Raw genomic sequence first — 69,696 nt, forward strand, 5'->3', positions numbered from 1 at the left:
GCCTGGCCAACATGGTGAAACCCCATCTCTACTAAAAATACAAAAATTAGCCAGGCGTGGTGGCAGGTGCCTGTAATCCTAGCTACTCAGAGGGATTGAGGCAGGAGAATTGCTTGAACCTGGGAGGCGGAGGTTGCAGTGAGCTGAGATCGCGCCATTGCACTCCAGCCTGGGGGACAAGAGTGAGACTTCGTCTCGAAAAAAAAAAAAAAGAAAGAAAGACAAGAAAAGCTAAATCTACAGAAAATTACTTGAATTAACAAGAAATTTTAACAAATTTACTATATACAAAAATCAATATACAAAAGTAATTTACACTTCCAACATCAACAACAATTAGAAAAAGCGATTTTAAAAATTACCATTTTGTGATGGTAATTGGTAATAAAAATATGTAGAATGCTATGGAATAAAATCTAACAAAAATATGTAATACCTTTATGGAAAATAATAAAACTTTGGTTAAAAAAACTATTAAATAATACCTAAATAATGGGGATCATATACTATGCTCTTGGATAGAAAGTGTTAATAATATTACAATGTCAAACAATGTTAATCTATATAATAAATGTAATTTCAATACAAATCCCAATCAATTTTTTTCATGGAACTTAATGAGGTCCTTCTAAAATCTATATGAAATAAAGTAGAAAAAGAGTTAAAAAGACACAACAAACAGATAGGTAGAACAAACAGAAAATAAATAGCAAGATGGTAGATTTAAACCCAACCATATCAATGATCACATTAAATGTAAATAGTCTAGATACCCAAATTAACAGGAAGAGATATTCAGATTGGTTATAAAAAGAAGGTCCAACCATATGATGCCTACAAAACTCACTTTAAATATAAATTCACAAACAGATTAAAAGTTAAAAGACAGAAAATGAGATATTTTGTTAACAATAAACAAAAGATAGTTGAGTGGCCTGAAAGCTCTCCCAAAGCAGTAAGATCAGGCAATTGTGGGTCTCTCCTCATTTGTTTTCTGTCTCTCAAGGACCGTTGTCCTTCCTTGCCTGTTGTCTAATGTCTTGAAAACTATTGCTTCAAATGTTGTGTCTGATTTTGGTTATTTCAGGTGGGAGGGTAAATGTGGTTGCTGTTAGTCCATCTTGTACGGAAGAATTCTCTGCAGTCGTTTTTAAAAAAACCTATTTGTTTCCTTAAGAATCCTAGGAGATCACCCACACATGAGAAGAATACGATGGGAGCACAAGAAGCCCACATATATGTGAAGACTGTAGCAGGAAGCGAGGAACCTGTACATGACCCTTACCGTCCTACTATAGAAATGGAAAGAAGGAGGGGATTGTGGTGGCTTGTGCCGAGACTGAGCCTGGAATGATGCAGCTCAGTCAAGGAGCAGACCTGGCACTGGAACAGGGTTGAAAACCCAGGGTTTTGTACTTGGAGAGGAGAGATGCCAAGCTGCTTCTTAATCAATCCAAATTTCATTTACAAATCTGGAACACTTTGGGGCTGATTTGTCTCCTTAGTGGACATCCCCAATATGGTTAATTCCAACTCTCAAACCTTGTGCTTTCGTTAGTACATGTGACTCACCAGATGGGGTCCTTAGATCCTGTTCCTGCTCCCAATGGGAATTTGCTTTTCTTTGTCATTTTGGGAAAGGGGCTTGGTTTCTGAGTGTCTTGCCTTCTCATCTTTTTTTTCATATCCTTTTTCTCAAAAAAGCCATCAGCTCTGACTTCCATGGAAGTGTTGCCAAGGTCAGCCTGGTGCAAGTTGGGATATAAATGAAACTTATGCAGGATGTATGAGAGGAAGCAGTTAATTGTTTCTGAATAACTCAGGGTAGAAATCACATGAAGCCACACATTCCCTGACCACAGGGAAGCACATGGCTCAGTCATGTCATTCAGCAGTGGAAAGAATATGGATTCTTAAGTCACACCTATCACTGAGCACCTGTACGACTTTGGAGAAGTTGTTTAACATTTCTAAGCCTCAGTTTTTGCTTTTTTAAAGGAGGAGAAATATTTGCCTCATGTCATAATTGAAAAGATTAAATAAGAAATAAAGGGAAGTGTCTGCTACTTAGTTGCCAGTCAAAATGTTAGTTCTCTCTCTCTGCCCCCTTCCTCCTACCTCTTCCCATATTGCTTGCCTGATAAAATAGCTAGTCACTAGCATTTGTTCCCCATAGTCACAGGGTCACACAAGGGAACATTTAGGGCAAACTTTCTGCAAGGCCTGTGGTCCAAACTGTTATCTAAAGATGATTCTGGGTGTTGCTGGTAGTATGTGAATCTTCCAATCTAGGTGTAATCGTGTCCTCATATGAATCAGGAAAAGCCAGGTTCTTACAAGTGCCAAATTCCAAATACAGAGACTGGTGGTGTTACATTTAACCTTAAAGATGTTAATGTTGATGGAAATTCATGTTTCATATTAAAACAACACTTCGTCTTTACAATGAAACATTTTGCTTAATTTTTAAAGTAAGACATTATGATACCTCTGATGGCAGCTCCTCAAATAACTTTAACTTTTGTGCTTTAGGGATAGTTGTTAAGCTTACAGTTTCTTTTATGTTATTTTTTAAAGGCTTCAGATTAAACAAGAGCCCTTAAGCCCATGCATAGCATTGCCGTTTCAGCTTGCTGAGGTCTCTCTCCAAGGAGGCCAAATGGAAAAGGAGAGGCCACTTCAAGTGGTGTTGGCTCATTGAGCCTATTGGGCAAACTATAACCAGGTTGCCTTATTCTGTGTGGATTACTCCAGGACAGGCCACCCTCCAGCATTCTCTTATCCCAGTAACTCCTCTTCCCATTTTCCAATCCCTCCCCAGCTTTTTTTTTTATTTCCCTTCTGTACTCTTCTTTTGCCTTCAATACAAATTTCATTTCTTCTGTGACTTTGGGCAGACTTCCTTCTAGCATTTGTCAGCTACCCCACCCCCCAGCTGGCCTAGGAGACACGTCATTCGTTGCTCCTACTTGTGTCTGTAATCAGAGAGTATTTAAGGAGGGCAGTTCTGTGATGGACTCTGTGTGTGTGTGTGTGTGTGTGTGTTGAAAGTAAAGATGGCTGGGGGAAGGCAAGAGTTTCTCCAAGATATTATTAGAAATGAGGGAAATGGAGAAAAGACCCAAGTCCTTGGATATCATGGGGAAAAGCTGTGTGGCAGAAAGAAAAATCAAGAGGACCCAAGTGTATGGAGACAGGACCACAGGAATGGGCCAAGGAGCAACATCCTGCCATTCAGCCAGCTTGGGACAGGTTTTCACTTTCACTCCCATGAGGAGGCTTCCAGGCAGCCTGGTTCCTCCCAGTGGGAAGGCCTGGCCCAGGGCATCTTAAGTTCATTCACCAACTCCGTGAGCCACACAGATATCCTAGAAAATATTTCTTTCTCACACAATGCTTCTGATTGCTCAGAAACGTGCCCCTCTTCTCTGAATAACCAAGAACATGTTATATAAACCCAATCTCTGCCACATGTCAACACCTGCTCTTCAAAGCCCCTTTTGAAACTAGTTTTGTGCCGTGTCTTCTGGATCTAATTACCTTAAACAAGCAGACTTAGCCATTTTTAAAGAGACGTGCCCAGTCATCCTGGTGCTTGTACTTCTCTTGCATGTCATGAAGGACCTTGGATTTACTGAGAGCTCAGCCGTGGCCTTGGCTTTGATACTTACAGGTGTCAGCCCTTGGGCCGATTGTTGATCATCCAGAGCCTCAGTTCTGTACTTGTGAAGTGGAGACAGCAGTTCTCATCCCCCTAGCCCATGGAGTGGTTGTGAAACTGGATTGAAATATGCATGTGACTAAGCCATGTAGCTATAAAGTGAGGGATGACTTGTATTTTGGATCACTTATTTTAATTCTACTTATAATCCGTGGCTTAGAATCTTTATTTAAACATTGTTTCTATTAAACTAGAAAGGTTCAGCATTTCTATCATTTACTTCTGCTATGATACCCAAGAACCTATGTTGGAATGAAGTGAAAAGTAAAATGGCCATTCTTATGAACCTACAAAATGTTTGTAGCTTTTCTTTGTCTATATTAGAGAACACTGGCCCTGTCCTTGGAACCAAGATTATCCCAGGGATGTTCCCGATATTGGCACTTTCTCTGCCAGGCTAGAAGATGTTCAGTCTTTCATGGAGGGCAGCCCTGTGTGGTGAGCAAAATGATGAGACCCAAAGTCAGAAGCTCTGCTTCCCTAACCCAGGGCTGCTGGTAAGTTGAGAGTCACCTTAGGCAGGTTGCATGATGTGTGTGGGTCTCATTTCCTCCTGTATCATCTGGTGTTTGAATTGGTCTGTCTCTAAAGTGACATCCATCCAGTCCAAATATTCTGCTTTGATTTTCCCCAAACCCTGCAAAGCACTCCTTCTGCCTGCCTGTTCCTCACTCCCATCAGCACAGCCTTCTATACCCTCTATGATTCTTCTCAGTTTCTGACTGCTGGTGGAGAGAGAGAGTTACTTATTTATTTTGCCAAGAAATAACAATTATTAGTTTTGCTTAAGGCATTTCTCCCTGCAACATTGCGATGTTAATTGAAGTCAAAAAAGTGATAACTAATTTTTGAAAGAATGCGAAGTCATATAATCTTTGCACTCCCACCATCTTGATGAGAATTATTGCTTAATGCATGAATTGATTTAACAAATGTGCACTGGCTTCCTTCCAATGTCAGACAACCTGCCAGGTCCTAAGACAATGTTGGGGGCATAACGAAAATACTAAACGTTTGTGGAAACGTTTCTCCACCCAACTGAATGTGAGTCTCCATCCAAGGAAATAATATCAGGAAAGCTTTTATACAGGTGCTTTGCTTCTAAGCTCAAAGACATAAAACTAGCTCTCTCAGGCTCAAATGAGATAACAATCTATACTCTCTTTCTTTTTCCTTTACCTGAAGTTAGAGGAGAAGGAGAAATGGGCATAACACTTCAATCCTCTGAGAATTCCAAATGACTGAAAAGTCTGGTTATGTCAGGGCATATACTAAAGTGCTGTACCTCCAAGTAAAACTCAGAAAAAAACCTTCTCTCCTCCATCCTCTAGAGCGGCTACCTGAACTCCAACAAGTTAAGGGGTGAAAAATACTAAAACTGGACAGGTGAGACTGGGGAACATTTTGGAAGTTGGCTGAGTCTGTCCAATAGGCTGTAGAATTATTTCTAAAATGGATGGGGGCCACTGAAGGGCAGGCTGAGTGTACCCTGGGGCTTAAAATCTGATTTGTAATGACAGAGAATCAATGTATCATAGACTTTCATTTCCAGGCTAAAATGATTTGAGAGATTTGATTGTGAGTGAGAACAAACCATGTTGATAAAATTCTACCATAAATGTGACTGATTTTGTCATGAAGAGTCAAACAGTGATTACTGTTGACTCCCCTGGCCAGGGATTACCCACTTATGAAAGCCAAGGTAAGGAGATGGGTCTTTGTTTTGAGAGCTGGGGAAAGCCTAGCCTTGTGTCCCAGCCCTTCTAGTTTCTCTGCCCCAACCACTTAGGCCTCCTCTCTGCCCTTCACATGCCATGGTCTGTCCACAAACATAGGCTTTCTCTCTGCAACTCAGACACATGGGAACCTCCGGCTGCAAGAGTTTTGTCTCTGCTCATTTTATGCCATGGCCCTCCTGCCATGTGGGCCTTTTCTCTGACACCATGGTCCTTGCACCACATGGCCTTTGCACACGCTGTTAGTGAGATAGAGCTGGAAGTTCATGGAGGCCAAGGTGAATAGAATTTGCAGCGTAGAGTACTGGAGACAGAGTTGCACAGAAACAGAGGAGACCCTTTGATTATTCTATTGATCAGCATATGCATGTGAGAAAACTAGCCAAGGCTGGAGAAAGAACCACATAAAGGGATTAGAGGGAATAATACTCTAAGCTCTAATGGGCCAGGCCTCTCAGTGGGAGGCCAGAAACAGTGCCTGTTCCCAAACAGCCAGAGTAGAAAACATCATAATTCACCAGGCATCAGGTAGAACACTGAGAAAAGTATTGCCTCAGTAGTGGGGAAGAATATTAAGCCTGGATTAGATTATGTTAGTCCTGCCTAACAAAGCTCAAAAGCAAGATGAGGACACATTAAACTGTTTCCAAGTAAGTTAACCACATCCTGGAACAAAGTTTAAGAATATTAACAGGAGTCTCAAAAAGAATATTAACAGGAATACAAAAATATCCAGGAAAAAATTCACAATGTTCACAATGTCTAGAATCCAACATAAAATTACCAAGCTTGCAAAGAGGGAGGAACATGTGACCCATAATGAGGAGAATACTCAGTTAATAAAAACTGACTCAATATTGACACAGATGATATCATTAGTAGACAAGGACATTGAAACAGTTACACTATATTCCATGTATTTCATAAGCCAGAGGAAAAATTGAATATGTTAAATAGAAGCATGGAAGATAGTTTTTAAATCCTAACTCATAAATCTAAAAATGAAAACTATAATGTGTGAGATAAAATACTGGAGAGGATTAATGAAACTAGACATTGCAGAAGAAAAGATGAGTAAACATGAAGATACACAATAAAAACTACCCCAAATAAAACACAGATTTTAAAGACTGGGAAAAAAGTGAACAAATAGAGCATCGGTGATCCATGGCTTCTTACATATAGTTGCAATGTTTTTAACAGATAATCGACTTCCTACTTTATCTGCTGTATCATACTGTGCTTGCCTCCAAGAGTTCTTCTGTCAGCCATCAGAGGGCGTTCTGCTCCCAAAGTAGGAGGCACTGGCAAAGGCTGAGTTCTGGTAACTAGGAACCACAATAATTGAAAAAAATTCTGGCCTACAGCAAAAAAAAAAAAAAAAGTCCAGCCCTGATAAAAATTCTGGCTTAAAAAAAAAAAAAAAAAAAAAGAAAGATATGGGCATTTGTGGAATCTCCAACAGGCCTTTTCAAATAAGGAAAGCAGCATTTAGAATCTGTGAGGTTCTCTGATGGGGGAACTCCTCTGGCATGGACCTCCTGGGGTTATTGTGTGGTGGGGACCTCCAGAAAACAGGGCTGGGGAGTTGCTCAGTGAAGGCGACAAGGCCACCTGCACATTTCCCAAATGTCAGCCAACTGTGTCCCTGTCTCCTCATTCTTGCCACACCCCCATTCCACTGGTAATATTTCCTAAATGATTTCCCTGACTTTGAGTTGCTTTTCTTATGTAAATAAGCCTACTCCAAAAAGGAAGCTTTATATCACTACCATCAATAAGGAACCATTTTTGTAACACCTCTCGAACACAAACACCTTTCTAGAATATAAGCTTTATGCTTATCATCATACAGGCAGAGATTTTTGACAGTTTTGTGATCTTTTCTATGCCCTGTGCCTAGAAAAATGACTGACATAGTAAGCACTCAATAAATATTTATTGATTATATCAGTATGAAAATATTAATCTACTTACTACCTAGAATAATCTTGAATATCATAACTGAGAAATACTGAACAGCAGAAAAGACTAGAATACTGTGTGGATTTTGGGATTTGAGGTCAGTGGGGGTGGCTGCTGTTCACCCTCTTGTCTCCAGTTTTTTTTAGCCATCAGCTCAAGATATGACACACACACACACAACCTGAGGCCCTTTCAGTGTGTTGGTTTCAGCCTGGACTGTCTTTAGGTTCCAGAATGGGCAAAAGTTTTCACCTGCCACTTCACACCCATTAAGATAGCTATTACAAAACAGACAATGCAGAAGATAACAAGTGTTGAGGATGTGGAGAAATTGGAACTCTTGAGCACTGTTGGTTAAGAATGTAATATGGTGCAGTTGTTATAGAAAACAGTACAGTGGTTCCACAAAGAGTTAAACATAGTATAGAATAACCATTGAGTCCAGCAATTTTATTACTAGGTCCCTACCAAAAGGATTGAAAGCAGTGACTCAAACAGATACTTGTACACCAAAGTTCATAGCAGCATTAGTCACAATAGCCAAAAGGTATTGTATCTCCCAGTATTCTCTTCCCAGCGGGACTGGAAGGAAGGGAGAAGGGTTGTCATGGGCCTCCCAGCTCTTTAGCAGGCTGAAGACACGGAAGCAACTGGAACAGATGGCCTGTTAATTCCCTTCAAGGCAAAGGGTCTATGCCTCCTGGAGGAGGCAGGAGGAAAGAACAGGTCTGTAGCCTGGGAATTCCGAAATTTCCCTCAGCCAGGGCTCCCTCCCTTCCCTTGGGTACCCTCAGATGAAGAAGCCAAGAGAGATTGACTTCCTGAGAGAGACTAAGCCATGGGTGTAGACAGAAGCTCCAAGATGGAAAAAAGAGGGAGATATTTCTTTGGTGGTTGAGGACATTGTTTTTCCTTCAGCATGATGGCAGGGAGAATACATCCTTTACGTGGTGTTGTGCTGGGATGTTTAGGGAACCAGCTGTACGATGGCCAGGAAGGAGCAGGCACTGAGCCAAGCTGAGCCAGTCCAGAGGCAGCACCCCTCCTCCACAAGCTCCAGAAGGGACCCAAATCCCCTCTGGGATCTCTGCATCTTCTAATTAAGCCTGTTTGTCCCCTTAAGAGAAACTGTAAGCTCTTCATTCTTCCGCTTGGTTACACTTGTGTTTTAAAATAGTTTATAATATTTGAGTGAAGAAAAACAGATTCCATCATCTTGTTTCCTTCTGTTTTTATTAGAGATAGACAGTATTTCAGCTACACTGTGAACAAAGTGGGCTTTGATGAGCTTCCCTGAATCAGCCACCAATGACAACATCGTTTCTCTTGAAAAATGCATTGTGAATTCTACGCAACAGTCATAAACATGGCCTATTAGAACCTTACCCATTACCAGCGGCGCCTTCCCATGTTTCCAAAGCTATACATTTCTAGTAGTGATCTGCATTTCACTAAGACCTAAATAACCCCGAACTTTCCTATGGCATCTTTTACTAATATGAAGCATAATTTATTTAACTTGAAAACAATAGGGAAAAAAGGTTCACAACCTTTTCCTAGGCATTTCTTTCCCATGGTTCAATATAATCCAATCCCAGATGCGCAAAAATCTCTTCTTCACTTTCTGCTTTGAGGAATATCCTCTGAAAACATAACAAGAAATATGTGCATTCAGATATTTTTCATAAGCGCCATGGTGTGGACACAGTGAAAGTGTTACTTACAAAACTGCCTTGTCAGAATGAATTATAGCCCAAACAGGAGCCCTGCTTCTCAGTATAAATGTCATTTTAAATGACTTTCCAAAATATGGTACTAAATGAATTAAGGTAAAATCATAACAGCTTTAACATATTCAGCAAAAGCCATTTGTATATTTTTTCCTATGGGCCGTAGTTCTGAACCACAGCTATTTATTAGAACAACCCGATGGAGTTTAAAAGATAAACATTGAAGCTTGAGCCATACCCCAGTCCAGTGAAATCAGAAACTCAGGAGAGGTCTTGTAATCAATCTATTTGAACACACTGGGTAATTCTAACATGCAGTCATAATTATGTACTGCTGGTAATTATAGGATACTTGTATGTGTTGGGTTTTCCTCTAGCTTTCCATGCTAGCCTCTAACCCCAGCAGGATCCCACGCTGTTCTCTCTTTAAGACCAAGCAGCTCTTCTCCTCCGTCCCTTCTTGTACATAGCCCAGTGCTAGGCACATAGAAGGTACTTGCTTACATTGAACTATTTAGAATGTATTAATTGGGAAGTGTTCCTTCATTGTACTATGTGAATCTGCCTTCACCCACATGTTTAGCGTCCGAGGCTTTCCTGCCAGCATCCACAGGCCCCTCTTCTCTGAGCAGCACCTGGATTTTTCCATGGGAAACCGCTCCTCTTGACTCTCAGTCCAGGAAGGTTAGGTGGAGCTGCTCCCAAATCCAAGAAGAAGCACATGACCCAAGTCTGGCCAATCAGAGCCACAGTAATGGGTTCAGGGATAGGCGTATGACCCAGTCCTGGCCAATGAGCACCAGGTAGGATTCTTGGGGAAACTATTAGGAAACAGACTCTTCTCTGTTGAAGTAACTGGAGGAGTGGGACTTATGGGAAAACCTGCCTGTGAATAAAGGTAATACTGAGGGAAGCCTGCCTGAGCACCCATATTCGGCTGCCCCTGAACCCTTAGATATTGCGGTATATAACCCAAGTTCCCTTTTTCGTTTATGTCACTTTAGATTTGATTTTTGACGCTTGTAACTGAGACAACTCTAACCGAGTACACCTCATTTAGACTACAAGCTCCCAGAGGGAAAGGACCATTACTTTTTTTTTTTTTTTCCCTGACACAGAGTCTCACTCTGTTGCCCAGGCTGGAGTGCAGTGGCGTGATCTCGGCTCTCTGCAGCCTCCGCCTCCCGCGTTCAAATGATTCTCCTGCCTCAGCCTCCCAAGTAGCTGGGATTACTGGTGCGAGCTGCCACACCTGGTTATTTTTTGTACTTTTAGTAGAGACGGGGTTTCACCATGTTGGCTGATCTTGAACTCCTGACCTTAAGTGATCCACCCACCTCGGCCTCCCAGAGTGCTGGGATTACAGACGCGAGCCACTGTGCCTGGCCAGTACCATTACTTCTAGTTATTTTGAGTTTTCTTTCCCCTGGAGCCTATTTTGGTGTCCATGATCACTGTAAGAAGAGTAGCCCTTAGTACTGTGGATTTAACAGTTGGATATTTAACTCTTCATAACTTCTCCAGTCATCTATCGTTTTGCTGAGGGCTGAACTGGATCATGACCACAGTAAGACTACCATGCCAAATGAGCGACATGGCTGGTGAGTGAGACTGGCTGGCTGCTCATTTATGTCTCGGGGCAGCTCTGTTGCTCTCTTTCTTGCAGCAGACTGTTGTTAATGGCCTACATGGCCACTCAGAATGCCACTGCCCCCTGCATTTGAGGGGTACACAAGTAGTATTTGTGATTTCTGGGGATTCCTGGTTTACTTTGGAGTTACTCATTGCCAACACCAAGGATATACCAAACCCGTTAATATTCACTGCTGGACTGGTTCTGGAAGCCCAATTAGCTCATCATCTTTCAGCCAAAAGCTCTTGAAGTGCATTCTGGGTCAGGTGGAAACTGTGAGTCTGTGGAAATCTTTCCTGCTGCCCTCAACTCTCATCAACTGGAAATAGAACACCCATAACAAAGGAAACCATACTTGGATACTAAAATCAGTTCATGAAAAGAGCTCAGGGGCCAGCCTGAGCTGGCCAGGGGATGAGGATCAAAGTAGCCCATTTTAGGAAGAGAACTGTACCTTGGTCTTGTCATATAAAGCATGGTTATCCAGAATCATCTTCCGTTCATGTGTGGCATAGCGCCGGAGGTCTCTCTCAAACTGCTGGACAAGAGATAGTTAAAATAAATTATTAACACGTCTAGAATGTCTTAATGTCTTCAGTATTAGATATTTCACTACATCCCTCTAGTGAAATATCTAACTCCACTAAACATTCTCAAAGTGATTTTCCTTCCCCATGGCCAAGTTCTCTGGTGACAGAGGTCTGTGCTCCCACAAGTACACTAGAATGTAAGCTCTGTGAGAGCAGGAACCTGGTTTGTTCTGTCCGCAGCCATATTCCCTCAAATAGTGCCTCACATGTAGAAGATGTATAGCAAATGTTTTATTGAATGAATAAATGAATAGCGTGAGCATTGTACCAGAATAATGCCTGGTCCAGAGTGAATGCTGGATAAATACTAGTTTGGTGGGTTTTAAATGATTTAGAATATTGTTATTATAAAAGAGGATGGAGGAGTCAGGGAACCCATTCCAGCTTGGATTTTGTCCCTTCCTGGCTGTGCATCTCCTGACAAGTCATCCAGACTCCCTGAATCTTGGTTGAGTGAATGAAAGGATGGAGGAAGGACATGATTAAGGCTCCCTCTGGCTTTAACATCCTTTCACACGGAGATGCCATGAAACTGATGTTCTAAGTCACCTGCTCCTGGATGACATCTCCCATGTCAGGAATGGGCTCTGAGACTGAAGAGAGAAACACATGAAGCCTAAGACAGAGGACAGGAACACCTTGGCAAAAGAGGGCAACGAATTGCCATGGAGACTAGTTATCCTGAGAGAAACGCAATCTAGAAATTTTGTCGTCTTCATGTGGGATTAGGGAGCAAGCCTGGGATACTGGTGCCCTCTAGTGGTAAGGAACAATTTGCTATTTTAGGAAAGCTAACCTGGGATGGGTGAGGAGATGGACTTTGCAATCAGAAGTCCTTTATTCACCCGGCTAACAAGCAAAAGAGTTTAGTGCTCTGCCAGTGCCTTGCAGAACCAACAGCAACAATTTCTGAGAACTCTGAGAAAAGAGACTAGAATGTGCTGAAAACATGTCCATATTAAAAATAAAATGGGCAAAGGTCAACCACTTCCGTCAGTGATGCTTAACTGGCATGACATTGCATAACCAAGGACTTCTTTCTGGAACTTTCCCCTTTCTCAATCAACGATGTGTTCCCAAAGATTTATGTCTATCAGACAAATTGCATTTATGGTATATTTTTTCTTTTCTTCCCCCTTTTTTAAGAATGAAAGGAGCATTTAGTTGTCAGTCAACATTTGTGATTAGAGTAAGAAATCCCACTGCTAAGATGCTGTGCTGAGTTAATTCCAGTCCAAAGCAAAGACACCTGATATTTAACCCAAGGCTGAGAACAATTAATTTCTGTTGTGTCATTCATCTGTATAAAACCCTCTACGAACTCATTTCACTCAAAGCAACAGCCAGCTACCTGGGAAAACAGGAGAAACAGTGTGAGGTGTTTAGTTGGGAGGGTGGAACACATGCAAGTGTGACTCAAATCACAGGTGTCCTCTCCTGTGAGTGAGAGGAGATGGGAACTACTGCTTATCCAGTACAGGCCACGTGCTGGCTTGGTGCTGAGGCATCACCTAATGTCTCTGCAACCCAAGGAAGTAGCTAAGGTCATCGTCCTCATTTTCCTGATGGGAAAATTGAGTCTTACAGGATATAGGAAACTTGTCCAAGATCACCCAACAGTAAGAAGCAGAGCAGGAGCTTGCAACCAGGTCTGGGATCAACTGGTACTCTTACAAAAAAATTTTATAGCTCGATTTTATTTTTAACTAACATATAATAATTGTATGTATTTGTGGGTTATATGATATTTTGATACATGTATATACATTGCAGAATGATAAAATCAGACTAATTAGCATGCCCATCACCTCAAACATCTACCATTTCTTTGTGCTAAGAACATTAAAAATCCTCTTTTTTAGCTACTTTGAAATATACATTTTTATTAACTATAGTCACCATACTGTGCAATAGAACAGAGCTTCTTCCACCTACCTGACTGTGTACTTCTTGACCCTTTTCCCTCTCCGTTTTCTGCCCTCAACCCCCAGCCTCTGCTAACCACCATTCTACATTCTATTCTCTACTTCTGCGCATTTGACTGTTTTCGATTCTACATATACAGAAACGAGATCATACAGTATTTGTCTCTCTGTGCCTGACTTATTCCACTTAACATAATGTCCTCTAGGTTCAACCATCTTGTCTCAAATGACAGAATGTCCTGTTTTCGAAAGGCTGTGTCATACTCCACTGTGCATATACCACATTTTAAAAATCCATTCATCTGTTGTGGATGCTTAGGTTGTTTTCATATAATATCTTGGCTATTGTGTATCATGCTGCAGTGAACACAGGAGTGCAGACCTCTCTTTGACACACTGAGTTCGTTTCCTTTGGATATATACCCAGAAGTAAGATTGCTGGATCATATGGTAGCCCTATTTTTAGTTTTTTGAGGAACTTCCATACCATTTTCCAAAATGTGTAATTTACAACACCACCAACAATGTAAGAGGGTTCCCTTTTCTCCCCAGCCTCACCAACACTTGCTGTCTTTCATGTTTTTGGTAATAGCCAATCTGAGAGATGTGAGATAACATCTTATTGTGGTTTTAATTTGCATTTCTCTGATGATTAGAGATGTTAAGCAAGATGACAATATCTACTTGCCATTTATATGTCTTCTTTCGAGAAATATCTATTCAAGTCCTTTGCCCATTTTACACAGGGTTATTTGTTTTCTTGTTATTGAGTCTTTTGGTTTCCTTGTATATTCTGGATAATGGCCCCTTATCTGATGTATGATGTGCAGATATTTTTTCCCAATCTGTGAGTTGCCTCTTCACTTTATTAATTGCTTTCTATTTCAACCCCCTTGCTGGTTTCTGTACTTCTGTGGTTCTCCCACTTGAGCTGCATCAGAAACACCTGGAGGCCTTTTCCAAACACAAATTTCCGGGCGGAACTCTCCAGAGATGCTGATTTGATTCCATAGGTTTGGAGTGGGGTAAAGAATTTCCATGTCTAACCTGTTCTTGGGTAAGCCTGCTGCTGCTGGTGTTGGGGACCACACACTGGGAATAACTGTTTTAAATTAAATTTAAATTGACCATGTGTGGACAGGATGCCTTGATTTAGAGGTTTCTGGGTACTGCCCCCTCCCCTGTTACCCGGCCCCTGTTGCCATCATCTCTCCCCTGGGCCCAGGTAGACTCGACCTACGTCTTTCGGAAAGCTAACATCATCCCATGGGTCCATGTAGCACTTACCCGTGAGCCAGTCCATCCCAACAGGGCGAAGGCACGACGCTCGTAGGGGCACATGACTAAATCCACACGGATGGCCTTCCAGGTCTTTCCCCCCTGCCAGCTGGACTGGTCACTGTCCACTCTTTGAAGAGGCAATTTGAAAATCAAAAAGCACTTTTGAAAATGATCCAAAGCATCAACCTTCCTGCTAGGCAACCTGAGCTTTTCAAATGTTGACTCCACAAGGTCATAATATAAAAGTAATCCCTGAAAAGAAACAGAATGGCGTCAGGAAAAGGCCCTGACGAAGAGGAGCCACAATTTTATACTGGATTCTTAATGAAATCTTCACAGATCTGAGCAGAACGTGGACATGTGTTTGATCTTTCATTAAAGGTCTACCCGCAAGCACTAGGAGAAAACACTAAGAAAGTGGTTGCATTATCTTCCCTTTACAGAAAAGGAACTTAGCGATGAGAGAGGCTGAGGCAAAGCCACTTAATGGTAAAACTGCAAGAAAATCTCCGTCTCCACTTCTGAACCTCAGCTAGTGCTCTGGGCTCTTCTTAGTCCTTTAAAAACAAACCAACCATAAACAAAAAGCCATGCTGCAGGAATTTGAGACCAGCCTGGGTGACATAATGAGACCTCATCTCTACATAAAATTTAAAAATTAGCCAGGTATGATGGCATGTGTCTGTAGTCCCAGCTACTCAGGAGGCTGAGGTGGAAGGATCCCTGGAGCCTGGGAGGTTGAGGTTTCAGTGAGCTATAATCACACCACTGCACACTAGCCTGGGAGACAGAGCAAAACCCTATCTCAAAAATAAATAAATAATAAAATAAAAATTCATATTGTTTCTGGGGAGGGCAGCTTTGAGTTAGTGTCTGCTACAGTTTGGATGTTTGTCCCTCTAAATCTTACGTAGAAATTTGATCCCCAGTGTTGGAGGTGGGGCCTAATGTCAGGTCTTTAGGTCATAGGGGAAGATCTCTCATGAATGACTCATCCTCATGGTAATGAGAGAGTTCTCAGGGTTACAAAGAACCTGGCTCCTCCCCACTCTCTCTTGCTTTCTCACTCACCCTGTGACCTCTGCATCTGCCAGTTCCTCCTTGCCTTCTGCCATGAGTGTAAGCCCCGTGAGGCCTCACCAGAAGCAGATGCTTGGTGTCATGCTTCTTATACAGCCTGCAGAACCATGGGCCAAGTAAACGTCTTTTCTTTATAAATTACCCAGCCTCAGGTATTCCTTTATAGCAATGTAAATGGACAAAGACAGTGTCCCTTTATATTATACCGATGACTAGGTTTAACCCGCCCAAAGCGTGTGGCTGGAGGCTGAGTCTAACTTTGGGGCAGGATGACTTGCTATTTCTAGGTAGCACTTCGGAGGCTTTTTCTCATGACAGTGTTACTCCACCTGCCTTGGAGAAAGTGGGATAAAGTTAATGACACGTGTCATCTAAAGTTGCCTATCCAGAAAGTGGACAAGTGATTCTAAGGTGTGACCAATCTAGTTGCCATTCTTGGTGGGAGCTCCTGATGGCACAGGGCAGATGTGGGAACAGGAGAGAGAAACATGCTGTCAACCACTAAATCTGGCAACAAAAACAGCAAGTAACCCTCAAATAATGTCATCAAGTTACTGGGATGTGTGATTTGTTACCATGTACTCCTTAGGTTCAATGTTTAAAAGCTCTATCATCAGAAGCATTTGGAAGGTTTGCTAAAGCTCAGTTTGCGGGGCTCTGTCCCCAGAGTGATGCAGGAGGGGGAGGGAGGCATTTCGGACAGGTTCCCAGGCAATGCTGGTGTTCCAGGGCCGGGACTACACTTTGAGCATCATTGGTAAATTGATTATTGTTAGGAGTCATGCTTTGCCTTTCTTCTACAAACCTGCACAAGACATTATTTCAATTCAAAAAGATACTTTTTATTTTGTTGACTTCAATAGAGGGATCTCTTCACCCTTCAACGCCTTGAAGAACAAACACTATTTGAAGGGGGAAGCACTAATGCTAGGGAGGCCCTCTGGAGGAGGTGGGAGATGTTGCCCTAGTTAACCTCTAATCACCAGCTCAGGAAAACACATTTCTACTTTTTTAAGGAAACTTGCTAAAATTAGTACAGAATAGCAGCCTTTTGTGTAAATTTCAATCATGTAAATTTGAAAAAGGAGATATAAAAAATATGAAGAAGTCTCACATGAAAGCCAAATTTGTAATAACACACCTTCCCTTAAAAAAAAAAAAAAAAAGGCCACAAAGCTGGATTCCTAATAGTAAACTGTGCTTGTCCTGTTGCCACATGGTGGAGTCACTTGGTGGGTGAGAGAAAAATGGGCCATTCTTTATTGGGCTTTTGTCTTGAATTTTGCAATGTGTTTGAGAACGCATCCTTGAACGTAATGCTCCTGTCTGTGTGTTCAGAAGGTTGTCTGCAGCAGGCCACAGCTGTCAAACATGCACACAATCCCTGATGCCACCTCTAGAATTCCAGCCCCAGCTATCTACAGGGCAGCCCTCTGGGCTCAGGCTTCCCCATCAATACCCACTGGCTGACTGAATATTTACATCAGCATGTTCTTTTATTTTTTCCTACCAGACATCGAGAAACTCCTGACTAGGAGGAGGCATTTCCCTGCCTCTCCATCCCTCCCATCCTCTCCAGGGTACAGAGCGGCCAGTTCTCAGGAAGAGAGCTGTGGGGCAGGAGGGAGATGCACTCAGCTTGACCTCCCACAGGAAGGCTCCATCTGAATTTAGTCTCAGATGCCTTCCGAGGAGGGTCACATGGCTGAGTGTGAGGCTCTCTAGCCAGGATCCCTTCCCTGCCCTTTGCTTCCAATTCCCTCCAACTCCTTCTGGGAAGACTCGACGCCCAGTATTCAAACTCATGTCAGTTTCTCAAAGTGAATATGTTCTTTACCCTCCAATGTCTGTCAATGCATTCCACCTCCCAGCAGTTCCATGAACTGGGATGTGGCCACACGGAACAGTTAGGGTCCCGTACCCAAGGTCTCACCCACCGGGCAGGAACCAAAACCAAAGTCATTTAACCTCCCCTCTTTGGGTTGAACCACTGGTGCCATTGAGAACTCAGGCTAATGGAGTCTTTGGGGATGGCAGCCCTCCCCCCAAGATCAATATTTCCAAGATTTTTGCTTCCCTGTCTCCCACCCCCGACCAAGGGGTTTCCTGCAAAGATCACATTTACAGTCATCTGATGGGTGACTCGACCGGATACCATTGGTTATTCACTATGCTTGGCAGGTGTTTTGAAACATTGGATGCGTATGTTGTGCATGTTGTGAGAGAATGTGCATGTGTGTACCTGCACAGTCTTTATAACCTGGAAAGCGCAGCTTTTGGTCAGCATGGCAGCGCATGGGAGTGAGGCAGAGGGGGAAATTAAATATGAAGAAGTCATCTGCCGATTTCACAACCGAGGTGTTGTGGGCAGACCTGGAGCTGCAGGGGTCTAATCAGGGCTGAGACACCAAATTGCAAACTGCCCCACAGCTTCTCCCTGCTGTCAATGTTTGTCAGTGAGTGAAGGGGAAGAGTAAGCCCCTACCCACTCCTGAGTCCCTCACCTGGCCCAGTGCCAGGCTCTCAGGCAGAGTTCAACAAATAATTGTGCATAAGAGATAATGATAATAGTCAGCACCATTTGTTAGGCTTTTACCATTCATCAGATACTGCACCAAGTGCTCTATCTGATTCTTTCATTTAATCTGCTCCTTTAATGAATGAGAGAAGCTTGTTACCCCTGTTTTATAGACGGGGAAAGTGAAACTTGGAAAGATTAAGTAACCCATCCCAAGTCATATAGCTAGTGAACAGTGGGGCTGTGCTTTTAAAATCCCAAATCTAAAACCCATGTGCTTACATTAACATCAGCCTCTGCGCAGCGCCTGCATATAAAATGCCCATCCCTGCTTGGGGACCAGCAGTAAGTGTGACTTCCTTGAAACTAAGGAAAGACCAATGGAAAGAGGACTCTCTGCTGCTATCTCCCTATTCCATTCCAGTCTTTAATAGTGTCGGCATGGGGAGGGGAGGGTGCCTGTAGGACAAGGTCAGATAGGTTCATTTTTGCAGGGCCTCCAGGTACGGAGCCAGACAGCCCACTCTCCACCAGGCCTCAGTTAGCAGGGTCCACAAGCCATGCTCCCTTGTCTATCAATGATAATCTTTTGTTGATAAGAAAGATTATCAACAAAAGCTTGAGCAGACCAGTGGGCCACTTCGCTGACTCTTCCTTGTGCTGCCATCCCCTGGCTTTGTCTATTATGTTCACTCCTAGGGCCACTGGCTGCCCTGTGTTCATTCCCCTGAGAGGGACAGAGGGGGTTGGGAATGGCTTCAGAGAAGAATTTGGATCTGGTTCTAAAGTTGAGTCTTCATTTCCAGTGCCCCTGGCCCTAGGGTTGTGTTTCTATCTTTTATTTTCACTTTATCTGAGGTCTTCCTTTTCTGGGATATCAGTAAGCTTGGTCCACACCCAAGAGAAGCAAACTACTCAGGAAAGATGAAGCTGTGAGGAGAAACACCAGCCCATCCAGGCCTATCTACAGGTCCCAAGAGTAGGACCCTCTGGTCTCTCCAGGAAGTGAGGCTCTCACTAGAGTCGGACAGGAGTCAGGGCCTGCATGTGGCTCTGGCTGCAGGGTTAGTTTAGCTTACTTTGGTTTCCTCCACCAGGCAATAGGCCTGTCACAAGTCTGATCTCTGCAATACATGGGGGCTTCTGAACCATGACCTCTGCAGGGTTCAGCTTGCCCTCATTAGTTTCCTTCATTCCATCTCAGTACAAAGTCAAGATGGTAACTGGCCAGCATAGAATTCAAGGCACTATCAACACCTCTTAGACTGATTTTATCCCAGTCTTTGCAGTCCTGCCCCCTCACCCAAGCTTGCAGCTTTCTGGCTCACATTTCCCAGGTCTTTAGAGTGCATGCTTTTCGCTTTGTTTGGGTGCCTCTGTATGTCAAACACAAATGCATAGCCACCCTTGGCCCTGTTGGCAATAGGGTAAGTACAAATAAACAAGATACAGGACATATTCATAACATGTACTCTAGGGCCCAAACAGGAAAGTCTTATTGTAGGTCATATGGCTTTGTATAAGCTGCTGCAAATAATTGAGAATTGATTAGATGGTCATTACACAAATATCAGGCAAGTAATGTACAAAATTCAAGTGTTAACATAATGTATGAGTGTGCATGTATTTTTCATCTTTCTTCTCACCTTCTTTTCCCATAAGTTCATCACTTTCTGTAAAAGTTGTTGCTCTTCATCCTCTGTTGATCCTGGGCTGGTAATTAAAAAATCTACATCGTGCCCCATCTTCTTACCCCTAATTTTCAAAAGCAGTATAAAATGGAAATCAATTAGATTTTAGTCTTCATTTTAAAAAAATCACCTTTGTTTCTATACCCTATACTTAAGATTTGCAACATAGAAGGTTCTTGACATTTTTTTTAGAAACAAAATATCCTTGGTTATACATCTTTATTCCTTACAAAATAAATTTATGACACAGAAAAAGTCATATATAGCATGTATGTGATTATGTATATCTGGGCAAAAAATAACAAAAAGTTATTTATTCTACACACTCACACAAACCTACATGCACCCACACATACACACATAGAGACAAGCATGACAGCAAGCAAACCAAGAATTGTTATCACACAATACAAGGTAGCACTCTTGGAAGTATGACATGGAGTAAAGCCGTTATCTTAGATTTGATCTTCTCTTACTTTCTCCCTTGCCCAAACCTATTTTGTTAGAATGGCCAACAGCCACCAGGTAAAAGGGCTGGAGAAAGAGGTGGTGGAAGCTGTGGGAGGAAAGAAATCCCTTTCTGAAATGTAGGCCTCAATATCCAACAACCGTACACATCCGTGTGAAGCATTCACTCATTCATGAATTAATTCAGTCAGTCATTTATTGACTCAACCAAGATTTCTTGAGCGCCTACTTTGTGCTAGGCATCATGCAATAGTCTTACTGAGAACTAAGCTCTACAAACTTAGTGGAGAAACCACACACAGGAACAAATCACTGTAACTCTGTGGATCAAGGGCTTTGCAGGTATTCAGGGAGCATGGAAGAGGGGGCTCTAATCCAGCATGGAGAAGGAGGTAGTCAAGGAAGGCTTTCTGTAGGAGGTGCCATCTAAATTGAGTATTAAAAAATGAGGGGAAGTCAGCCAAGTGACAATTTGAGGAATGGCAGTCAAAGCAGAAAAGTCTGAGTAAGCAAAGCAACAAGGCAAGAAACAGCTCTGAATGTGTAGAGGATGACAAGCCATTTGGGGTTGCTGAAATGAAATGTGAGGGGCAGGAGACAAAGCTGCAGAAAGAAGCTGGCACCAGATCACAAAAGGCCTTTTGTGCCATTTCAGATGCCTGTCCAAGTCAGGGAGCCACTGAAGCATTAGGGCAGAGGAGGCAAAGCCACCCAAGTTATTTACCTCCGGAACCCTCCTGTCATGGTGACGAAAGCATGCGGAAGAAATGCCCATACAGCCTCTTTAACCAGCGCACTGACAGCCTCTGCTTCTGCCCTGGTCACACAGCTGACAAGGTCTTCATAATACAGAAATCCTGAGAGGCCATTTGACAGGTCAATGAAGAGAGTGACGCGCGTGTGAAACAACCAGCCCTCAGTGGAAGGGGATTCTGTCCCCACAATAGAGCTAGCATGACTACAGGCATCAACACCAAAATCCATTTCCATGGAGAGAGAGCAATCCATGTGGTTCTCCTGGTTGTGAATTTTGCAGGGTAACATTGGTTCTTTGCTTTCTAACCGAGAGGCTTACAATTTCCTAAGAAGGAGACAATATTTCACATCCCTCTGGAATCCAAACTGTTCAGATCTGACTTCCTACCGAAGAACCAGCCTTCTTGATCAATAAGCTGTGTCCTACTATTTTTTAAAAGGTAACACATAAAGATTTGGAGTTGGAAGGTGATGGATCCATTAAAAAATTAAGGTCAAGAATAGGAGCAGGGTAGATGTGTGTCTGAAGCAAGGCAGGAAATATCTTAGGTGGTTTAGCTTGTTGCTTCTTTGCCTGACCAGCATGAATTAATGAAAGTTCAGAGTTGCTATGATGAAAAGCTAACAACTTGGTTCCCACAGAGTGGTGTGGAGGGAGATTTGGAGGGGAAGAGCAAAGGAGAAGGGAGGCTTATCTCCAAGGACTGGGGTGAAGTATTGGCGAGGAGATGAGCCCGGTGATTAGATCCATAGAGCCTGAGGGACATAAAATCATGCTTCCGTATCACTGCTCTCCTATCTAGGGTCTCCAAGAGGGGGCCATTCAAACTCTGTTTGACTCTAATAATGGGGAACTCTGATACCTCCAGAGGAGCCTGTTTCCTAATTGTAAACTTTGTTGCGCCAGTTCTTTCTTTTGAAAAGCCTAAGTCTACTTCTTTGTGACTTCACCTACCACTGGCCCTCTGAAATGACAAGAGTAAATCTATTGGTCCTTGTTTCTCACTGTGGGATTGTGGAAGGGAGGCAGCAAGGGTGGCCATTTGGCTTGCACACCCTGCCAAACTTCCCATGTTATCTCTAATGGGGACAGTCACAGAAATATGCTGGCAAGACCAAGAGAAAATAGCATTCATATGAACACACCTATAAACTGTGGTCCAATACCAAACCACACCACTTGTGGAACACTACTTTCTTTATATCAATACGGATACTTATTTTTTATTTTTATAAAAAGCCACATTTCTAAAAATTATTGCAACATGGCCATTTTTGTGAGCATGAGGAGTTTGATCTAAGAAGTAATGCTCTGTTAGGCTCTAATGCAGAAATCGTCATCATGACTAAGATTCAAAGCACAACTCACTGGGTAACCACAAACACCTGTGCTTATGCAGTGATACACATGATCCAAAAGTCACGATTCACAACTATTTCTTTAAGAAGATGTGCAGGTATCAGAATGAACGTGTAAGACTACGATGATTTGTTGACATCCATGAAAGTAATTTAACTGACTTTCCTTTTTGGTATAGCAGGGTGACTAACTTATTACAGGAAACTTATCACACAGCATAAGGTTAAATATGTGCTGCTACAGTTCATAAATTGACTTTTCAAGGCAAATGTGGCATGTGCATGCTCAAGCCTCAGGGAACTGCAATCAAGTGCAAATATAAGTAAAACTTAATCAGGTTATCCATCTGACCCATGAATTGTCCTTTCAATGTGTTCAATTAGCTTACCCTTCACAGTATTCTAAGCTATTCCCATTGACAATTCCATTCAGTGTAGTGCTGCTCCAAGGGGTGCCTATAACCACTTGTGGGGGTATAAGTATAGTGGGAGGGCATTCCTTGATTTCTGCATAGAACTGGTAGCATTAAACAGTTCGATGGAAATCACTGATTGACTAAATGAATAAAGCTGCTTCATTCAAAGGGTTGGAAAAGCTCAATAGGAAGAGCAAAAATCCAGTTTACAAAGCTGGGGAATTGGAAGCCCTTAGATCCTGAGAGCACTGGACGTCATTTGATAAGGGTTTCATCCAAGTGAAACACTATATTGCTTCCCAATTTCTCTCTAAGCATTGAGAGTCTTTACTCATCATTCCAAACCACTTACTTGCTACTATGTTTAATACTTATTTAAATTTATTTTGAATGGCATCTTGAGAACTGGTGTAAATCATGCTTATTAAACGTGTGCTTTCAGGGTCTGGAATATAAATGCTGGATCTTTTTTTCTTAGACTCTTTTATTTCCTATGTGGCATTGTATTATCAGCAATCTTTCAAAGATGAGCAACTTTACAAAAAAATGAGTAGGGGTCTTCTGTAGTATCACTGATAGGACCTACCACGATTTGATTTGCTTCCTCTACCATTGCTTGCTTTTGTTTATTTGTTTGTTTTTGTCGTTACTTAAACAGAAAATCTCTGCCTACCTTTTTCTCCTGGTCTTCTCTGGCAACAGATTTTCTTACTTTCACATCATTAAAAATCTGGGGCCAGGTGTGGTGGGTCACACCTGTAATCTGGGCACTTTGGGAGGCCAAGGCAGGTGGATGGCTTGAGCCCAGGAATTCAGGACCAGCCTGGGCAACATGGTGAAGCCCCATTTCTACAAAAAATTAGCTGGGTGTAGTGGTGCACGCCTGTGGTCCTAGCTACTTGGGAGGCTGAGGTGGGAGGATCACTTGAACCCAAGAGGCAGAGGTTGCAATGAGCCTTGATAACACCACTGTACTTCAGCCTGGGCAAAAGAGTGAGAACCTGTCTCAAAAAAATAAAAATTAAAAAAAAAATGATGACTTCATTCTCTATAACTCCAGGAGCCATGGTGCTGGGGACTGTGGCTGTGACTCCTTTTGAATCACAACTGTGTTGTATTTTTATTGCCTGTTAAAAGTAAACATTTTTTTTTAAACACAATTTTTTTGACACTGTATTGTCATCCCTTCATTTTTAAAAAACTTACTGGGAGCCTCATAAATGGAAGTGACTAGGCTACCTTCAACCTCTGAGAGGCCCTGCCAGGCTTTCAGGTGGGTGATGACAGCACTCATGTCCCACCACAGTCTTCACTTAGGCTAAAGAGTCTTGGTTGGGTACATCAGCCCTGTGCCTAGATTTCCACCACTTCCCTTCTATTTTCCTGGTGTTTTACAGTTTCTAGAGCATCTTCACATTTGTGCCAGGCAACAGCTCTAGTTTGTTCAAGCAGCCAACCCTTCTGTCTTTGACCCTTCACCCACAACTCTTACCCAGGGAGAAAGCCAGGACCCAATGTCCAGAAGAGTCAGTAAGGACCAGATCAGCAGCACAACCTGGCTTGACATTTGGATGAAGGACCACCAACAGCCACCATGGAGGGTGCCTTTGCTCTGTGCCAGACATAGTGCTGAGGCATTGCCTGCATTATCTGATTGACTTCCCAGCTAAGTATCAATGTTATCTCCCTTTTATAGATTAGGTAACTAAGGTTCAAAGATTTTAACTAACTTGCTCAAGATCACACAACTGGAAACTGCTGGAGCTAGGATTTAGATCCAAGCATCAACGGACATCAAAGAAGTGTCCCAGCTCTCCCAGATGGGAGTTGCAGTGTAATTGACTTAGAGCTCCACCACGACCCGACCAGCCCATAGAACAATGACTTTTAGGAGAGAATTTACCTGCTCTCTGCATTCGTGTAAATTTCAGGCTTTCGTCCGACCTTACTTTACTCAGAGTTCTGAAACCCATCCTGAACCACTTCTCAGAAGTCTTCAACCCCACTCCAAATACAGAAGTAAAGAGCTAAAATGGAGGGAAAGGTATGCTATCAGTCTCTAAAATAATCATTATAACATCCGAGTCATGACCCTTTCTAGGTCTCACGCAACGAAGAAAAAGTATAAGCACTCTTTGACCTAGTTCCTCCTGAATATGACAAGCAGGTGGGTGATGGTCATTTTTAAGGGCATTTTTGTTTCATATGAGTCCTTTCTTGACATGTGGCATTACAAAATGAAACAGAAGTAACAAGCAGGTTCTGGCACTTGTGCAGGGCTTGGGTATAGTCTAACGGATGGCCTGCCTGTGCTGTCCATGAGTGATACGGTATGTCTATAGGGCTCTCCACTTTTCTGGGTCTCTTACCGACACTCGTGCTCTGCATAGGTACCCTCACATTTTGAAAAGAGATGCTCCTATAGGTTATATAGTTTCTCCACCATCACACAGGTGAGAAGTGGCACAGCCCAAACTTAAACCCCGGTCTATTTACACTCCAAGCCTGTGCTCCTGCTCATGGCCATATTTTAGGCCTGTACCTCACCTTTGCAATGAAGGGACTGGCGGAAGTCCCTTCCACCTGCAACTCTAAGGCAGGGAAAATTGGGAGGTAATAAACCCTGCTTCCAACTAAACGGAGAGGCAGTAAGGAGATTTTCAGACACAAATCTGCTCTTTAAGAGCAGTTCTGTCCTGTCCCCACCAACCCCCCGTGATCCTCATGTCCCATGATGCTTGTACCCATGAGTGACAGACTCTTGGAGGGTAAGGCAATTTGTACATCACCATAGCATGGCAATTATCTGGGCACCTGAATTTATTTAGGCATTTTCTTCCTAGACCAAAGCTATGGACTGAATTCCCCCTCCCAACCCAATTTGTAGGTTGAAGTCCTAATCCCCAGTATGATGGTATTTAAGACAGGGCCTTTGGGGTCATGAGAGTGGGGCTTTCATGATGGGATTAGTGTCTTTTTGTTTGTTTTGTTTTTGAGACAGTCTCACTCTGTCACCCAGCCTGGAATACAGTGGCGCTATCTCAGCTCACTGCAACCTCTGCCTCCCAGACTCAAGCTTTTTTCATGTCTCAGTCTCCCAAGTAGCTGGAGTTACAGGCATGCCCCACCACACCTGGCTAATTTTCATATTTTTTAGTAAAGATGGGGTTTCACCATGTTGGCCAAGCTGGTCTTAAATTCCTGTCTTCAAGTGCACCCCCCTTGGCCTCCCAAAGTGCTTGGATTAAAGGCATGAGCTATGGTGCCTGGCCTAGGATTAGTATCTTTATGACACCAGAAAGATTGCTTGTTCTTGCTCTCTTTCTCTTGCCATGTGAGCAGGGGAGCATGTGAGGACACAGCAAGAAGCCAGAAAGAGAACCCTCACCAGACTGACCCTGCTGATATCTTGATCCAGAACTTTCAGCTTCCAGAATGGTGAGAAAATAAATTTCTGTTGTTTAAGCCAACCCATCTCTGTATTTTGTTATCGCAGCCCAAGCTGACTAATACAACCAGCCAGAATAAGTAATAAGATTAACTGAAAAGCCATTTGCAATAAATATATGTAAAATCACTTACTTTGAAGGATTGATATCGTTCATCATTTAATACAGCTTTAACTTCAGAACTTTCTCCATCTTCAATAATCTCCTAGTGGACAGTTGAAAAATACTTTAAATAAGTGATGTTGGACAATTACTGTCTAAGATCTCAAATTCATGGATCTAGTTGCTTGGTTTCTCATGAAACATGCATGCATCACATCCTGGGGTATTTCCTTAACTGATCTGGAGAAAACAAGACAGTTCTCTATAATCTTGAAAATGCTAGCTCATAATATACCCAAGGACCCCTTTACGATCCTTAGGAACAAAGATACAAGTGGTTAGGATCCAAATCTACAGAATTCCAAACCAAAATCTTTGCTGAAAAATGTATGTCCAAATATTGGTAATAATTTTCTCTTCAATGAATATGACCACTGAAATAAGAAGACTTTTCCATTGAGAAGGTTAATTTTGGACCCACCAAAAAGCCAATCTACATTCAAGCCCTTGTAATATCTAGCTCAGAGCCCCTCTCCTCTGAGTAGAGTTGGGATAATTGTTCTTGAATAATATACCTTGCACTTGACTATATAGAAACTTACTACCAGATGACCGACTTGCTTTGCTGGGGAATCCCTAAACACCATTCAATAAATAAGCACAACCTCCAGCGCTCTCCCTGGAGAGATGTAGAACTAACTCCACTTGATGTCAAATGCACCGCTGCTCTAAGGTGGCGCCCCCAGGTGGAACTGAGGTCCTCCACGCAGCCTCTGTTTGAAATCAGACCATTACCCTGCTGTCAAGCTTGTAAGTCACTTGAGTCTTTCACAGTGATTAATAACAATATGGGAGAGTTCTGTTTCTACTAACTGGCTCCATGTAACTCCAGCTGTGATAATATTAGGGTATGGATTATACATAACATGCCTCTATCTATCTATATGTTATAGTAGGTAGCTAGTTAGGCATGAGTGGAGCAGGAGAGGGCTCCCCGCTCCAAACCAGGAATGTCAGGCGACCATCAGGTGATGGTCCAGCAGTTATCACACTGTGTCTCTAAAATGATAATTGGTTGCAGCTGGTGCTAGAGAGAAGCAATTCCCTGACGGTCTGGCAGTTATCACACTATAAAATGATAATTGGTCACAGCTGGTGCCAGGGAGAAGCAATTTCCCAATAGATAAAAACACTTGAAATTGGTAATCAGCAGCTTCCAATAAAATCTCAGGAACTGGGTGAGTGGGCATGAGCATGCACATTAAGAGACAAAATGGCAGAGTATGATTTTCTGGGGCATTCCACTGGAAAAGGGAAGAATGCCTCAGGTGAGCATGCATACAACTCCAGTAGACACACTGTGCATGCACCCCTCCCAAGCACAAGGAGGGCACTGTGCACGTGGGTGACTCACCCTAAGGGAAGAATCATGGGAAAAGGGATGCAGGACCCCGGAAGTAAGCCAGCGTATAAAACCCCAAGTCAAAAGGTCAAACGCTGCACTTGCCTTCCAAGTTGCCCACTTGGGTCTCTTCCAAGTGTACTTTCCTTTCTTTCCTGCTCTAAAGCTTTTTAATGAACTTCCACTCCTGCTCTGAAACTTGCCTCCGTCTCTTTTTCTGCATTATGCCCCTCAGTCGAATTCTTTCTTCTGCAGAAGCAATAATTGGGGTTGCTGCAGACCCGAACGGATTCACTATCAGTAACTCTGACACCTGCCACCACTAACGTATTTTGGTGCCATGTGACTAGGATATTCACAACCCCTAATATATACATGCATACATATATATATATAGTCTAAATAAACACACACACCACACACAGAAACAGGAGAGAGAGAGAAATATGTATAAAGGAAAATTTGTGATGTGCACCACATCTACATAGTTGACAGGAAAATCTGTTAGCTACAACTCTCTCTCCCCCATCCCCACCTACCAACTGGGAAGTGGGACAAATCCCATTTCACCCTTACCTCTATGATACACTTCACCTTGGACCCCAGGCAGGGAATTCCTTCTGTGTCCTTCATACTGATGATTGTGAATGGCAGAGATTTCAATACAGAAGCTGCTCTCATAAATGTCACACAGGAGTCTTCATTTTCTCTAAACTCACAATTTTCAGCCAGTATATCAAAGGCATCCTAAAGGATAAAACCAGATAAGCAAGAGATCTGCTTCCAAGCCCCTGAGTCAGTGATCACTCACAAAGGCCTCTTGCTCTCCTTTAAATATTGGAATACCACTTGAGTGTTTCCTTCTAGGTCAGGATGGGGTCTCCCATACCCTTGTATTCCTTTCTTGTGTCATGGAGTAAAGTTGAATTGAAAACACAGGTACCAGAGTGCATTATACAGAAACTTGGAGTACACTGCCATTAAACATTCACAGATGATTTAACTAAAGAGTGCTTTGGTGCTCACAGCATCTTGCTAGTCATGACTCAGCATAATCCCTCCTTCTGTGCTATCTTCCCACTAGCCTGTGGCTAGAATTCTGCCTTGATCACTGAGCATCCCCGTAAAACACAGCGCTTAACACAGGCTTGTTGAATGAATGAGTTTAGTCATAGGCACACTGACCCAGAGCCAGGATTATTTAAGGTAGGGCATGTTTGCATTTCTAGCAGGGGAGGAAGCCGCTGCAGCTGTGTGATCTCATGCTCAGCATATCCAGTAACTACAATTTCCTGGTCTTTCCGACACAGACATAGAGCTGGAAGTCTAGAAATGAAAAGCTCTGTATTGATCTACTACTACATGTTTCATCCAGCTAACCACTGACTCTAGGCTAACAGACAAGCGGTTGTGAGCTTTTAGGGCCAGGGCCGTTCTAAACACCATGACCAATCTGAGGGCTGAGTGGAGCTTTAGATATGATCTATCCAATTTCTTTTTGAATAGGTGAGGAAACAGGCTCAGAGACAGAAACTGACTTACCCAAACTAGTGAATATCAGAAAGCCTGGAATCTAGGTTTGCTCAATTTTTTTGGTTTCCCAGCAAAGGCTGTTGATGCATTGTTACCATTTCTATGTAATTTACTCTTACTATGTTTTGGACTAATTCCAATATTTGGTTTTTCAGAATATTTGCCTTTGACAAGTGTTGTGCCCATTAATGACAACTCTCTGTAAATAGTAATCTACTGTCTCTAAAGAATATAACCTAAATGTATTTGTCCATTTCCAGGAAGGAAGGAGACCCATTCTTGATAGAAAGAAGGATAGAAGGATCAGAGATCAGGCTAGGGCTGTGGGTAGGTGGGAGGAAAACTTTCCCAGGTTTTCAGAAAAATTTATAATTTAATTTGCGGCTCCATGGAAAGAAGCTGCAAGCCCTTCGTTTGCCCTGGGTATTGATGTAAAGTCCTGTTACCGTGAATATCTGGTTACAGTTGTTTAAAGTGGTTCTTCTCTGACACGCATACTGGGAGATCTTTTGTACAGCAGTTGGTGGAGTCTTCGGGAGGCCTGGATTGGTGCTATCTGAATAGTCTCTTCTCACCTAAACAAATGCATAAGCATCCATTTTCAATAAAAATTAATAGTAATAATAGATATGTATGGAAAAATTTGGAAGTAGATGTCTGTGGTTGGAAGATAAAATTATAGGAGACTCAAAATTTATGTTATATACATCTCTAATATTTGAACTTGCTATTATCAACACGTATTATTTTTGAAATCTGAAAAAAACCATGAAAAGGCCTATCAATTAAATATCATCTTCCTTTTCTATGAACTTATGTACTTATGGTTCAACTCCTCTTCCCAAAGATTCTAGCACAATTGCTCAAATATTTGGAATTGAGAGCTTAATTTTTGTTTTGTTTTCTTTTGTTTTCTGAATAATCACAGTAAGAGAAAAAAAGGAATCTCCTGCTTTTCTGGCTGCCAGAATATCAAGGTTTAAATGTTTTGAAGTATTTGTTTATAAATGTGTTCAGGAAAATAGCTACCACTCATAAGGTGCCTACTATACTTAACACACTGTATTAAGTGCTTTACATGTATATTATTCTAATCTTCATGACCATTTTGTGAGGCTGGCATTATTGTTATGTCATGTTATAAAGGAAGAAACTGAAGCTTAGTAAAGCTAAGTGACTTGCCCAAGGTCACACAGGAAGTAAGCGGAGAATCTAGGATTTACCCCAACACTGTTGATTCTAAGCTTATGTTCTTAACCATCAAGCAAAGAACAGTGAAAATCACACTCATGACACTTACAACAAGCTGGTGTTTTCCTGTCATCTCCACCGGTTTCCCTGCTCCTATACATTCTATCAGCCAGGAGACATCAAGGAGTTCTGGTTGTGAGCTGACTTGTATTTTCTGTACTTGAAGCCACTCCAGAACATCTGAACCTGAGTTGTTCTCTGCTACAATGTGAGTAACAGAATCACTGCAAAATGCAAGACAGGGTTACCAGTTGAAGCATCTTTCAAAAATCGGAAGCTCTCCTCTTTCCTCAAGGTTTCTGAGCATTCCATCTGCTGGAGAAAGACACATGCTAGACCTAACCATAGGTATGGAGAATTTAGGCCTGCATGCAAGTGAATTCTCTCTACATTAATTAATGTGGCAACAGTGGTCTGGATTACATGTCAGATGCATGAAAAATAAAGACAACATTAGCAGGACTGAGATGTTGATGGAAAACCAAGGTCCAGAGAAGATGGAAGATGAAATTGCTCTTAAAGTAGCACCTAGCATTCCACATGAGGTTTTGGCATGCTGCTCCATTTTTACTAGTGGAGGACTTTAATAATCCAACGGCTTTCAAACTTGTTTGACTGTGACCCACAGTTAGAAATACGTTTTATATCATATCCAAAGTAAACATAGAAATAGGTACAGATGTAGCTATTCTTACATGGATTAAGCAACTGTCTTAATCCATTTAGGCTGCTTATTTACCTTAGACTGAGTAATTTATAAACAACAGAAACTTATTGCTCATAGTTCTGGAGGCTGGGAAGCCCATGATCAAGGGGCGGGCAGATTAGGTGTCCAGTGAAGGGCCATTCTTCATAGATGGCACCCGCTACGTGTCCTCACATAGCAGAAGGGGAAGGCAGCTCTCTCGGGCCTCGTTTTTAAGGACATTAATCTCATCCACTAGGTGGAGCCCTCATAACCTACTCACCTCCCAAAGGCCCCACCTTCTAATATCATCGCCTTGGGGATTAGGTTTCAATTATGAATTTTGGGGTGACACAAATATCGAGACCATAGAAACATCCCATGAGATGTTCTCACAGTTTATTATTAATAATAAATTAATCATTTATAACCAGCCTTCAAGAAATTTTGCTTTACCTGTTTTCAAAGCCTGGACAGGGATCTTCTTCTTAGCAGGTACTTAGCACTTACCCTGTTTAAGGCATTGGCCAAGTGCTTTACCTACAGCATCTCATTTAGCTCCTCAATAAGCGTTACATCATTCATACTTCAAAAATGAGGAAACTGAGGAACAGAGAGGTCAAGTGACATTCTAAAAGTCACACAGCTGGCAAATGATGCTCATCTTTTTTATTGTTTTTTCTGGGCCAGATACGTTATTTCTAGTTTTTAATAAGTCTTCATGGTCAGCCTTATATTATTGCACTCAGTGATTTTTAAGATCCTTTCAGTTCAAATAGTCTATAAATCTGAGCAATAGCATGAGCACACAGCATACCCAGGCATCAAAGAGAAAACACAGCAATATTTTCTCTTCCTCCTCCTATTTTGTTTCCTTGATTTCCTCTTTCTCTATCTTCTTTTTTTGATAGAATCTGATTCATGAGGTATTTTTTTATTTACTATTATACGCACAACCCTAGATTCCTTGTGATAGTGGTGGTGGTGATGGTAGTAGGAGGAGGTTGGGTACCAAAGAAGACAAAGGAAGTTCCTGGACACTAGTATGTTATGTGAAACAGATGGCTTATGGTGTGAATTATGACAAGACATGAGGCATGAAGATCTGCCGTGTTCAGAGAAGGAAAAGAACATGGTGTGAGCTGGGAGAGGCAGCTGGTTGGTGGAAGAGCTGTTTCATGTCTAGTCCTGAATGACACACCTAACAGGCAGAACTTAGGGTTCTCCTGGAAGAAAAGGGTCAGGGGCCAGAAGGACAGGGAGGAGAATGGCCTGGGTTGGAGTGGAGAGTTTATATTGGGAAGTAATTGTAGATGCAGCTGAATTGGTAGGGACAACTACATTCTAGAGGGTCTTAGAAGCCTGTTGAGGTTTGATCTTATTTTCTGGGGTTGTGGAGCCAGTGAAGGTTTTTGTGAGCAGAACATTGATGGCACTACAGTGTTATTTTAAAAGATGAGTCTGGTACATAACAGTGATTTGGAGGGGAGCATAATGGGGTAGGGAGGGTTGGGGAGCTACTTAGGAAGATGAAACGATAGTGTAAGTGTGAGATGATTTTAACCCAGTCTGGCATAGGAAGGCAGAGGAGAAATATGGTGGACATCTGCATCAGCTTACCTCTGAAAGATGAAGTCGGGGAGGGAGTCAAATAGTACTCCAGTATATTCATCACAGTAAGGTAATGGCACTTTTGGTAGAAATCGAGATTTAGGAAGTTGCGTCTCTTTGGGGGAAGGGGTGGAGCAGTGGAATTGAGGTTTATTTCAGGCATGCTGCATTTGAAGGACAGCAGGAGATCCAAATTAAAATATCTGGTTGACAGTTGGGATCTGAGGCTGGTGCTCAGAGAGAGGTGGGGGCTGGGGTCAGAGCTGAGACCATCTGGACGGCAGGATGTGCAGCAGGCCCAAGCAGAAATAAGTCATGGCAAAGCAACGCTCTACAAGAATTAAAGGAAGATGGATAACTGCTTCCCTATTCTAGATCCACATTGTTCCAAAATTTATGTATAATAAAATTCCTGAAGGATTCTTTGGATCAAGGATTAATAGGAATTGTTATTCCATCTATATTTCTGCCCTTTGGAGGAAAACATTATTATTATATTCTTACACTTATGATATATTCTTATTTATTATAATATTATTACAATAAATAGAGTTTTGCCTAACCCTGAGAGGGAGAAGTGTATGCTAGAGAGGACTCCTCACCACCTACGCTCTTACCACTCCCCCTACTGCCTCTTCTTCTGGGATTCTCCGAGACAGTGTGGAAATGTCCGCGCTCACATTGTTGGGTGAGAACCATATGCATTTCTTAATTAATACAAGCAAATTTGCGGATGACAGGCTGTACATCATATGAAGGAAGACTCTGATTGAAACTCCCAATTCCTGTTCATTAAGAACTAGCAAACCAAACAAAACAGCAACAATAATCTTAAGCACACACAAAAACCAAAAAGTCAGGCCAGGTGTGGTGGCTCACGCCTGTAATCCCAGCACCTTGGGAGGCCAAGGCGGGCGGATCACGAGGTCAGGAAATGGAGACCATGCTGGCTAACACAGTGAAACCCTGTCTCTACTAAAAATATAAAAAATTAGCCGGGTGTGCTGGAACACACCTGTAGTCCCAGCTACTTGGGAGGCTGAGGCAGAAGAATCGCTTGAACCCGAGAGGCAGAGGTTGCAGAGAGCTGAGATCGTGCCACTCTGTCAGCTTGGGTGACAGAGCAAAACTCCGTCTCAGAAGAAAAAAAAAAATGGGAAAAGATAAACTTGGAGACGTTAAAAATTTCTCCCAGGGAATAATTAGTTGGTAGAGCAGGGATTTGATCTTATAGCTGTTCTCATCAAAGTCTGTGTGTCTGGCCATCCATTACTTTGTGTTATTTGGAAAAGAAGGGAGCTGCTCACTTCCTCCTGTTGCAGAGGGACAACATCTGGATGAGTATCATAATAATAAGGAAACTGATTTCCTCCCAAGGGCAGAAATACAAATGGAATAGCACCTCTTATATAACACCAGTAAATGTATTGCCTTGCTGCTGCCACATAGAATTTATGTTTTGCTATTTTATGTACAATACTATACGGACTAAACTAGACTACAGGACATGTAGCACTGCCCCAGAAAATCTGAAAGAACAGCTCTCATAGCTACACATCAAGACGGAGCAGCCACAGGGAAGCTGTCAGGCTCTCTGGGCTCTGGGTTTTCCCTAAACCTCCAAGGGAGTTGGATATGCCAAGGGGGAGCCCTGGACTCATCGTCCAAATTCTGGCCTCTCATCATCCACTCCTACCTCCCTGCTCCATCGCCACCATCTCTTCATCTAGGATTCCTTTGGATACAGCCCTGCCTCTGATGGGGACATTAGAATGCTGGGGGGTACAGAGGGGAGGGGGCTCAAGGCACTATTAAGTAACCAACAATAAATACTGGCATATAAACGGAATCAGACTAGAAAGAAATACTCCCCTGACTATTAGCAAAGATAATGGTAATGACATACACATGTGCAGATATTCCTACTTAATCCTCACAACAGCCTTGCACAGTAGGCAATATAGTCACAGAGGAGAAAACCAAGCCAGGGGGAGCTTACATGAAGCCGGGGTTCAAACCCGGGTGTGCCTGACTCAAGCAGCCTCTTAACGTTCTGCTAGACTGTGGTTAGATGCCTGAGGGGGGCTTTGTTTGCTTGTTTGAAATGCTTTTCTGTATTTTCTCATTTTCTGTAATGAACTATCTATGGTCACTTTTCTACTTGGGGGAAAATATACATGAATGTCATTTTCAAGGACAAATAAATCTGTGATTGGGGCTGAAGTTGTTTCTGCCTTGCCCATAGAGACCTTGGCTTCCTTCTTATCATAAAAGGTGACAGAAACCCTCAGGTAGCCAACCTCAACCTCGGAGATCCCAAGGTTCTGCTGAGACGGCTATTCCTGAAATATCAGTGAATTCAATCTTCTCCTAATTTCTTGGCCACGACCAATTGTTAATGCATTGGACTGAGTTTGGGAGCTCTTGAACCAATTATATCAATTCTGAGGGAACTGGGATTGGTCCCTCAGCCTCCTACAGGGAAGAAGATTCAGGGTCTCCTCCTTCAACTAGTGCTTGACTGTCAGGTGCCCAGCTTGTCCTTGGTGTCCCTGAGGGCAGAGACAGTGACATGGTCTCTGGGTTATCCCTGGAGCCCAGCACATGGCCAGATTTGTAGTAATGGTAAAAAGATGATGGTAGACTGGATAGATGAATGAATTAATTAATAGCTCTAAAGGAATGTCTCTCAAACTCTAGTGTCTACCAGAGACATCCAGGAAGCTAGGTTAAAATCAGATTACTGAGTCCCATTACCAGACTTCAGAATCCCTGGGGAATTGCACCTGGGGCCCAGGAATATGCATTTTGACAAGCTCCATTGGTGATTCTGATATAGTCAGTCTGTTTTCATTATCCACTGTTGCATAACCAATGATCCCAAAATATAATGGCTTAAAAAGGCAACTATATTATTATATCTCACAATTTTGTGGGTCAGGACTTCAGGCAGGCTTGGCTGGGTGATCCCTCTGTCCTGTATTGTTCTGCTGAGGTGCTGATGTTCCCTGTGGGTCTACATTCTGCAACCTTGGTGAGGATGGCTGGAAAGCTGGGCTCAGTACAACTAGGGACTGGGGATCCAAGCAACTTTATGTGGTCTAAGACGAGGCTCCAATGTCTTATATGAGGCTCTGGGGTCCCAGAGCTTGTGTTCCAGGGAAAGTCACGCAGTGTCACTTCCACTGCACCTTACTGGTTGAATCAGTCACCAGCCCTCTCAGATGCAAAGGACAGGGAAATCGCCCCTCTCTCTCCATGGGAGGACCTATGTTTTAAAACCAACCCACAACTCCACTTTGAGAAACACCACTGTAGAGAAAGATCTTTTCTATTGAACTGCCAGAGCCTAGATCTGATTTCCACTTGAGCCTTTGGCCTCAATGACAGCAATGTTTTCCAACATGGTACTTGTTTCTCTGCAGAGACATGACATAATTTTAGGAGGTACACAACTGAATATTTAGAAGGCCTACGTGTTCATTTATATCTATATTTTAAATTATGCATCTCAGATCATAGTTTTTACAGATATTATTCCTTAGAAAAAGGCTAATTTTATTTTAAATGAGTCAGTTTAGGAACAATTAAAAGAAACACACTGGCCAGGCATGGTGGCTTATGCCTGTAATCCCAGCACTCTGGGAGGCCCAACTGGGTGGATCACTTGAGGCCAACAGTTCAAGACCAACCTGGCTAACATGGTGAAACCCCGTATCTACTAAAAATACAAAAATTAACTGGGTGTGGTGGCACGCGCCTGTAATCGCAGCTACTCGGGAGGCTGAGGCACGAGAATCGCTTGAACCCAGGAAGTGGAGGTTGTAGTGGGCTGAGATCGCGCCATTGCAGGAGTTCGAGAACAGCCTGGCCAACATGGTGAAACCCCGTCTTTACTAAAAATACAAAAACTTGCTGGGCGTGGTGGCACGCGCCTGTAATCGCAGCTACTCGGGAGGCTGAGGCACGAGAATCGCTTGAACCCAGGAGGTGGAGGTTGTAGTGGGCTGAGATCGCGCCATTGCACTCCAGCCTGAGTGACAGAGCAAGGCACTGTCTCCCCCCCCAAAAAAACAAAGAAAAGAAACAGATTACGTATATATTATAATAATAGATGTGGAGATGTGGTAAAAGATATTACAAGAATCGTGACTGCGGCACTCAGATATCTGAAAAGCCCTGGGTTATGGAATTGACTCACAGACTTCAGTTCTGCATTTTTTTCCTCAGGTAACAATTTTTCTGTTCTCCCTGCCTTTCTTTTCCTAGTTGGTCCTGCCTTTCACGAAGTATAATTAGAAAAACCCTCCATGAGGAAAGTGGCAGCTATTTTTGTTTGCCTAGGCATAGACTCCTTCCCACCCTCTGTCTGACTTTCTGGATCCTCATGGATGGTCACCTGCTGTTTTCTTTCCAGGGAGAGGTCATTCCTGATTCTTCCCAAAGTAGGACTTACTTTGTAAACAATGACTTAAATAGTCATTTACAGTCAAACTGAACTGTTTACAGTTTAAAAACCCTTCTACCAATTTCACTTAGCAACTAATCTGTTTCAGGATCCTTGGAACAGAAAGATCAGGCAGTTACGTTTGGTTTTATCGCAAACTCTTACTAGCACCACAAAGGACAGGATTCTGTTTCCAGTCCTGCCGTACTTATGACTGAGACGATCTTGCCTCGATTTTTTTTGGTCCACCTTAAATGGGATTAAGAAAATTTTTATTAATTTAAAGCCGCAAATTTTGAAATACGAAGTAATTTGGATTGGAGCAAGACTAAAGTTTACATCCCATGTTCATGCTCTTGAACTTATAAAAATAAAATATTTGTTACATTGCTGATTACAAAAGTAATACTCATGCACTGCAGAAAAAAAATTTCATTACAAAAATTACTCTTGGTAAACACAAGTTCCTTGGGCTGTTTTTATATTCACCAGATAAATCATTCTCTCAGCAAATATTTCTTGAGGCCTCCTATGTGAAAGAAAATTGTCTAAGTCTGTAGATGAAGTCTACACGTGGCCTCGTGGAGTCAGAGAGGGGTAACTGGATGAGATTAAGAGCTTTTGCTCATCGAAAGGGAAAGCTGGGAGCCCACCGTAGGCAGTGACTCCCACCAGCATTCTAGGGAGGAGGTGTCAGGCCTTGAGCCCAAGCTAAGCCATCATATCCCCTGTGACCTGCATGTACACATCCAGATGGCCTGAAGCAACTGAAGATCCACAAAAGAAGTGAAAATAGCCTCAACTGATGACATTCCACCATTGTGATTTGTTCCTGCCCTACCCTAACTGATCAATTGACTTTGTGACAACACACCCTCGCCACCCTTAAGAAGATACTTTTTAATATTCTCCCCCACCATTAAGAAGGTACTTTGTAATATTCTCCCCACCCTCGAGAATGTACTTTGTAAGAAGATCTACCCTCTGCCCACAAAAAATTGCTCCTAGCCCCACCGCCTATCCCAAACTTATAAGAACTAATGATAATCTCACCACCCTTTGCTGACTGCTTTTTCAGACTCAGCCCGCTTGCACCCTGGTGAAATAAACAGCCTTGTTGCTCACACAAAGCCTGTTGTGGTGTCTTTGCACAGACACGCATGACAGGAAGGCTACTCTCTGGGGGCTTTCAGGAGTCTAAGGTCTTGGAAGCAGAGAGGTAAAGGGAGAAGGCACTCAAGGTAGTGGGGAAAGAGCGAGAAAAACTGTAAAGAAAACCAGATAAGCTGGTGTTTGGATTTTGGACCTGAAAGAGGCCTGGGGAGTGGCCAGTTCAACTTTTATTTTCTAAAGCAGGTAACTGACCTCCTTCAACTGGTGTTCTGCTTATTTTGCAAACAATGACTTTGAATATTCTGATTTCAGACACTATAAATTTGAAGTGTAGAACGGAACATTGCTAAAGATAAACAAAGCTGGGTACTAGTTAAAGTGGAAAGGATGGTTTTGTTCAGTCATAATGATGGCAATAGGAAAGAGGCTCCAGTGTGACGTGAATTCAACTTTATGGGAACAAAAGGCATGAGACTTTTAAAAAACTGGGGTGTGCTGCCAGGGGAAAGCCCTGAGGGGTAGTAGGGGTGTTGGTCCCTGTGACTAGGCCATCTGGGTTTGTTAATTGGAGCTTATCTGGAGGAGAAGCAAACTTTTGTGGTGTAAATTAGAGCATGGTCCTCTGAAGTTAGGCCCTCACCCTCCCACAGAATCTGAAACTCGGAGTTGTCTCCTTGAAGAGTTGCTTTTCTCAGATCCTTGGAAGACAGTTCTGGATGGTTAGAAGATTTACATCTCAAAGGGACAGGGAAAGGATTTATCATTGCAACTTTCTAAGTAACTGCTTTAAGAGAGGGTTCACGGGGCCAGCTGCCTATTGCCAGGGTTTGACTGGAATAAACAGGACATTCTCCTGGCAGTGATGAACTTTCTCAGGCAGGCATTTTAAAGCGGGCCATCCTGGGGACATGGATAACTGCTAGAAGCCATGCTACAGTTTGGTCAAGGAGAGAGTCTTTACCAACATTGAGGTGGAAAAAAATCATGCATTTTACTACCATGAGATTGACAGGGACTTTTAGAGGCAATGGTTTTGGGATAATGAGAGAGACAGAATCCACATGTCAAACATTATATAGTGTCTGGATGGAAAGTGCAAGCAGCCAGTTTAGATAAAACTAGACCAAAATAATACTAGGAGACTAAAAGTAAAAAAATGAGCAGGCAAATGCTAGTTTTGTTTTCTAAAGAAAACTCGTTCAAACTTGGAATATGCTATGCTACTTTTCTAATTCCAGGTGGCAACAAAGGTACAATTCCTGACTTTCCTGTCTGACTGTAAGCTGCTTGTTTGCAGGACTCATGCCTTCCACTATTTTGTGTCTCCACAACCTGACAAATACTGCACGGAGTGAGTACTAACAAAGCCCTTTATTGGTGATGACATGATGCTGCATCTTGCTTTCATTGAAGACAATGCCTTCCAGTGGCACCCTTGTAGATAAACTATGGAAGTCTAGGAAGGATGACAGTATCCTCTGGTTGTGTCAAGCTGCTTGAATAATGGAACTTAGCAAGTGTTAAACTGCTAGGTAGATGCAAAGATGGAGAACCAACCTTCCTGGCCGTGCATTTTCTTCCTCAACACCAATGATTTGGGTCAAGACACAGAGAGCTTAACTAATGTGTTTATGGAGGAGGATTGGTGACAGAATGAAATTTTAAAATAGCTCTACGTATTGGAACCCAGGATGAAATAAAGTGACAAGTAGTAGGTTCTGATCCTTCTCCAGCTCGACGTGGGTGACAAGTTGCTCTAAAATTTAGGAAGTTAGCCATGGAATAAAATTCAGTATTCTTTTAATAAATACGCAAAAATACCTCAAGAGTTTTAATACTTTCCCAGATCTATGTTTTAAAACCAGCTTCCTATGGCACACTGAATGGCACGTATTTTGCAATATAGCATAAATGTTAGCGAAACCCCACCCAAATACGTTGCATGCATGTTGGAGAATGAAATAGCTCCAGACAGTGCAACACTTTGAGGTACACCATTTCTAATTTGTGTGTTCAGGCCCAGGTAAAGCAGGAATCAGGTTTTTCCTCTAATTTAATCCTCCTGGCAGCAAAAGAATGTGTTAGGAGCAATGAAATTGTTGCCTATCAGCTGAAAAAACAGCTTTCTTTGTTATTTTTATTTTTAAAATACATGCTTATTGTAGCCTGGGCATGCTGGCTCACACCTGTAATCCTTTGGGAGGCCAAAGCAGGAGGATCACTTGAGCCAGGAGTCCGAGACTAGCCTGGGCAACATGGCGGAACCCCATCTCTACAAAAATTAGCCGGGCACAGTGGCCTGCGTCTGTAGTCCCAGCTACTTGGGAGGCTGTGGTCGGAGGATCCTTTGAGTCTGGGAGATGAAGGTTGCAGTGAGCCGAGATGGCACCACTGCACTCCAGCCTGGGTGACAAAACAAGACCTTGTCTCAAAAAAATACATATATGTATATATATACACTTATATATACATATGTTTTTATATATGTATATGTGAACATATATATATATATATATACTTATTGTAAAAAAATATATTGGAGGCCAGGCACGGTGCTCCTGTAATCCCAGCATTTTGGGAGGCCAAGGCAGGAAGATCACGAGGTCAAGAGACCGAGACCATCCTGGCCAACGTGGTGAAACCCCATCTCTATTAAAAATAAAAAAAATTATCTGGGCATAGTGATGCATGCCTGTAGTCCCAGCTGTTCGGGAGGCTTAGGCAGGAGAATTGCTTGAACCTTGGGAGGTGGAGGTTGCAGTGAGCTGAGATCGCGCCACTGTACTCCAGCCTGGGAGACAGCGAGACTCCATATCAAAAAAATAAATAAATATATTGGAAAACACAGAAAATAAAAACAGCCATAATCTCTCCCTACTAACCCCTACCCCCAAAAAACCACTTATAACATGTTGATGGGTTTCCTTCCTGTCTTTGTTCTATTTGTTTATATCATTTGACCTAGTTCATATTGTGGAGGGAGAGCCTGTTCCTTAGGGTTTTGCTGTAAAGGTCAATGGATCCAGCAATTCACAAGAAAATAATGACATTTTACATCTGTCTAACTGTTTTAGTTTATCAAAGCACATTGACATGCGTTATCTCATTTGGTGATCACATCAGACAGGCCATTTATCAGGATACTAAGATCAATGGGAAGAGAGGGGACCATGCCCCATACCCCATGGCTGGGGAGGCTCAGAGCCAGGATTTGTGGTTTCTAAATTTCTTATCTAGAGATTTTTACCCCACAATAATTTTTATTTTTCTACCCAATTAAAGTCTATATATCTATGTACAGAAATTCCGTTTGAGACCCAGAACTTCTACTTCCTGTGGTTTATTTTTGCGCCATAGAGCACATTTGTATTTAATGTGTCTTCTGAGCTACCAGCCTGGGAACTTTGCCATCATCACATGCACAGCAGCAGTTTGCTCACCATGCACAAGTTAGCTTCCTCTGCCTCCTGAGCAGCTGGGCTTGGTCTCTGGCAGCAGGCATCTGGGGCATGTAACTGCCTCTTCAGCTGTCCTGCCAACAGAAGAAACTTACCTCCCATCATCTTCCTGAGTGCCTGCCTCAGCTGCCATGTATGTATTCATTGCTGTGTCTATAATAAATCAGTGGGTCCTTGCTGGAAGCTTGGACGTTTCAATGGAGAGCTCTCCAGTAAGTGGCACTTCTGGCTCTTTCCTTCCTGCCTAACCCTTGCCAAATTTCTTTACCATGAAAAGCAGTTCCATATTTGCAAAGGCTTTTAATTTCTTTTTAAAAAAATCTATTTGTGGCCAGACATGGTGGCTCATGCCTGTAATCCCAGCACTTTGGGAGGCCAAGGCGGGCAGACACGAAGTCAGGAGATAGAGACCATCCCGGTCAACATAGTGAAACCCTGCCTCTACTAAAAACACAAAAATTAGCCAGGTGTGGTGGCATGTGCCTGTAGTCTCAGCTACTCGGGAGGCTGAGGCAGGAGAATTACTTGCACCTGGGAGGTGGAGGTTGCAGTGAGCCGAGATTGTGCCACTGCACTCCAGCCAGGGCAACACAGCGAGACTCCGTCTCAAAAAAAAAAAAAAAAAGAAATCTTTTTTTTGGCTTCTTTACCTATATAATCTTCCTGTCTTCTCCAACTCTAACCTTCTGTGTAAGTCTGTAAGATTAGGCAGGCTTAACAGTTAGATGAAATGTAGGATTTTCTTGGAACAGATGTTAGAAAATGAGATTCAGAGTGGCTGTAGGAGGTTAAAAAGAGACAGCAAGAGAGAAAAGGAGACCTTGCAAAGAGAGAAATCAGGCGGAAGAAAGGCCATGGGAAAGTCAGGAATTTCTGAATGGGGCATTTTAGCAAAAAATGAATGAAAAGTCAATGTCATATGAATCATGGTGAACGTGAATATATCTAAAAATTGACTTTTGAAATATGTCTCCTCAACACTTGGAAGCTGACATTTCTTCTGCATGACATGGTTGTCAGTTTTATTTTCAAATATCAAAGACTATTTTTACAATCAAAATGTCTTTTCATATAAAATTTTTATAGTTTTTCTGAAAATTTGTGGTCAATTTATTCCCTGCACAGTCAAAGCAGTCAATTGCATAAACCATTACTCCTTCATTGCAAGCCTGTTAACAGTTTAATCCAGAACCATCACTTATGTAAAGGTTATAATACCATTTGTTTCTGGATTTTGTTTTGTTTTCTCTTCATCTATTTGAGACCAGTGAAAAGTTTATACAGCAGTTAGAAAAACAACAAGAATAATTGCTGTTCAAAGTGAGTGGATTAGTGAGTGAACCAATCTAGGTGGTCCAAATGCTTCCATTACCTCCTTGCCTGGGCTCTGATTACATCTAACTCACTGTAGTGTCTGTTACCCTGGACAGAGCTGTCTTAACAGTGAATACATCTTTACCCAGCATCTCTCTTTCTAAGAACCCCACTAGGACCGCTTTTTGGTAAAACGTGATCAAGGCCACATCTGGGTGCCTGTGGTAAGCTGGCTAGTCATCCTAGCCCACCACAGATGCTAGTTGCCTCAGCACGCCCGGATGTATAGGTAAGAGCCAAGTAACCAAATCATGCTTTCTGCATCAAAGTAGCCAAAACTTTTTTTTATTGAACTCAGTGATACTTTGTTCAATTTGGTCAAGAATAAAATTGAGTAGTTCAGTATTACATTTACCAATTAGTGTTCTGCTTATCATCCCTAAATAACGCATCTCATAGAAGTGAAGAGCAAAAAATAAAAAATTCATCTCATCTTTTGGTGTCAACTAGTTTCAATATAATTGTATTCAGTCCCCACTTATCTCGTTTTCCTTAACTAGTTGTTCTTTGATTTCAAATCTGCTATTCTCCCAGTGGGAAGATCGCCTCTTCCACATGTGGAAGAAAAAACAGGTTCCTTGGGTTCCCAAGAAGTTATTCACAAAGCCCCTGCTTATTTACAAAGCGAGATCGATGCTGTCCTACCTGAGCTCATTTTCAACCCTGAACCCTTTCCTGCGGGCCAGCTCCATGAGGAACGCTCTGCGAGTGGTTCCCATTTTCTTCTCCAAAATGAAGACGACCAAATCTTGAAATTTGATGTCTTGAGGAGAGGAGGCCATCAAGGCATCCGTCTGCCGGGGTCTCTTCTTCCGAGGGCTCAAGTGGGATGCTCGTGGTGGATCCATGGGAAGAGGCTGCTGCTGCCTCTGGCTGGCCCATCAGGTGGTGTCTCCAGAAGGGAGGGAGACTGCCACCCTCCTACATGAAGGGTTTTGATGTCATCTCAGCAGCAGACTCTGAAGCCAGGGCAGGGCTTCACGGGTGCTGCCCTGGCAACAGCTTCCTGCCAAAGTATGATGGGGAATTTTTATCTCTGTTCAGTTCATTTGTCCAATATGGAGATCATAATGAAGACAGTCAATTAACTTTTGTTTTCATACACACAATCTCATTAGCTCCTCAGAGTAACCTTGTGAGGAAGGTAGGGAAGCATGGTTTGCATGTTATTTGTTTCTAAATGTAGTGAGGCCCCTCTGTGGTCTTTATTTATTGATCCCTTTTAAACCTCCCAACTCACTTGCATTCTCCTTTTGTAGACAATCATGACACTGTACTAGATGTCTGTAATTTGCATGGGTGTTCTATTCTGCGTGTGGTTTTTTTGATTTTACATAAATGACATTGTTGCATTTCTCATTCTGCCAATCACCTTTTTATTTCACTAGGAGCTATGTTTTCCAGGTCTGTGTTCTAATTGCTCTGTTGCTTCTAACTGCTCCCTAGTATTTCATGGTGGGCATTTACCACCTGTTCACTTACATAGGTACATTTTATAAACAAGAGAACCAAGGCTCAATTATTCAAGATCACAGAATAAGGGGCCAAACCAGATCTTGAATTCAGTTCTTTGGATTCCAAATGCTGTATACATTTATTAGTTTTTTTAGGTGGATTAAGTTTGTCCAGAGTGTAGTCTGTTATAAACCCTAAAATAGGTCTTCTTCAGTGGGATGGTATGACTTTTAGATCAGAATCACTGCCATAAGGAGACATTTCATAACTTTATGTACAAAATTAAATTTGTCTTTCATTAATACGCGCTATAGATCTCATTTCCTGAGCATCTGCTACATGGCCAAGGTAAGCACCTACCAGCCTTAGCTGACTGGATCCTCACAATACCACTGTCAGGTGGTCCTGCCTTTCTTATTTGGCTAAACAATTTGCCCAAGGTCACAGAGCTACTGAATTGTCACAACTGAGAAATGATTGAGCTAGGATTTGGACTCAGATCTGTCTGATTTCAAAAGACACACTCTTAACCACCAAGAAGCCTTCCTCTGTACTTGTCTTCTCCAACACCCTTTGTCCCTCTTTTTTTTTTTTTTTTTTGTTGAGATGGAGTTTTACTCTTGTTGCCCAGGCTAGAGTGCAGTGGCACAATCTCGGCTCACTGCAACTTTTGCCTCCTGGGTTCAAGCGATCCTCTTACTTCAGCCTCCTGAATAGCTGGGATTACAGGTGCATGCCACCACGCCTGGATAATTTTTGTATTTTTAGTAGAGATGGGGTTTCACCATGTTGGTCAGGCTGGTCTCGAACTCCTGACCTCAGGTGATCATCCCACTTCGGCCTCCCAAAGTGCTGGGATTACAGGTGTGAGCCACCATGCCTGGCTGTCTGTGCCATATTATTTGAGACTTTTGCTATCTCCAAAAGCACATGAGCACCTCGCAACCCTGCTAGGGGAAGAGTGATGTGACAGCTGCCTTAAGTCATGGGCAAAACACTCTGTGTTGCTCAAGAAAGCAAAATCAGAAATCTTCAGGTGGAACTTGTAGAGTAATAGATTCCAGTTCTCCTCAAGTAAGAACTGTTTAGTCACTCAGCTGTCTAAAAATATACAGAGAGCAGCTTTATACAGTTGTATGTTACATGTCATGAAAAGTATTCAAACAGGTGCTGGATAACTGTTTATTGAGCTGTAACAGAAGGGAATTCAGACATCTGGTAAGGGCTATAATACAGCTCTGAAATTCCCAGATGCTAGCTATGACTGTTTGCTAGAGATCAACTGGGAGATGAGAGTCCCTTTTGATCCTCACTATTATGTGTTTGGTTACTGAAGAGCTGAATGCTTCATGTTAGAATGCAGTCGTAGCTGCCAAATGGTGCTGCAGCAGGGAGTATGTAAATCATTCTAGCAAGAATCTGGGGTTGTTGTGTTCGTTTCCAAGGTATAGCCACCTAATGGTAAAGGTGCGCCACCTAAGCAGTAAAGAGAATGTGGAGGTAGTACTGAGATGTGGCTAACAGCTCAGGCTTTGTCAGGCTGCCCTTAAAAATTCTGTCTCTATTGCTTTGAAGCTTCAAAACAAGTTGCTTAACTTCTTTAAGCCTCAGCTTTACCTCATCTGTAAAATGAGGACTGAGATAGCCCACATAACCTGCTAGGCAGAGTGCAGGCCACAAAGGTAGCCCTTTCAATAAATGTCAGTTCATAGTAATTTATGTTTTGTTTTCAGAGGCATTCCAGTTCGATCTGAAATCAGATATATATGTTTTGTAAAACTATTAAATCATCCAATGTCATATTTAATTTGCTTTGAGTCACTGGTATTGAAAAGATTACCAACAAAAATTTCAAATGTACCGATGCCCGTCTGGTTATCAGGCTATCATCTCTCGGCTGCAAATCTACCTTTTTTTGTGGTGGATTCCATGAGGTTGAGGCCAGGACTTAGCAAATTCTCTTTCTCATTTGCCAGCTGACTTTATGTCAGGCTCTGCCAATGGCGATACCAGAGGGAGACTAAAAGTCTGGATAAGAGGAAAGAGATGACCTTTTTTGTTTGCTTGCTGCTACTGTCAGGGTCTTTGCAGTAAAGGTTCTCTACTTGGACAGCAGTGGTTGGTTCCAGTCTTTAGCTTTTTTCTTTTTATTTTTGTCTTTTCTGCACAACCAGACCCAGCCTTACTGTACCCTTCAGAGGTATCAATACGAGCTAAGCGACATCTCAAAGGTCCCAGCTCGGCAGAGGTTTCCCTGTGTACTTCTGTGGCACCAGGGGCGACAAGCAGCACTTCCTCGTTAAAGATCTGTGTTCCAGCTCCATGGGAGCCCTGCTCCAAACTTCCAGTTTTCAACAATCCCGGTTCCATCCCTTTGTTGCTCTAGCCCAGTGGTGTAGTGGGCTTCTTGCAGTTTCTTTCTCTGAGTTACCTCAATGTCCTCTTTTTGCTTTTTCAGCCATTAATGTAGTGAAACCAATCCCCTGTGGTGAAGGGAGGTGTAAAATAAGGTCTGAGAACACAGATGTCTCATTGCCGTTTCAGGAACTCAGTTAAATCGTGCTCATGAAGTGCCTCGAAAATAATCAAACACTATACAGAGTTCCCTTATCCTCTTTGGCATTGCTGCCAATAGCAGGAATTGATTTCTTCCTACTATACAACAATTTTCCGAAGCTATTTGCATCAGATGTTGAGCACTCTCCTTGATCTACTAGATTGGTCAGTAATCTCCAAATCTCAGTGTCTTAAGAAAAGTTTATTTGCTTATGCTACTTGGTGGAGAATTCTGCTGCATTCAAGACTCAGGCTGATGGAGGTTTCACATTTGTGTACCTGTACCACCTGAGCTGTGAGCCCATCTCGTCACCATGGCAGGGAGGAGAGCACTGAGATGCGGATGTCTTGCATCAACAATTAAAAGCTTTGTCTCAGAAATGATAGACATTCTTGCTGGTCATAGCCCACAGGCCAGAACTAGTCACACAGTCCCACCTAACTGCAGCAGGGCTTGGAAATGCAAGGGAGCACATGGGATTTGGAAAGAAGTATTCCTACTCTTGCCACACCCAGGATTACATGATGTGCTGGTTGATGGTTGTGGAGACTCCCAGTTAAAGGGTTGTTACTACATCTGCACTAAGCCTGGGGCAGAGAGCAGGGAGGCCCCAGAGCCCTGCACTTCCTGGAGAAGAACCTTCAAAAGGAAGACCACAGTGTGCAGTGGTCAGGCCATTCTGGGGCCTTTCTACAATTCCAAGCTATTAGTGTGGATCTGTGGACAAGAAGGTGTGGTCCTTCTGAAACATCTCCATACCATCCATTCCTCCTTTGAGCAGCATCTAGAGTGAAAAATCCTTAATACAGTGAAATACAGTGAAATCCTTAATAAAGTGAAAAACCTTTCCTGATTCCACAGTCTTCTGTGCCTCTCTGCCCATGAAAGCATGTGCCATCCTGTGTTGTAATGATTTAATCTTTTGTGTACACCCTACGCTGAACTATAAGTCTTGCTGTATTACCAGCTGAATCCCCAGCACCATAGTACAGTACCTGATAAGGTAGGCTGACTAGTAAGTGTTTGAAGAACAAATTCAAATTCAAATGTAGTTGATTTTATTTATTTATTTATTTTTGAGATGGAGTCTCACTCTTTCGCCCAGGCTGAAGTGGCATGATCTTCTCTCACTGCAACCTCCAACCCCCAGGTTCAAGTGATTCTCTTGCCTCAGCCTCCTGAGTAGCTGGGATTACAGGTCCACGCCACCACACCCGACTAATTTTTGTATTTTTAGTAGAGACGGGGTTACTCCATGTTGGCCAGGCTGGTCTCGAACTCCCAACCTCAGGTGATCCACCTGCCTTGACCTCCCAAAGTGCTAGGATTACAGACATGAGCCACTGCACCTGGCCGTTGATATTGTTATTAAGCTTTTACACTGCTTGGGCAACTGTGATATAAATCTTCTGCCATGACCACCTTTCTCCATCTTAAACATTCCCAATTAAATGTCCCTTCAATATGAGCAAGTAGAATACAGGTGTTAAGGAACCAGACGACCTGAAATCAAAACCCAGACATTTATGAGCTGTGTGACCTTGGGCAAGTTACCAAACCTTTCTGTGCTTCATTTCTCTTATCTCTGCAATGGAGGTTAGAATGATTTCTATCTTACAGGTGCCTATGAGGACTAAAGCACTTCAAAGAGCACTGGCATGCAAGTTCCCACAACTGTCCATTGCTATTGTAATAGCCCAGGTTTCTCCTTGTTCCCCCTTCCCTTCCCTGTGTTCCCATATACAGGTAGGTAACCCTGTCACAGTCCTTCCCAATGGCCTTTTCCTTTCCCTAGACTCTTCCAAAAGTGGTGCCAGGCCCGCTTAGGAACAGCTGACACAGGAGGATCACTTGAGCCCAGTAGGTCGAGGCTGCAGAGAGCCCTGTTCATGACACTGAACTCCAGACTGGGTAACAGAGTGAGACCCTGTCTCAAAAAAGAAAATAAAACAAGACAAAAAAATAAAACAGACCTAGGACTCTAATGAGACCAGAGGGGTGTCCTGCAATGATTCATGGGAACACTGGTCCCATGAAGTGTTCCAGGCAAAACAAAAATTCTGTAGTGAATTAAGTGTAGGGAAACCAGAGAAACTCTATACAATGTGTGTTAGAACATTAAAGGTTTCTAATAAACTGTGTTCACCCATTATATTCTCAGCGTGCTTACCTTTTGTTTGTTTGTTTTGTAGAACACCTACAGCACCCTTCTCAACGCAACTGGAAGTATTGGTGCCTAAGGAGCTACACAAGCCTGAACCTCCTGCTACTTGCCAGATGTGTGATCCCTTACCCTGTCGGGGGATCACAGCTTCCAACATGTAAAATAGCAGTCATAGTGCCAACTTCTTCACATTATAAGTGATGAATAAGATAGCATGACAACTGCCTGCCTGGTCCACATGGGAGCTGGGCCACTGTTCTGTCTTCCCCTCCACGCTGCCAACACCATGATGCTGGCAGATGTGACCAATGCTCCTGCCTATTCGGGTGATGATGGCTATGAGGAAACAAAGAACACAGCAGCTCACTGGCCTCCGTGCTGATGCTCCCAGGTAGCCACTGCTCCTCTTAGTTCGGGATTGTTTTTAAATTTTTTCCATTTTGGGTAATATTTAGTCTCCACATGATCATTCTTACAGATCTTTATTGAGTACAAGTGTATGGGGCAAGAAACAATGGGAAGGATTTTAGGTTTTCTATGGTTCAGTGGAGAAGCAGTCCTCTCCCCATCAGCAAACATTATTTTTATCCTTAGGAGTCCTGTTGTTATTCTCTGTGCACAGTGGAGGAAGTCAGTTTGAGAGAGAAAACTTCTGTTTCTGGCACTTTTATTTTCTTTTATATCAAATATCTTGTATCATCTATTCATTTCAAGGTGTAGATCTGGGACCTGTGCCATCCTCAAATGTGCGGGCAGGGTTTTGTTTTGGTTTGGTTTTTCACCGAGCACCAGCTTCCTCTGTTGCCTGAACAGCTGTGTTTGGTTCTTGGCAGCAAGTGTCTTCTGGAGCTTAGACCTGCCTTGCCAGGAACATGTGTAGGGTGTCTTGAATGAAAAATAAACCTTGGAAAATTTGTTTCTTGCCATTAAGAAGCATTCGGTAGCTATACCTGTTGGGTGTCTAACAAGAACAAGAAATTTTAGTTATAACAGGGGTTCACCTTCATCTACAAGGTAAGAAGTGATAGTTAGAACAATGGAATTGATATACAACAGCAGCTTATTTGTGACTTCTAGTCTTTATTCCAAAATGTGTATTAAACTTAGCTGTATACAAAATTATGGGTGACAGCATGAATATCAGGCATGGAGGGGAGAAAGTACAGGGATTTGCTTCAAGGAAAAATTTGAATAGGGGAGTTGGGATTTTATTTGCAAAGAGTTAGGAGCTGTGGAAGGTGTTTAAGCAAACACTGAAGGTGACCAAAATGGTGCCTTAGGGAAATTAATCAGGCAATAATGAATGGGGTGAATTGGTGAGGGAGAAAGAAGGGAAGCAATCAGGAGACAATTATAATAAGATGTGACTTGGGGCCACTGGAGAGAATGAGAACAGAGCCTGGGCGAGATGATAGACCTTGTACTGTGGATCAGTGGTTGGGGCCATGGCTCCTGGGTATCTGGGGGTAAAATCCTCTAGTCCTGCCAATATCCCATAACTTCCAAATATTTATCTCTAGCCCATTTCTCTCTCTTGAGCACCAGACCCATTTATATTCCACTGAAAAATATTATTCAAAATTCCTAAAACAGAACTACTCATTATCACTCCCCAAACTGCTCCTTCACTTCTCTCACCACATCCTTTTAATTCTTGTTCTTGACTGATAATGTCTCTAAGGTAAGCAGTTAAACACATCTTTCTCTCCTGGGGCTTATGAACTGAGTGCGAAACAAGCATGGGTCTGTTGGCAGTGGGGTGCATGTGAATGTTTAGCAGCCGGCTCGCAAAGTTCCAGAACATTTGACCATGGGTTCTTGTGAACTGGCATCAGCTGACTCCAGCACACCACTGTGACCAGAGTCATAAGATCAGCTTTATTACTGGTAAACTGGAGAATCTGGCTTGATGCTTTAGCTCCAACCTTCCAGACATATATAACTGAATTGAGAAGTTTATGATACAATAATATTATCAAACATACGGGTAATAATAGTCATCTCTAAAGACGTTAGGCTTTGTGAAGTGCTTTACCATTTATCCTCACATTCCTCAGAAGGCCCTGGAAGATGTTTAACTTGCCCCCTTACACTCATCTGCTGGAGGAATTCAGAGGAGGGCGGGAAAAGGTGGCAGGAAGGGCACTCACAGGGGAGGGAGCCTGTCACAGGCCAGGAGGGCTGGAAGGATTTGAGCAGATGGGGGAAACGGAGAGAAGCCAGGTTTGGAGCAGACCTCACAGACCGCCCAGAGCCTGAGTTGGCACTGAGAAGTCATGGGAGCTTCTGAGCAGGACAGTGGCAGGCCCGAGGCAGGGCCACAGAGGGGCAGCCCGGCAGTGATGTGTATGTACCATGGTCCAGAACGGGACTCCTTGAAGGTACAGAGAGCTGAAGCTGCTACTCCAGCTGGGTCACTATTGCAAATGGCCAGAAGAGAACCATGGAAGCCTCAACTGGTACCATTCATTCATTCAACTCATATTGACTATGTGCCTACTATGTGCCAGGCACTTCTAGGCATTAGTAATACAGAGTGAATAAAACAACCCCTGCTTCATGAGATTTACATACTTGTCTGTTACTGGAAGGAAACAAACAATAAATAAAATTATTCAAGAATCTCAAGCAGGCCAGATGGTGATAAATGCTGTAGAGAGAAATAAAGGGGACAGGGCATGCTAGGATCGGGTTGGGGTGGCAGTCTAAGATTATCCAATTAGGCTTCATTGAGGAGGTGACATTTTAGCAAAGATCTGAAAGAAACTAATGATGGTAGTGATGGAAACAGGCATAAATGTGCCAGACCAAGGAGGTAGATCATAAAGAAATCATTTTAAAAGGAGAGAGGATGGGCACATCAAAATCTCAGAAATCACACCTAAAAAACTTATCCACGTAACCAAACACCACTTGTTCCCCAAAAACTACTGGAAAAAAAAAAGTCTACCTTAAAAAGAAAATTGAGGCCAGGCTCATGCCTGTAATCCCAGCATTTTGGGAGGTTGAGGTAGGAGAATCATTTGAGACCAGGAGCTCAAGACCAACCTGGGCAACAAAGCAGGACCCTGTCTCTACAAAAATAAAAGTAAAAAAGTTAGTTGAGTGTGGTGGTGCAGGAGGATTGCTTGAACCCAGGAGGTTGAGGCTATAGTGAGCCATGACTGTGCCACTGCACTCCAGCCTGGGCAACAGAGCCAGATCCTATTTCATAAATAAATAAATAAAGAGAGAGACAGAGAGAATCTCACAATTATTTAGGCAGTGAACTGGAAAACAATGGTTTTGGGTTATAAAACCAAAATTATAAAATAGAATTAAACCAGACTTGAAATGTGTTTGACCTTTATGGTTTGAAAAGAGTCAGTTAAATATTTCAGTTATTGTTTACTGGATCTTATGGAGGGCATTTTATGCTATAGTAGTATTTGTAGTGTTTATAACACTAGGGGATTGAGACAGTCTTATCAGAGTGAAAAGAATAGCAAATAGAGACTGATCATAACAATATGCTTCAGATTCCCCAGTTACTCCCAGTGCCTTAGTAATGTACCTTTTTTACCTCATGCTATAAACATTTATCCTTGGCCCAGGCACGGTGGCTCATGCCTGCAATCCCAGCACTTTGGGAGGCCGAGGAAGGAGGATTAGTTGAGGTCAGGAGTTTGAGACCAGCCTGGCCAAGATGATGAAACCCTGTCTCTATTAAAAACACAAAAATTAGCTGAGCATGGTGGCACACAACTATAATCCCAGCTACTCAGGAGGCTGAGGCAGGAGAATCACTTGAACCCAGGAGGCGGAGTTGCACTGAACCAAGATCACACTGCTGTACTCCAGCCTGAGCAACAGAGCAAGACTCCATCTTGTAACTGGTTTCTCTGGATGGAAGAGGAATGGTGTTCACAGTCTATAATTTGGGCCTGTTATCTATGTACAAAGACATGTGCCAAGTCCTCTAAGGCATACGAAGAAGGTTACACTCTAGAACAAAGAATAAAAAACAAAACGACAACAACAACAAAAACATTTATCCTCAAGGTCACAGATCCCCCGCTGTAGTGGATGCTGTGGTGAGCTGCCCAGAGCCCTCTTCAGGAGGGAGGCACCATTCCTTCTGCCACTGACAATGGCAGAGCTGATGGCTTAGTGTTAGGAGGTGATAGCTCACTGACAAAGACAGACACCTGCCTAAGGACAGGCCCCTCCACTTATTGGTTAACGATCGAGGGAAGATTACAAAGGCCAGGTCATCTCGTTTCAAGGTGAGACAACTCTGAAAGACCAGCCTAACTCTAGAGCATCTTATTAGATTGGCTGAGATCTGTACTGTAACCAAATCGTGGTTCAACTCTGTCTCTGCCCAATCTACTCCTTCATGCCCCCATAGGTGATGATCCCAAGGGCATCCCCAATAGACTTCTGCACACAAATTCCCATCTCAGGTCCGGTTTCCTGGGAACTCACCCTAAGAACACATTGTTGATACTTACCCTATTTTAGTTACCTTCTGCCCCTGACCGCCTTCCTTTATATACACAAGTATGGCTTGTCTTCCCATTTAGAGTGTAACCTTCTTTGTATGCCTTAGAGGGCTTAGCACATGTCTTTGTACATATAGGACAGGCCCAAATCATAGGCTGTGAACATCATTCCTCTTCCATCCAGAGAGACCAGTGACAATTCTGTCAATGATACACCCTTAATGCATAGAAGGGGAGAGCTCAGACCCACAAGTATTTGTGCCAAACCATTTATCGAAAGCTGGTGTTGCTGGGGATGCAGCCAAAACCCTCTCTTATTCTTTGCCAGGAAGTGAAAGTCTTTCATCACCACCTGGGAGGAAAAAGGGGTTCAACGGCCCAGCAGAAACAATGTCACATTGTGAATTTGGTACCAAACTCAGCTCTCAATGCAATGAATTTGAGACATGTGTTTGAATTTTAAACATGTGTTTTTCAGTCAGAATAATTTGATGGGGGTAGGGGGAAGTGGAGACTCACTTTCAACATAGTAACCTTTTTTATAAAGGTCTGTGAGTAATTGTTTACCTTTTAAAAATAACAGAAAATCTCATATTCAATATTTTTAAGTTGTGGGGGTAATAGTTTATAATTAGGTGCTAAATGGTGTGATTATATTTAACCAAAATGTTTTAACTTGGTGAAAAAGGGCCTAGCTCCTTTCCAAAGCTTTCTGAGAGAGCAGGTTACTTAGTCTCAGAGGAAGTAAACCTATGTACTACTAGTAAATCTCAGCTCTGTTAGAAAGGGCAGAAGAGTGTCCAACAGCAAAAACATCTACTGGAGGAAGAGGTTTGCCTCAGACAACTTAGGAGAAGGGCACAGGGAGAGAAGGGGAAGAGTGCCAGGAAAATACAAGAGGAGGCTGGCAGCTCTTACAGGAAAACTAGGTAAATTCCACACATTAGAGTCTCCCAGATCACCAGGGTGTCTTAGTCACTTTGGGATGCTATAACAAAATTACCATAGAAATGTATTTCTCTCCATTCTAAAGTCTGGGAAATCCAATATCAAGGTGCCAGCTGATAAGTTTCCTGGTGTGGGCTCTCGCTCTGGTTTGCAGATGGTCACCTTCTTGCTGTATCCTCACATGGTGGAGAAAGAGATCATCTCTCTTGTATTTCTTCCTTTCAGGGCACTAATCCCGTTCAGGAGGGCTCCACACTCATGTCCTAATTACTCTCAAAGGCATAACTCCAAATACTCCTAATCTCACATGGGGGATTACGGCAACAACATGTGAATTTGTGGATGAAACAAACATTCAGTCCAGAACAATGAATACAAAGCAAAAACAAACAAAAAACCAGTTTGCCTGTTACATGAATACATTATTACATCCATGTTTGTTTTCTATATAGAACTTTGGTTCACAACCCTGGCTACACAATAAACTACCTGAGTTTTTAAAATATCAGTAACCAGGCTCCACTGCACACTAATAGAATCTGAATCCCAAAGGGTGGGGGTGGGGGTGGGGGTGAGTATCCATGTTTTTTACAAACTCCATAGTTATCCTCCTGTGCCACCAATCTTGAAAAACCAGTGGTTTAGAATATTTGTTGAGTACGGCCGAGATGGATAACTCCACTTGTCCTCCTTCATGTAAAGCTAGAAAGATAGGCATAGACTCTTTCCCTACTCTATTGATATTTGGGTTTGCTAAATGAAATAACTACTTTTAATTGTGGGTCATTTTCCTCTATAGTCTAGACAACTCAAACTTGCACCACTAAGCCCTTGCCAGGTGGCAGAAAGCAGGACATTGGAAGGTATTGCCTTCCCATTGAGTACCAGCTCCAGTTCACCAGCCAACCTACGAGACAGTGTTCCACAATGCCACAAGGACAAATAGCCACATGCTTCTCCCATATCCCGGGTACCATCTTGAAGGGAGGAGACAGAACTTTGAAAGATATTACATTTCCTGGAGTTATCCAAGCAGAGAAAACTGAGTTACCTAATGGGACAGTTAAAATTATTGAATTGGACTGAAATGGCAAGATGGAACTAAGCTTTAGTTCTTTTCCCACATCCCAGCAAGAAGAAAGAAAATCAGCTCTTCTATAGACAAAATAACAAAGCTCACATTTTCTCTGTACACATAAGGAAAGGTAAGGGATTTTGGACCCTGAAACACGAGCTTATGAATACACACATGCATACATCCATTTGCATGTGCATATGTGGATATGCACATCCACCCACTGTAGACCAAGGCAGAGAAAACTAGCACTTAGGGAGTGCAGCCAACAGTGGGCCACACCTGGCATGTTCTGGGATTCTGGTGGCAGAGAAGGAATGCCGGCTTCTTGGGAGCAAATCCTGACATACACGTGTGGGAAATGTTGCAAAATGGAACTCGCTGGGCACTGCTGACAAGACAATTTTTCTGGGAACGAGTGCAGCCATTCAGTGAGCTGGCCAGACACAGCAGAGTTCATTTCAGATGGTTCTGTTGTCCCAGACACGGGAGTTCTACTTGTCACCATTTGGTGTCAGCATTTTCTCTCCTAAAAGGCCTCTGGGTTATAAAGCAAAGGCCCTGTTGGAGAAAGTCTGGAGTATTTTATTGTGAATAAATAACTTTATTTCAGAAGACTTTAATATTCCTTTTAGCCTTCACTGCTTTCTTTTTTGCTTTGTAATTGTTTTTCTTTTTGCAGAAAAAAGGCAGCATTCTTTTCATCTGCAAAGGCGAACATCAGAATTACACCTTTCATTCATTGACCGACAAATCTTGAGGACCAGCATCTTGTAACGCAGGTCCCTCCTTCTACAGAGCTTTTCGGATTCTAGAGGGCAGCATGTACAGGGCAGAGGCAGCTGTTGGAGGCAGCAGTTCTGTAGAAAGAAAGGCTAACCCTGGCTTTGAGCCTGGTTTTACCACTTAGCAGCTATATGGCTGTGGGCAATAAACTTAACCTCTCTGAGCTGCAGTCTCTTCACACATAAGACATACATAATAAACACTTTTCTTCCAATTTTATCATGAAAATTAAAGATGTTGAGGGATGCATAGGCAGAGCATAGGGGATGTTTAGGGCAGTAAAGCTACTCTGTATGACACTTATAATGGTCATTATATGTTTACCGAAACCCGTAGAGTGTACACACCAAAAGCGAACCCTCCTGCATAAACTACGGACTTTGGGTGATGATGATGTATCGGTGTGGGTTCATCGATTGTAACAAATGTACCACTCTGGTGGGGGTGTTGAGAATAGAGGAGGCTATGCATTTGTGAGGGCACAAGGTGTATGAGATATCTCTTTACCTCTGCTCAATTTTGCTGTGAACCTAAAACTGCTCTAAAAAATAAATCTGTTTTAAAAAAATGGAAGGTGTTACAATGGTATGTTTCTTGCAGAACTATTCACAATAGGAAAGATATGAAATCAACCTAAGTGTTCATCAACGGATGATTGGATAAAGAAAATGTGATATATATAATATATACAATGGAATACTACTCAGCCATGAAAAAAAGAATGAAATTATGTCTCTTGCAGCAACACGGATGGAACTGGAAGCCATTATCTTAAATGAATAACTCAGAAACAGAAAGTCAGATACTGCATGTTCTCACTTATGTGTGGGAGCTGAATCATGTGTACACATGGACCTAAAGAGTGGAATAATAGACATTGGAGACTAGGAGGGGTGTGGGACAGAGGGGAGATATTATAAAATTACTGAATGAGTACAATGTGTACTATTCAGGTAATGGCTACACTAAAAGCTTGGACTTTTTATGACTATGCATTAGACCCATGTAACAAAACAACACTTATACCCCCAAGCCTATAAAAAATTTAAGTATTAAAAATGGAAAATATTACTTGCATTCATAGGTGCAAATTAAATAGCCGTTTAATGTGTAGGTAGGGGCTGCTCTGGTTGTGTAGACTTCCAGCTCTGGGCTGTGCCAATAGCATGGGGTTTGGAGTCAAATCCAAGTTCCATCATTTACACTTAATAGCACTTTGATGACAGATAATTTGCCTAAATCCTCTATATATGCATTTAAATTTGTATAGCTATTGCCAATCTGCAAATTGCTCTCCACTGACAATATACCAGTTTGCACTCAGATTACACACCGGAGAGGTGATGGGCCCGTTGTCTCACATTCATCACACACTGTCAAACTTTGGGATGTTTGCAAACACAAAATGTAGAAGCAACTATCCCAATGGAGTTTTCATTTGCTTTTTCTTCAATATGAGTGAGGTTGTGCATCTTTTTGTCTATTTAAGTGCTATGTGTATTTCTATAAATCATCCTTTCTGTCTTTTGCATATTTTTTATTGGGTGTGCAGTGTTTCCTTATTGATTTGTGTGATTTGCTTATATATGACAAAATTAGTCTTCTTCCTGCGTATAGGTTTCAAATACTTCCCCTAATTTGATTTCTGACTTCTGACTTGGTTAATAGTGGTGGCTTTTAAACGTGCAGATTTTTTAAGTGTAGTCAAATATATCTATCTTACTCTTTATGGCTTCTCTGTTTGTGTCATACTTAGCCCTTTCCCACTCAGAGATTCTAAACCCTAGGCAGCAGCGGGTGGGATGGGGTGGAGTGGGATGGTGAGGGGTGGGAATAATGTTCTCTCTAGGTTTTTTAGGGATTTATTTTCACATTTGAATCTTTAATCCACTGGAATTTATTTTTGTGTATCAAGTGAGGTATTGGATCCAAGTTTCTCTTCCCCCAAGTAGCTTCCTACTTGTCCTAGATTCTTTTATTAAATAATCCATATTTTCTCCACTTATTTAAAACCAAGTTCACTTTTGAAAGAATACACAAAGGCCCATGACTTCTAAATTTGGCAGCAGGAGGATGTCTAAGCTGCAGAATGTTAGACGAGGCTCTTAGCTCTTTCTGAATTGTATCTCTTGCTATTTGGAAAAAGAAGAAATAAAAGTGCATTGATCTGAAAATTTAATTCAACAGCTGTGTGGGAGAGTGGAAAGAACACAGGCCCTTAAGTTAGAAAACCTGACTTCACTTCTCATATTGACTAATTGTAGGGAAGTTATGCAACTGCTGTGTGCCTCAGCTTTTCCCTTTGTAAAAATGGACCTAATAATGGCATCTATGCCATAATATGCTGTGCAGTTAAAGTGCATTAGTGCTTTATAAACTATACAGGACTACAGGCACATGAGTTGTTATATGAATTTTTACAAGGTGGTACACCATTGCCAGTTAACTCGTACAACACAATTCTAGATTTGTGAATGTTTCACCATCTTGAAATCTTTTCACCTTCTTGAAGACGGTTAGCTTATTTCTCCTTGCTGGAGAATATTCTGGATTTGCTATTTTTAGTTTGGTTAAATGTGTTTTCTGACAGCATCTGAGTGGCAGTGAGGGGTTGGTAGGAAAGAAAGAGGTGACTGGGAAGTTAGAATCATCCGGTGGGTTGCCAGGGAGAGGGAGCTGAGGCCGCACTTGGAAGAATGATCTGGAAGGAGGTAGAAAATGGGAAACCACAGGGAGAATGAATGAACTTATTTAGAATCTTGTATATATAATGAATACCTAGTTAAACTTTTGTTTTATGATTTACTTTATAGCAAAGTTTTGTGGACTGTACAGAACAATGGTGAGAGTCAGTTAATGCAGTGATCGAATCACAATCCCTCCTCTTATTAATAGTTATTTAAGCTCTCCAAACCCTTTTTCTCATCTGTGCCCAAGACATTATAAAGATTGAATGAGACAACATTCATTTCTTGTGCTCATGTGACTCTAGATAGGAGGTTGGAGTGGGCAATTGAGAACAAAGTGTAAATTCATGGTGGTGACTTGTGTTTGCCCTTGGGAGATGCAGTAGAAACCATCTGCAATCAAGAGGTGCAACTGGAATCTGGACACTTGCTCTTCTCCATCCCATAGACAAATGCTCCACCTCACTTTGAAGGCAACAGAAGCCTGGGAGGAAGAAGATGCCTCTAATACCCTGTCAAGTTTGCAAGAAATGACATGGGATAATGACTCCATTATCACAGGGGAAGGAAAAGTGTCCAGATAACAAGGGGTGGGGACAATGAGTAGGGGCTAAGGCGAGAGGGGGAATCCATGGGACCAGCAGAAGGTCCAGGAGAAAGTGAAAACAGATATGGGTCACTAACTGAAGAAAAATGTGACTGTGATTTAATTTGTTGGAACCAGAAAAACTTGCTCTTCAGAGTTCTCTTCTGCAAACCTGGCCTTATCAATCCATCAGTCTGGTCATCAGTCGATCACATGGTGGCTGCTGTCAATCATGGTTCCCAGCACTGGAACCCTCCACACACAGTACTACAAATGCTCACAGTCCTGAGGGAAAAGTGGCTCTAAAATTCCTTTTCTGTTCAGCACATTTTGCGTATGCTTATTAAGTTTTAAACATTTGTAAACAAGTTACCCAAAACACCCCACTCATCAGTTGGTCCAGGTGCTGTAACGAATTACAACAATATTTTCTCTCTGTCAGTGATGGTAAGTGAATTCTCAGGAAGTATACTGGAAACCAGCACAGGATACTTTGGCCTTTTTGATGGGGGTCACGTGATTTAATTTTCACGGTGAATTTTGGTTAATTCTGTACTAGTCTAGAGAATTGTCCGTGTGTCCATATGTGTGTGCTCTCATGAATAAAAACCCACCCGCAGAGCCCACTCCATGGACCTGGACCTGTGCAGTCACACGGGACCCTACATTCAGAAGACTCTCCCCTTGTCTCACAATTCGAAGAAGGGGCCTCTCATCTTCATTCTGCACTGGATCTCACAACATATGTAGCCGGTCCTGCTCTCCATGAAATATTGGACGTTGTTCAAAAGCACAAGCAGGTTTTTATGTTTTAATTAAACTAATTAATTAATTAATTTAGAGATGAAGTTTCACTGTGGAGTGAAGTGGCCTGATCTCAGCTCACTGCAACCTCTGCCTCCCAGGTTTGAGTGATTCTCCTGCCTCAGCCTCCCAAGTAGCTGGGATTATAGGTGTCTGCCACCAGGCCCAGCTTATTTTTTGTATTTTTAGTAAAGATAGGGTTTCATCATGTTGGCCAGGCTGGTCTCGAACTCCTAACCTCAGGTGATCCACCCACCTCGGCCTCCCAAAGTGCTGGGATTACAGGCGTGAGCCACCATGCCTGGCCACAAGCAAGTTTTTAAAAGTTTGATAGTTATCAGTATTATTAAAATACCTACGATTCCAGGATATAGAAAAATCATATACCAGTGCATACAGGGAAAAACGCTTCATCATGCCAGTATACACAAAGGTCAAGAATCTTCAAAGAACAGCAGTAAAGAAGTGGTTTTGTTTTGAAAGGAAAAAAAAAACTATAGTTAATTTTTTTTTTGGTTTGGGAGTACTAATCCTCACTATATCATATGCTGTTGTTAGAGGAAGTGAGAGAGAAATGAAAAGACTGAGAACAGAAGATCAGTCAAGGGTGTAGAAAAGAGAGAGAGAGGAATCAAGGAGTGGGAGACTGAAATGAATGAAGCACTAAGCCCTGTCGTCTTCTTTTGATGCAAAAAAGCAATTTGCATGGTCACTCCTTCTGATGGGGTCACCCTGATACTGATTTATCAGGGACACAGTTTATGTACTATCTTTACTGCGTGCTTTTAAAATTTTTGTTCATCTGGGCTTTCTTTGAAAGAAACTAGAAACCTCGTCGTGGAGATATATTTGGGTTGCTGGACTCAAAGTAAAACCAAGCTGTGCAAGAGGCTTTGATCTCTGAACTTTCCCTATGCTTGGAGGCTTGCCTTAATCTGTAATAATAAAGTTTTAAAAATAAGTTAACCTCTTTTCTTATATTGTGCAAATATATCTTTCTCCACTAAAGTTTCAGTGTGGCTTTTCTTTTGTGGCCCCTGCCGTTTCTTTCACCTTTCCTTTTAAACAGATACATGTTCACTAAAAAAAAGACTCTGTTGCTTTAAGAAGAAAAAAGTTAGACTCGGTCACTCTGAAAATGCAACACCTGGCGCCCATATTTAGAAATGTTAAAACACACACACACACACACACACACACACATTAGCCTTTGGCACTGAACTGTGCAAAACATTACAGGAAGCTCACTGCTTAAGGGCAGTTGAGTTTAATCATTTATTTGTAAGTCAGTTGTTCGGTTGTTTGGTACTTAAAAGCACTTTTTCCCATAGAAGCAAAGCTATAAATGGTGCTTTGGTCCCCAGGCTCAAAAGACTGTTGGAGAAACGTCTGCCCTGGCGATGAAAATAGAAAATGATTCTGTGCTGATACAGTAATTGAGCCAAAAAGAAAAGCTAACAAAGCAAGGAATGGTTGGCCTTGAATGCTTATGCTCAAAGAGGAATGGATTTCACCTGATGTCGTGGTGGAGGCAGCTGGAGATTTCCAAGGTGGCTGTGGGTCTTTCCAATGGCCCAGGCTCTTTGTGTGTTCAATTTAAAGCCTGAGTGTGTTCTTCATCCTCCACGCCAGTCTGCATCCAGCAGTGCTTTTGTGTGACTCCCATGTTTGGGTTCTACTTTTGGCTCAGAATGGTAAAGAGAGTGAGAGAGGAAGGAAATCTTTCTGGGGTGTCTAGGGTGTTGGAAGAAAGGTGGTGTAAAGGAACGCAGGTGACCTTGTGGTATCTTAGCTCTCTGTGTTCCTTTGGAATGGAACATCTTCTCTAGCCACACAGGAAACCTCCTATTTGGATGTAAAGGTCCAGTTCACACATGTCCTCTTCTCTAGGAGTCTGTCCCCAGTTTTCTGAACTTCCCCACTAGCTCTCAGTGCAGCTTTTCCACATGTCTATGAAAGCACACTTTTCATCATGTGGTCATGATTTATTTGTATATGTCTCCTCCACTTGACTAGGAACCCCTCAAAAGGAAGAAATACATTCATTTTTAAAAAAATCTCAGGGCAGGAACCTACACAACCTATAAATGTATGCTCCATTCATCTAAGTTGGAGCCAAGCTGTGAGCATTAAAAAAACAGGCCTGATCAGGCCTGTAATCCCAGCACCTTGAAAGGCCGAGGTGGGCGGATCACGAGGTCAGGAGATCGAGACCATCCTGGCAAACACGGTGAAACCCCGTCTCTATTAAAAATACAAAAAATTAGCCAGGCGCGGTGGCGGGTGCCTGTAGTCCCAGCTACTCAGGAGGCTGAGGCAGGAGAATGGCGTGAACTCGGGAGGCGGAGCTTGCAGTGAGCCGAGATCGTGCCACTGCACTCCAGCCTGGGCGACAGAGCAAGACTCCGTCAAGAGATCTTGCACCAGAACCTGCCCATCTCACCCCATTTACCAGAGCTTCATTGGTCCAGAACCATGTGCCTCTTATCAATGAGGAATGAAAGGAGGAGACATTGAGACCATATGTAAGCTACTACTTGACAACCATGGCGGATATACTTTGACGTTTCCCCAGCAGCCATTTTTCCCTTCTTCCAGTGACATCTCCTGATAGTCATGGAGTGATCACCCTAAATATACAGGATTGGGTGTGTGCTAACCCAGCTCCAGGATGGAGGAGGAGGACAGGGTATCACTTTCCCTTTGGCTTTGGTCTTTGGCTCAGAGATGGAAAGACGGGCAAAATAACCAATCAGGGTGAATCTCATTACTTTTGAGGGTGCCGTCTTTATCCTGCTGTACTTGAACCTGAGGGGCTGTGAGTCTGGGGCAGCTGGAATGGTGGTGTGGTGGTGAATGTTTAACAACTGGCTCTCAAAAAACACCTCTGATTTGTAGCATTTGCCAATTCCTGTGGTGGAAACACCTCCACCATGCTGATTTCAAGCTCTAACATAATGTTGCCGATGATTATAGTCTTTCCACTGTAGACATAAGTGCAATAGATGAAACTCACCTCAAGAGCATAGACAATAGCAAAATGTAAAATAGGAAGACATGAATGTTAAGTATTTATTACATTTTGAAAATATAATTTATTGAATTGCAATCTTACAGAATTTATTGTTTTCAAATAATGGCTGTGTTAGCAATAGATTCACAAAACTTCTGAAAATTTAACAATTTTCTCTGAATAGTTGATATGAGCTAGATTCAGCAGCCCACTGAGCCAGAGCCAGCTGGCCATCTTTAAGGAATAAATTTGCTAAGACTCACAGAGAGTGCAAAAAATGGTCCTAGCCATAGTGTTTGGTTCCTGAATTCTGCAGCCTGCTCAGATGCAGCATATTTGGATATACCAACAATTTCCTTTCTTTTTAAATCCAGCCTGAGTCAGGTTTTCTGTTACTTGCAGTTAAAAGAGTCAAATGAAACACAAATATTTTTTATGTATTTGACATTTGTAAGTAAAACCACCATCTTAGGGTATATAGTGGGTTTGATGCAAGACAGGCAAGCCCCCAAATTGGGACTTAGCCTGGGAGCCTTCTTGGCATCACCTAGGAAAGAATTCAAGGGTGAGCCAGTGGTGTTAAACTGCAACTTTTACTGAAGCAGCAGTGTACAGCAGCAGCAGAGGTTCTACCCCATAGGCAATGTGCCCAGAGCATCAGCTCAGAGATAGTGAAGCATTCATATTTATGCCCACTTTTAGGGGTGGTTTATGCAGAAATTTCTAAGATGAGGGAGGTAACTTCCAGGTTGTCAGGTCATTGCCATGGAAAGAGGCAGTAACCTCTGAGTGTTGCCATGGCAGTGATAAACTGACACAGCACACTGTTGGGCGTGCCTTAGGGGGAGGTGCTTCTGCCACAGACCTATTTTTGCTAGTCCCTCAATTTGGTCGGTGTCAGAGCCCCGCCTCCAGAGTCCAGTCCCACTTCCTACCCCAGGTTGAATGGTAGTCCTCCAAAAGATAAGTCTACTGCCTAACCCTTAGAACCTGTGAATGTGACATTTTTTGGAAAGAGAGTCTTTGCAGATTTAATTATATTAAGGATGCCAATTTGAGATTATCCTGGATTAGGTGAGCGGGCCCTAGATTCAATAACAAGTGTCCCAATAAGCAACACAGAGGAGAGACTTGGAGAGAAGCGAGAAGACCATGGGAAGACAGAGGTGGGGATTTGAGCTATGCAGCCGCAAGCCAAGGAGTGGCTGGAGCCACAAGGAGCTGGAAGAAACAAAGAAGGATTCTTCCCGAGAGCCTCTGGAGGAAGCATGGCCCTACTGGCACCTTGATTTCCGATTTCTGGTCTCCAGAACTTCGAGACAATAAATTTCTGTTGTTTTAAGTCACCAAGTTTGTCGTCATTTGTTATGGCAGCTGTAAGGAACTTATACAAAGCGGTTATATTTTACCTGTACACAAAGTATGTTTCAAATTTGTACTGTAATTTAAAAATAAATCCAAAGATCTTAAGATTTTAAGATTCTTTAAATTTAGGAACATTTTTTAAGTGGATATGATAATCACGCAGAGAGAATCACACTTACACTTAATATATCGGTGTGTTTTCCTTTGTGTTGGTGTGTGAGATTATAAAACCTGAATCAAACTATATGGACTGTTTCGGGCCCTGCCCTTTTTTTTTTTTTTTTTTTTGGTCCATTGTGAAGATTTTCCTATATAGTTATAGATTATTTGAAAACACTGTTTTTAATGGCTGCAGAGCATTCCACTCATGGCTATATCATAATTTATGAAGTTACATTATTGTTGAATGTTTACATAGTTTCTAATTCTATACTGGTATAAATAATTCTACACTTAGGAAAAATTAATAAAATTTTATATTTTTCTTTTAAAAATATGAACATTTTACGAATCCTAATACCTAGAACCAAACTGCCTTCTAGGAAGTTTCTATCAATTTGTTGTCCTATCAGTGGCAAGAGCACCCATTTAACAATGCCTTTGCCAAACCTGAATTTTATAACGTTTTAAAAGCTTACTTTGGTAGGTTAAAAAATCAGTGGTATTTTATACTTGATTTAATTTGTGTTTCTTTGGTTTAGCGGGATTGTGAGCTGGTTTATATTTTTATCAGCCATCTGGATGTCTTCTCTTGTGAATTAACCTTTTGTGTTCTTTGCACATTTTCCTATTGGAATATTAGCCAGTTATGTATTGATTTGAAAGATAGTAATGTTATAGAATATCTAAAAAGATTTCTTCCTAAAAAGTGGCTTTCTATAAATATTTGTTACGCTTTATATCCAGGGTCTTCTCTTTTGTAAAAAAGCAGAACACTGAAATCAGGCAGATTGGCAGTCGTGGTCCGAGAGGATGGTAGTGACGCATTCAGCTCCCTCAGTCCAGCTCCACATACGTTCTTTGATATTCCAGTCTGTCCAGTCTTTGGTTTGCCATTTGTTAAGAAGGAATTTGAATTATTCCACTCAGATAGTGTCAGGTTGGCAATCTGAGAATTTCCTTAAGCCATTTCACCCTAGGGGCCCAAATTATTTGGTTAAATAATTGATAGAAAAGCAAGTACAAATTTTTTTTTCATGAGAAATTTGCTTCCTTGTACTGATTCAACACATCTTGACCACAGACATTGTTGTTTTTATACACGCACACAAAAAACATTATACATGGGTCAGGAGTAAGGAGACCTTAGTTCTTTCTGCTCTTGTTTTTTTCTGGCTTGGGTTTTTTCTCTAAAACGGACTTTTGCAAGTCAGTTCACTCTCTAGGCCTTGGTTTCCTCATCTCAGATTTGCCAGATAAAAAACAGGACACCATGCAATATTTGGGATGTGCTCTTGCTGAAAAAGCATTGTTTATCTAAAGTGTAACTGGGCATCCTGTATTCTTATTTGCTAAATCTGGCAGCTTTCTCTCAAAGGCCTATTCCAGATCTGACAAATTATGACTAATGCAGGGCATAAAATGTAGTCCAATATCACAGCACTTTGAAGAAAAGGGAATCCAGGTCCCATACTGCAGGGGCTACCATCGTCCAGTGGAGACTGTTCCGGGGATGAAAGTAAAGGAAATGCAAAGGAAGCCTGGAGAGTCCAGGGATCCCTTTGGACAGTTAGGGAACTAAAAGTAGAGTTTGGAGGTAGGTAAGATGTGCAAGTGGAATCGGAGAGACAATATGAAAGAGACTGTAGTACCGGCGTTAATGACAGATGGAAGTTTGATTCCTTACTCTTCTCTTTGGACAGTCTGACATATACATTTCTGCTGGACCGTCTGCTCTGAGTACTTAGCAGTGACTTCCTGAACACGTTTTGAAAAGGACTCTTAGTTTATGACCAGGCTCCGTTGAAAGAAATACTGTGATTGGAAAGCAGGGCTTCCATGGCCATGTAGTTCCCCATTCAGCATAGGTAAACAATTAGAATATCAATGATTTTCAACATCAATTCAGTTCCTGAGTTTGAAAAGTAGTTGCATCTCACAACTATGTTTTTTTTTGTCGATGTCTTCTAACAACTTCCACATTTAACTCAGAAAATATTTATTATGTACAAAGAATGGTCTAGTTTTGTGCTTGCCATAGAGAAAGACCAAAGAAATAGAATATAGTCATTTTGCTGGGATGTTTATAATTTTATCATGGTAACAGCATATATACTTATGAAAAATAAGTCAAAACTATGGTCAAAAGACAGGGAGATAGAGGAGATCAGAGTAGAGGCCCAAGTGGACTAGAAGGAAATAGGACAAGCTTCCAAAAGAAAGTGGCCATTGATGGTGAGTAAGATTTGGACAGGCCACGAGAAATAAGAAAATGGTCAAGACTGGAACAATATTTGGAAGATGAGATGACTATGCCAGGAGAGCCCCAGGTAGGATTTCTCCTTGATGGAGACAGCATTGACGAGGAGGCCTGGGACACCAGGCAGTTCCAATATCCCAGATGGCTCTCTAGAAAGGGTTGAGGGTTAGAGACATTTCAAGTCCTGCCATTTTTAAAACTCTTACATGAAATTTTCAAATATGTAGCAAAGTTGAAAGACTGGTACAATGAATACCCATACACTCATCACCCAATTTTGATCATTGCTAACATTTTTTTGAACCAATTGAAAATAAGTTATAGACATCATGACACTTAAAACTTATATTCATCAGTGTACCTCCCAAAAATATCCGAATAAGGATCTTCCTCTACATTACCACAGTACCATTACCATACCTAAGAAAATTAACAATTCCCTCATACCATCTAGCATCCTTGGTCTTCTAACATTAAGAAGACCAAGTGGTAGTCTTGTAAAATTTCTACATCTGGATTTTTAAATTATTATAATTGTTTTCTCTTAATGCTGTTCAGCCTGTTCCTGTATCCCCTTTATTTCCTCTAAACTTAGCAGGATCTCACATTCCAGTTTGCCTGGGAATGTCTTCCCTGGTTACACCTGCAGTCCTGGCATAATTGTTGGTTGAGTCTTCTTTCCCTCCCAGGGATGCCCTACTTTGGATGATTCATTATGTGTTCACTCTGTATAAGCTGGAAGTTAGATCTAAAAGTTGATTAAATTGAGATATTTCATAGGTGAGATGTACTTCATCTTGCATCAGAAGCAAAATGGATAATGCTGAATTTGATCACGTGAGCAGAGTCAGTTGTCAACTCTGTAAAGGTCAGCCTTGCAATCAGCCAGCAGCCTCGGGCGTGGGAATTTGATACCTTGTGATGTCATAGGGATATGATGCTCCCCAACAACATTTTACCTACTGGTTTTAGCATTAATTGATGACCCTTACCTAAATAAATTCTTCATTTGGGGTAGCAAAATGGTAGTTTTCTAATTCTATCATTCATTCTACATTTATTAGCTAATATTCTGTGAAAATTGAGGATTTTCGATTTCTCCTAAACACATCAGGGTAACTGCTTTATTATTCTTTAATTTCCAACTGATTTAATTTTTTAAATTTTCAATTAAAAAGTTGATGGAAGAGTTACCTTCAGTGTTGGCAAATGACTTTGTTTTTTGGTTATGTTTTTATGGACTGGTGGATTTTTATTTGTTTCATGTTTTAAAATAAATTACAGTTATTTTTTTATAAATGCTCAAATTGTCCCAAAATTGTCTACTGGACCCTCTTTCAAGGATCTGCTCCTATGTGCCTCTTTCAAAGATCTGTGCCACATTAGCTGGGCATGGTGGTGTGTGCCTGTGGTCCCAGCTACTCAGGTGCTGAGGTGGGAGGATTGCTTGAGCCTAGGGGATTGAGATTGAGGCTGCAGTGAGTCATGATGGTGCCACTGCACTCCAGCCAGAGTGACAAGTGAGAACTTGTCTTTAAAAAAAAAAAAAAATCCAGGGAATCTATCTAATCCCTATCACTTCTCCACCATTTTCAGCTCCCTTCTCCCTCCCATGAGTGAGTACTTTTATGGCACAAGGTAGTCCAGGTTCACCTTCTATTTTCCCTGAAATCAACCCTTTCTTCAAGGAGAACCTGATTCCTTTTAGTGGAGAATTCTTTTCACATTATATTTGTAATTGAGCACCTTTGGTGTATGTAAAATTTGGACCATCATTGCTTCTGGGGCTTTTCAGTGTCTAGTGCTAGAAAAATCATGAGTTCAGATTGATATTTTCCATCAAATTTAAAATTATCAAATTTTTTTCTTCTTTGATTTTATATTTTTACTTTCTTCTCCTGTACTAAAAATCTTCATTCCTACTAATTTTTCATACAATATACAAAATTTCACTTTGAACAGCAAAACCCACAGTTTTACTACTAAAAATAAAAATACTGAGTAAAGTTCAAGATTTCTTCGCAATTTTTTTTTTTTTTTTTTTTTTGGTCCATTGTGA

General features: G+C 42.1%; 2 protein-coding genes across 12 annotated transcripts in view; one reads left to right on the top strand and one right to left on the bottom strand.

Annotated features, from left to right (window-relative positions):
- OPALIN (oligodendrocytic myelin paranodal and inner loop protein) overlaps positions 1–3,106 on the top strand; it is a 15,260-nt gene extending 12,154 nt beyond the window's left edge. For 9 of the 10 annotated variants that reach the window (XM_011951217.1, XM_011951214.1, XM_011951210.1 and 6 more), the window contains one exon: positions 1,178–3,106. In XM_011951217.1, the coding sequence (XP_011806607.1) occupies positions 1,178–1,354 (177 nt within the window). In that variant the 3' untranslated portion in view covers positions 1,355–3,106. The remainder of the gene's footprint in view (positions 1–1,177) is intronic. The other variant, XM_011951208.1, reaches the window with a different exon arrangement.
- Positions 3,107–8,638: 5,532 nt separating this feature from the next.
- On the bottom strand, positions 8,639–44,310 carry DNTT (DNA nucleotidylexotransferase). 2 transcript variants are annotated; one of them, XM_011951220.1, is made up of 11 exons: positions 43,940–44,310; positions 30,656–30,830; positions 29,802–29,930; positions 28,399–28,569; positions 26,452–26,523; positions 24,773–24,896; positions 21,063–21,195; positions 19,826–19,934; positions 14,588–14,833; positions 11,240–11,320; positions 8,639–9,065 (listed from the first exon to the last, which is right to left on the bottom strand). In XM_011951220.1, exons 1-11 carry the CDS (start codon positions 44,140–44,142, stop codon positions 8,979–8,981), a joined length of 1,530 nt encoding a protein of 509 aa, XP_011806610.1. In that variant the 5' UTR covers positions 44,143–44,310; the 3' UTR covers positions 8,639–8,978. The 2 variants fall into 2 exon arrangements, with proteins under 2 accessions (XP_011806610.1, XP_011806608.1); XM_011951218.1 differs by having other exon boundaries at positions 11,240–11,323.
- Positions 44,311–69,696: the final 25,386 nt, after the last annotated feature.

The sequence above is a fragment of the Colobus angolensis genome, unplaced genomic scaffold, assembly GCF_000951035.1.
Source record: "Colobus angolensis palliatus isolate OR3802 unplaced genomic scaffold, Cang.pa_1.0 Scaffold316, whole genome shotgun sequence".
Taxonomy (NCBI): Eukaryota; Metazoa; Chordata; class Mammalia; order Primates; family Cercopithecidae; genus Colobus; species Colobus angolensis.

Coding starts and splice junctions, on each gene's coding strand:
- DNTT (XM_011951218.1), bottom strand. CDS start 44,142: ATGGATCCACCACGAGCATCCCACTTGAGCCCTCGGAAGAAGAGACCC. Junction 29,931..30,655: donor CAGGAAAACACCAGCTTGTT/GTAAGTGTCATG, acceptor GCATTTGTTTAG/GTGAGAAGAGACTATTCAGA. Junction 21,196..24,772: donor TACACGAATGCAGAGAGCAG/GTAAATTCTCTC, acceptor ATGGCCTCTCAG/GATTTCTGTATTATGAAGAC.